The sequence below is a fragment of the Triturus cristatus genome, chromosome 5_1 (assembly GCF_964204655.1).
Source record: "Triturus cristatus chromosome 5_1, aTriCri1.1, whole genome shotgun sequence".
Lineage (NCBI taxonomy): Eukaryota > Metazoa > Chordata > Amphibia > Caudata > Salamandridae > Triturus > Triturus cristatus.
In genome coordinates this window covers 960227284-960299372 of record NC_140587.1, presented here as the reverse complement: position 1 = coordinate 960299372, position 72089 = coordinate 960227284, and positions in this window count along the sequence as shown.

Below are 72089 nucleotides of genomic sequence, written 5' to 3'. Positions count from 1 at the left end.
GACTTTAGTTACATTATAAATCATTTGTTGATGGTACCATACTCATTTTAGGAATTGTGGTGTGTTCTAAGGTGATTTTACCATGTGAAAAAGCATTCTGCTGTGATATCATGAATAATGTTTGAGAGAAAACTATTTTCTCATGCTTTTCCCACAGAGGTTTGGAAGGTGATCTATAAGCTAAACTGAGAGCATATTTTCTGTAAATTCACATTATCTTTCTCAGTCATGTGAGAATGCAGTCTGACATTCTCAGTAAAACATGTACATCCAACAAGGGTAGGGACTGTCAGTTGATTCCTTTGTGTTCTACTGCAGCTTCCCAGAGTGTTCTAAAGAACTAGAGCGCTAACAGTCCTACTTATGACAAACGTATTGCACACCTGAAGCCGTCTTGATTGGAATAAAGTGGTAACTCTTAAAACATTTAATTTAAAAAGGAACAAAATGAGGGTGTTCATTTTGCCATAGAAAGTATGATTAGTGCTGCAGAAAGAAAAATTAGGGCACATTTTGAGTGACTTCTCAAATCCTCTTCTATTTCATTAAAAAATTCTGACATGCAGACTGAAACATGCACTTTCAATCCCAGCAGCAGACTTCCCTGGTGAGCAGTAGCTTTACTACAGTGATCTAATGAGTAACTAGAGTGCTAACATTTTGAATTTATGGCAAATGTGTGACACATCTGAATGCCTTCTTGATGGAATCAAAGTAAAAAACTGAAAGTATTTCCTACTGAGGAGACTGTAGTAAATGAGGAAATTAGGAAACTTCATAAAAAATAAGTCTCCCAAGATGGCCACCAGAGACAAAAGAGCCCAAATGTAGCACAAATATCACCCAGATGTAGCCCAAGTATAGCCCAATGACTGAATGTCCCAGAGTGTTCTAACAAACAACTAGAACGCTAACAGTCTTATTTATGACAAAAGTATGGCACACCTGAAGCGATCTTGATTGGAATAAACTGGTAACACTTAAAACATTTAATTTAAAAAGGAACACAATGAGGGGGTTCATTTTACCATAGAAATTATTATTAGTACTGAAGAAAGAAAAATTAAGGCACATTTTGAGTGACTTCTCAAATCCTCTTCTATTTCATAAAAAAATTCTAACATGCAGACTGAAACATGCACTTTTAATACCAGCAGCAGACTTCCGTGGTGAGCAGTAGCTTTACTACAGTGATCTAATGAGCAACTAGAGTGCTAACATTAAGAATTTATGGCAAATGTAGCACATATCTGAATACCTTCTTGATGAAATCAAAGTAAAAAACTGAAAGCATTTCCTACTGAGGAGACTGCAGTAAATGAGGAAATTAGGAAACTTCATAACAAATAAATCTCCCAAGATGGCCACCAGAGACAAAAGAGCCCAAATGCAGCACAAATATCACCCAGATGTAGCCCACATGTAGCCCAATGACAGAAGTGTGCAAAACACTTATTTTTTGTGTTTTTGCAGTTTTATATAGTGCACACTTGTCAGGTATTGGAGTGCTTTACATGAGCGTTGGTTACATCACACAAGATCAAATTCATTTTGGTTGAAGACATGGGGAGATTAGTGATTTGACCAGAATCACAGAATGTTGAGCTGAAGCAGAAACTCCAACCTGGTTCCCCAGATGCAAAGGGTGCAGCTCTGGAAGTAACACTACATCCTCTCCCCTAAGTGCAACATTTAATCAAGTGGTCAACTGGATAAAAAAACATAAAGATTAAAAATAATTTAAAAGTGCCTTGTCGCCATTTGAAAACTTAGAAAATATGTCCTAATTTTAGTTTTTTAGAGCACTAACCATAATTCTGATGCAAATAAGACCTTCTCATATATGTAATTTCTAAAGGAAATGCTCTAGGTATTACAGTTTTGATTACATCAAGATGACGTCAGGCGTTCCACACTTTTGTAATAAATATAGAATGTTAGCAATCTAGTTGTTCATTAGGATATTGTTGAGAGGCAGAGGCCAGGGGCACGGACTCTGAAAACTGAAGGCAGGTAGGAGGGTGCAGAGGCAACAATTTGACCACACTGGGCAGGCAGGAAGGGCAGTGGCAGCACAACAGACTATGGAGGGCAGTGGAAAGGGGGGCAGGGGCAACAAACCAACAATACAGGACTGGCAAGAGAGGCTGTGGCAAAATAATAGACCATTGTGGGCAGAAGGAAGAGGCAGTGGTAGTACAACCATACATGCCAACAGACCGGATTCAGCCAGGAAACGTCCAATGTTTTTAAGCTCAAATGGGCTTTATTTGATCTGTCTCCTGTCTACAATCTTCTCTTTTTCAATGTAACTCAAAGGGGAAAATCAATACCCCAGTATTTTTCAAAATCTCCCTCTTGCCAAGTTCAAAATGTTCGCAAGTATGGTACATTGGATCATGGAAAGCAGGAGGAATTGGGGTAGGGACATGGACTCGGATAACAGAGGAGAGGAGGAACATGGAGAGGTGCACCAAACTGACCCTACAGGGCAGGCATCAGGGTTTGCAGCAGCACAATACACCACACAGGGCATGCGGGATGGGAGTGCAGCACAACACTCCATAGAAAGCAATAGGGAGGGGACAGGACCATGCACATGGACAACAGAGAACAGAGGGGAAAGAGGCAATGGTAGCTAGCTGACCATAATGGACAGACAGGAGAGAAAGCTGCAGCATAACAGACCATAAAGGACAGGAGGGACGGATCAGGGGCATTACAATGGAACAGACAAGCCAGGAGGGAGGGAATAGGGGCCTGCACATGGAAACAGAGGACTGGGGGCAAGGGGGCAGGGCAGAAGCAGCAAGATGACAATGGAGGTCAGGCAGGATGGGCACTAGAAACAAGACACACCATGGAGAGCAACAGTGAGACTATGATGGCATACACACAGACTATGGAAGGAAGGTGGGAGGGGGTCAGGGGCAGCTAGCTGACCACACAGGGAAGGTGGTAGGGGCTGTGGCTGCACAGAAGATCATGCATGGCAAGCGGGAGGGTTAGTGGCAGCACAATGGCTATGATGGGCAAGAAGGAGAGTGCAGGGGCAAGCACAAAGGACCATGGAGGATAGAAGGGAGGGTCAGGACCTGGGCACAGACAAGAGAGTTCAGGGGAAGGGGCCTCACAACAGACTGTGTGGGGCAGGCAGGAGGAGCATTTTCAGCACAACAGACCAGGGAGGGCAGAAGGGTGTGGCAGTAAAATGGACCATGGAGGACAGGAGGAAGGGGATAGGGGCATGGCATGTGGACAGGCAGGGTGGAGGTGGCAGGGACAGGTTACAGTCATCTGACAATGCGAGGCAGGTGGGAGGGGAGTGGCAGCTCAACAGAACACTCAGAGTAGATAGAAGGGGCAGGTCCATGGAACATGGTGGGCAAAAAGGATGGAGCAGGGGCAGGCACAAAGACATCGGAGGGCAGGGGGAAGGAGAATAGGGGCAGCAAGCTAAGCACAGAGGCTAAGCAGGAGGTCAATGATGGGGCATCGAATTGGGTAATGGAGGGCAGGAGGAGTGGACTGGTACATTATGCTAAATGGAGGGCAGGAGGGAGGAGGCTAGTCCATGGATTCAAACAGAGGATAGGGAGGAGGTGGATGGGGCAGCAAGCTAACTGTTCAGAGAAGGTGGGTATTAGGAACTTTATTGTTTTTAAAATGTGTGTCTGTGTGAACTACTTAAAATAAGAACAAGTATGCAGCATAATCTCACTTTTATTCAGGAAGAAGAGGACGTTTGTGACTGTGACTCCGGGCTCACTTGGCAGAAACACCCCCTGACCCTCCATCCCCCATCGCAAAATGTAATGCCCGTGAAAAGGGTAGGTGAACGCAGTGTTATAAAGAACATAGTCCAGAGAGCACGATTGAAAATGAAAACTAGATATAGTGTATGGTATAAACTATGCACCAAAAAGTGTGATATAAGATGAACCGGGGCGTGAAATATAATATGCAATACATTGTGTGCAATAACAGATTCATTGGAGAGCGCGACATGGCACAGGCACTAGCGCGCGCTATGCGATATGCACCTTGGAGTGTGACAAAGATATGGATCCCAGATTGTAATATGTATGGCATAGCGCTGTGCGTTATAACATAGGCATCGAGGAAGGCGCGTTAGATGGGGCAATATAACCTGTGCGAAGGCAAGTGTGGAATGACATATTCACGGGGTGGTGTTACAGTGCACATGGGCTAGAGAGTGTCATAGCATACGCGCTAGCTGGTGGAATACAACACAGAGGTGTGTGGCACTCGGTGGGCACTGGTGGGTGTAACACAGCATTGGGCTCAGCCAGGAGCGCGCTGTGACTCTCAAGTGAGGTTTGTCTCCTTTCCAGAGAATAAAATAAAAAGTATTACACATCCGGCGGTGGATGTGTGTTTTATTAACCGTGAGGGGGGTTTCTTGCATAGTTTTGGTCGAATTTTTGTCGAATCCCCTTTGAATGGCTTGGTGTGCGTGTGTATTAAATGTGCCTGTCAATAGCTACCCGTGTTTGTATAAATAAACGACAAGGGTGTCTACTTGGAGAGTACCCACCGGCGGGGGCGCCGGGATCAGGCACGGTAGGGCATCAGACACGTCAGAGCTTCACTAGCGCTGTAAATACATTCCACGTGGATTCATTGTATGCATAGTCGCCTTTTAATGAATATCACGCAAATCGTCATGGTGATAGGTACATACGGTTTGTCCAGCATGTCCTAGCTGTTTCTATAAATATATATATTTTTTTATAATAAAAAACAAAGGCCAACCCCGGGGGATGGGGTCACCGGGGCCATAAGTGGCCTGAGGAGGGGTCAACGCAGCCCCCCTCCTAAAGAATTTTAAAAAAAATGCCATGCCCCAGGGGTTGGGGTCCCCGGGGCCGATTAAGGCCTTGGGAGGGGGGCCTTCCAAATTAAAAAAAAAAATAAAAAAAATTAGGGGGCAGGCCCTGGGGGATGGGGTCCCCAGGGCCCAATAAATTAGAAAAAGAAGGGGGCCACACAGCCCTCCTTCTTAAAATAATAAGATAAATAAAAGACCGGCATCGCGCCGGAGGCCACGCCCCCTCCTTGCAGAACCCTGCGAACGCGCCCCCTGGCCTGTTGTAAGTTGGGGAATTAATTCCCCTTCAATACTGAGGGTCCCTAAGGGCCAACTAGCCCAATAGGTATCTCCAGTATGCGCCAGGGAGCTGCGTTGCAGACAGGTGTTCTGAGGCCACGCCCCTTTTTACACCTCTCTGCAACGCAGCTCTGTGGCGCTTACTGGAGGTACCTAGTGGGCTAGTTTGACCCTAGGGACCCTTAGGATTCAAGGGGACTTAATTTCTCAACTTAGAACGGCCACAGGACGCGTTTACACAGTGGTGAAGGGAGGGGACGGGGCCTGAGGTGACGTGTGCAAACACGCCCTGTGGCGCATTTTAAGTTGGGGTAATAATTCCCTTTCAATCCTGAGGGACCCTGGGGGCCAACTAGCCCACCAGGTGCTTCCAGTAAGCGCCACTGCTCTGCGTTGCAGAGAGGTGGTGCAGGCCGTGCTCCTTTTTACACCTCTCTGCAATGACGCTTACTGGACGTAGCTAGTGGGCTATTTTGCCCCTAGGGACCCTCAGGATTCAAGGGGGCTTAATCTCCCAACTTAAAACGGCCACACGGCGTGTTTACACAGTGGGGAAGGGAGGGGACGGGGCCTGAGGTGACGTGTGCAAACACGCCCTATGGCGCGTTTTAAGTTGGGGAAATAATTCCCCTTCAATCCTGAGGGCCCCTGGGGGCTAACTAGCCCACCAGGTGCTTCCTGTAAGCGCCACTGAGTTGCGTTGCAGAGAGGTGGTCCAGGCCATGCCACTTTATACACCTCTCTGCAATGCAGCTCTGTGGCACTTACTGGAGGTACCTAGTGGGCTAGTTGGATCCTAAGGACCCTCAGGATTCAAATGAACTTAATCTCCCAACTAAAAATAGCCACAGGGTGTGTTTACACACTGGTGAAGGGAGGGGACGGGGCCTGAGTTAACGTGTGCAAAGACGCCCTGTGGTGAGTTTTAAGTTGGGGAAATAATTTACCTTCAATCCTGAGGGACCCTGGGGCCAACTAGCCCACCAGGTGCTTCCAGTAAGCGCCACTGCGCTGCGTTGCAGAGAGGTGGTCTAGGCCATGCCCCTTTTTACATCTCTCTCTCTCAACGGTTCCTGTGGACTCATAACAAATGATTCAAGCAATATAATTTGCACAATTGCAATAAAAAGAGGGTAGAATAATGTCAGAGGGCAAGGAACCACCAACACATTTGTACAATTATGACTTGTTTTATAAAAACAACAGACTTATTATATACATTGTTTAAATTTACAACAGAACAGATATTTGTGCACTGTGTCCCAAAGTGAAAAATTGAACCTAATCGTAAGTGACAGGGTGTATATTTATATACAAGGTTTCCATAAATCTTAAAAGGCGACCATTCTTGTATAATTTCTTTGTAAACGGCAACTGTATATAATAATACGCGCTGGGCAATAGTTCGCTCTTTCAGCTTGTCGACGGCGTTTCGACCCTCTATCAGTACAGGGTCTCCTCAGGACTAGTGATGCAGGGACATCTGGATTGCTTAATGCGCAGCCTTGTGAACTAGTGATGTGCCACAAGTGAGAAGTGAAAGGGTATTACTCACAAAACGATGGATTTAGGCCCAGATCCCTGTACAGTGGTGAATGTATGACATTGTTCTGCATTCTGTCCATCAACTGTTGTTTTTGCATTTGTCACCCCGAGTGGGACGGGTATGCTCAGACGTGAGTCCTGTGTTCTCCATGCCACTGGAATCAAGCTATCCTGGCTGAAGAGGGTTGAAACCCCGAAACCGGTCCTAGGATTCTTGTTTCCAGACAAGGGAGGACCTGGCTTGGCAATTCAGGCTGGACTGTTCCCATGAGGCACAGGGTCAAGACTGAATTACATATGGCCAGGTCTAAATTGGGGTGGCATGGTGAGCAAAAAAACGATGGATTTAGGCCCAGATCTCTGTACTGGGGTGAATGTATGACATTGTTCTGCATTCTGTCCATCAATTTTTGTTTTTGCAGAAGTCGTGACCCCAGCGCGACTTTTCAAAATGGCTACCGGAATGCACGCAGCCATCGTGTAGGGTGCGCGAAGGGTGCGCGACTTCTGTATAATATATAAAAAAAAAAGAATGAATATAGTTTTCCTAACTAAAAATTATTTACAATTTTTTTAAATATATATATATGTATATATATATATATATAGAGAGAGAGCGAGAAAATAAAAAAAACATGGGATTGAGGTGCATTAGACTTACAAATTTTCATTTAAAAAACCTTTGAAATTCACTGGAAAAACCATAGGTTTCAGGCACGTTATAGTTAGAAATTAGCATTTAAAAAACCATAGAAATGAACTGAAAAACCATAGGTTTCAGGAACGTTGTAGTTAGTTGGACATTTCACTCATACAAAACCATAGAAATTCCGGCGTTATATTTAGTCCAGCTAACTATAACTCGTTTCCCCGCAATGCACTGCTGATGACGTCACATATTATATCATTCATGACATGGTTAGTGACATCACTCATGACATCACTGCTGACATCTTGAATTACATCACTGATGACATCATCCACAGAATCCCTGACACAGCCACTCACACCCCTATGTAACCATTCAAACACCCACTACAACACCCACACTACCATTCTCATAACCATTGACACACCCATACAAGTACTTACAAACCCACTCACTGATTAATAGGTCTAAACACATATCCACTCAGCCACCCATACAGCCACTCATACACATACTCACTCACTAATACAGCCACTGATATATCTACTCATACAGCCACTCACACACTGTCAGTCACTCATAAAGCTACTCTTACACTTACTCACTCACCTATAGAGTCAATCAGATAGCCATTTACTCACCTATAATGTTATACACACACACTCACTTATTCATACAGATGCTAACATATAACCACTGACCTATACAGACCTTCACACACCTACTCACTAGCCTATACAGGTACTATCACAATCCCTCACTCACACATACAGTCATTGATATACTCCAACACTTATGTATACTGCCTTTCACATACAACAAAAAGTCACTTATACAACCCTTCTCTTACACTCACTAACCCACCAACCCACTGACTCATGCAGTCACTCATCCATGTAGGCAGTCACACACCCTCTCACCCACCCACACAGACACTCATTCACCCATCCAGGTACTCAGACAACCAATCAATAAACTATCCAGCCACTCATGTACCTACTCACCAACCCATGCAGCCACTTACACACAACTGACAGACTGATGCAGATATTCACACAAATGAATCAGTGAACCATACAGTCACTGAGACACCTAATCACTCACTTATACAGTCAGTCACACACCTACCAAATCATTGATACAAGTACTCATACACCCACTGATTCATCAATTCACCTTCATATATACATTTAACACTCATAAACATTTTTAAAAAACTCACAGTCACTGGGTGATGTCATCAGTGATATAATTTCAGATGTCATCAGTGATGTCACTAACCATGTCATGAGTGATGTAATATGTGAGATCATAAGCAGTGGATTGCAGGGGCACGATTTATAGTTAGCTAAGCTAACTGTAACTGCTAAATTCCTCTGTTTTTGTATGAGTGAAACTTGAGCCTAGCTATAACATCCCTGTAACCTTTGTTTTTTTCAGTGTGTGTGTGTGTGTATATATATATATATTGATATATATATATATATCAATATATATATATATGTATATATATATATATATATATATATATATATATATATATATATGTATATATTCTCCACAAATGACCCTGGTTACCGAAATCTATGTCGCATTGGCAGGTGGCGAGCCGAAAACCGGGCAGGTCTCCCGGTTAATATATAACACACAGCGCCTTCTTCACAGAAGGACTCGCACTCGGGAGGTAAACCAAAAATGTATTCGTTATTCGTTACGCGTTTCGTCAGTCAAACTGACTTGATCACATGAATTGATACGAACAGGAGGAGGTATTACATAGCTGGTGAAACAAAAGACAGACTAAATGTTTGTCAAATAGTATCTGTGACTTTGGCGGCCATTTCTGAAGGTCCAAAATGCACTCATAACGATGAATTCATGCACCAAAATGGTATGAAATAAAATGAAATTCCCATTGGACATGATATTATTCCATAGATCAACAGTTCACATTAATTAATGCACATGATTGTTTGATACTTGTGGCTGAAAAGAGCTGATAATTAAACATGTAATGTCTAAAACAAACACAATGTTAGCTGTTATAAACAGAAAATTACTGTTGTATTATATACCATAATAATTGTACCACATATTGAAATAAGTGCAGAAGGTATTTTCTGAGCAAAAAGATAAAGTCGGCATAGTGCCCGGATGTCCAGAAACCAATCGTGATGATAAATATCTACACAAAAATGATACAGTGAAAATTCTCACTGGACATATTGTTTTTCCGTGAACCCACGTTATGCAATGTTTAGTACATATAATAGTGTGTTGTCATTATGTCTTAAATAGAGTCGGCAAGTGCTTTCTATTTCATGAGAACAAACTGTGGAAATAAAGTCAAATGGATAAATTTCTTGGGACCAAAATATATAGTTGCTTAGAAGCACGACATTAAATCCAGAGATCTCCAAAGTCAGAAAAGTTAATCATACCCAGCACAATGTAACCTCCTTATTACAATCCCAAAGTGCCCAAAGTATACTACAATTTAATGAATTAAGATCAAGTGAAAGGATATATTTTCTCATATCTGTACCCGCAGAACCCGGAAGAAAAGGGTGGGGTAACCGGTACGGATGGATCATCTGCTGGAGTGGTGACCCTTCCTTTCCTCCTGTGCAAAAAAAGGAAAAAGAAAAATGTTGATATAGAAAATATCATAAAATTACATCTTAAAATTGCACATAGTCATACTAACCATGTCATGAGTGATGTAATATGTGAGATCATAAGCAGTGCATTGCAGGGGCACGATTTATAGTTAGCTAAGCTAACTGTAACTGCTGAATTTCTCTGTTTTTGTATGAGTGAAAATTGAGCCTAGCTATAACATCCCTGTAACCTTTGTTTTTTTCAGTGTGTGTGTATGTATATATATATTGATATATATATATATATTCACTAAAAAAACATAGGTTTCAGGCATGTTATAGTTAGAAATTAGCATTTAAAAAAACCATAGAAATTAACTGAAAAAACCATAGGTTTCAGGAACGTTATAGTTAGTTGGACATTTCACTCGTACAAAACCATAGAAATTCCGGCGTTATAGTTAGTTCAGCTAACTATAACTCGCGTCCCCGCAATGCACTGCTGATGACGTCACATATTACATCATTCATGACATGGTCAGTGACATCACTGATGAGATCACTGATGACATCTCAAATGACATCACTGGTGACTGTGTGTTTCTGTAAAGTTTAAATTTGTTTTATATATATGCCAAGCTGTATTGAGGAATGAGTGGGTGTATAAGTGTCTGTATGGAGGATTTAGTAGCAATGGTCTTTGCAGAATGCTGTGGAAAAGGGGAAGGGCCTCTGACCAGCTCTCAGAAATCCAGCTGAGTAGGACTTATAGAAAGTACTAGAAGGGCTTCTTGTTCACCAAGGTCCTTTAGCATCCAATACAATTTTATTCCCCAACCAGTAGTGTGCCAGGAAATGAGTTTGCAGAGTGGTGCAGAAAAAGGGTGTGGCCTCGGAACACCTCTTAGCAAACTGACTGTGTGGAACTTGCTGGAGGTAACAAGGGGGATACTTGGTCCCAAATACCCTAAATAGCCAAGAGGACTTCATCCCTTAACTAGTACTATGCCAGGAGGTGTGTTTGCAGAGCGATGCAGAAAAGATGTTTTTGATGATTGCAGAGGTAGTGCCTGTATGATTCTAGATTCTATGAGTGTCATTGCAAGGACAGACTGCGCATACCAGGTGTTTTGGAGAAAGTGTAAAACACATTTATAGACATATTTGACATACATTTTCAATGTAGCTCTTTAGTAGGATACTAATATAATTTTCCCTTTTGTAGTCATTTGTCAAAATAACTATATCAACAATGCATTTTCCTTCTTCATAGCAACGCTGGCAGTCACAATGACATCAGTAGTCTGGAATACAAATTAAAAAGTGTGAAACAGATATATAGACATATTTTACACAAAGTTTGAGTCTAGCTGTTTAGTAACATATTGGTTTAACTTTGTTTTAACAACATATTTGTAAAATAACAACATTTAAAAAAAATAAGGGGTATATCATCAAGCCCCAGAGATAAAATTATCGCCGCTTTAGCGTCCGTTTTTGGACGGAAAGCGGCGATAATTTTATTGCCTAATCAGCAAGGTCACGCTATCGCGTGAATACTTGCATTATCACCCTTTCCCCTTACGCCCATCTTTGCATCTCTAATGAGATGCAAAGTGGGCGTTCTTGCCCTGACATAACTGGAGAAATGTCTCTAAGCGACATTTCTCCAATTATCAATGGGCACGCTAACCTGCAGAACGACAAGCAAAGTAGCGATAAACTCTGTTATCGCTACTTTCCTTACGCCTGCTTCAAGACTGACTTAGCCATGATATCCTATGTAAGGTGGATATCATGGCTAAGTATGCCTTGCCCTATCAGCAAGCTTTTGCCAAACCTTGTGCGATTATCACTGTATTTCCAGCGATAATTGCACAATTCGCAGCTTGCGCTCTGAATTTTATCGCTTTGGAGATAAGCGTTGCTGATAGCACGCTATCTCCGTGACAAAATTCATAGTTGGCCGGCGATAATTATCCTCGCTCTAAGAGCGCTGAGCGATAATTATTGCATGGCCTTGATGATATGCCCCTTTCTTTCAACATCTAAATACATGAACACAACATAACTTCCAAACAAACATCAAACTATCAATTGTTAGCCGAACGTATGCAGAACGAAAAACTGCTGCAAAACTAGTGCAATGCACAATGTCTGATAAGACCCTCTCTAGAGGGGCGAAGCAAAAATATTCATGTGGGACGAAGTCCATCTCAAATTATCTTAAAACCTCTCATAGTAAACATCTCCAACTGGCGATCAACAAGAGGGAAGCCGGAGGACCATGTACATCAGTGGCAGCAGCAACAATATCCGGCCAGAAAGGCCCTTTAGAGGTACAGACTACTACAACAGACATGGCTCCAAAGTTTTCAAGAATGGCCATGTATTGCATTGACCGTAGTGTTGTCATAACAACTGGTGAGCAGTGTGTTACAGCTATTCACAATGCTGTCAAAAATCATGCTTGGTATTTTTTCCCCCTTTTATATTTCTTGCACATTTCATAAGAGAAGTTCATAGTGAACATCAAGAAGGCAATGCAAAGTTGAAGGACCCTCGACTTCAATAGCAGGGCAATGAAGCAGAGAGTCCATTTCAATGTCCAATATCAAGTACAAGATTCGGCTCAACACATACAGCATGGATTGTGGAGTTGTAGTTAGTGCTGGAGAGCAGTCCATGACAGCCCTTCGCAATGTCTGAAAGAATAATAAATATTGATTTTATTTTTTCACCTTCGTAGTTTTTCTACATTAGCAGGCATTCTATTATCTTACAAAATGAGTATCAAATATCTATGTGTTGTTTGTTTTATTATCTTCCAATTTATTGCAACAGTACTTGCATATAACTTGCCATATACACAAGCCAAACCATCCCTCTACAAATAATTACACAGGTAAATTTTGCCAGTTATCATAATTTAATTTTTCACTTTTTAAATATATCAACAGTCCATGTTTAAATCTTCTAGTAAGTACATCAACAACATATATACAAACATACTCTGTTTTTTTAGAGAACACTGTGTTAATTGTTGCAATCTCTTTTTTAAAGCTATCAACTGTAATATATGTGTCTTGTTCTGCAACTCCTCCTCTTAACAACCCTTTGTTTTCCCTAGAATTCTGCTCAGGACCAAAGAAACGAAACTGCACATCACCACAAACGTTTTCTACATCTGCCACATTACCATGCAGAGGTGCTCTACATATTTCTCCTGCTGCAATTTGTTTTTTTTCATTATCAATGGATTGCTGTCTAATACTAGAAACCCTACTACAATGCAATTTGTATATAGTACCCTGACTACGCCTTCCTTGCACCTCTTCTGCAATAACTTCTTCTACATTTCTAGGTACTAACACCTCTTTTGCTATAGGCTACCATTCTTCATTTCATACCATCGTGCTCTTTAATCACTACATGATCTAATTTGTTATCCAGGAGATAGCTTTCTTCATTAAATAAAGCCTTGTACAAGAAGTATGTCTACATTGTCCACTAAAAACTATACAACAGTTACATTCCATTCACTAATCTTTTTTTCTGGTTTTGTCTCCTCATGCAAAACACTATTTTGTCAAGAGTCTTCATTCTATTTAGATTCAAAATGAAAAGCTTGCTCTTCAAAGCAAAGACCTTATCAACTCCTCTCTCAACTCGTTCTTTCTGTTTTACAGCATCTCTCCTTCTTCTACACTTTTTTAATTTAACACTAAATTTACAAGCCTGTAACTATGCAATCATTATAACATATGTGCAGAACATATGCAGCCATCTAAACACCCACTTACAACCCATGCAGTATTTTAAATACTGAGGCACACACGTGCACTAACTAAACACTCAGGCTCTACTCATGCACTCATGTAATTACATACAGATTACCATTATAGTAAACCTATCACCCATATTGTCTAAAGACTACACATTCCTCAGTAAAACTTGGAAATACATGGGTTTGTGGTTAAATACATCAATACTCCCTGGATGATTGAATTAGTGCATAAGTAGTGCCTAGGTGATTCCCTGAGGTTACAAGTAGGGCCTACATGATTTCCTTGCTATGTCATAACTCCATGGGCCATTTCATATCTGCATACTTACTGCCTGTGTGTTTGCATGATTATACCACTAGTATCTAGGTGTTTGGATGAGTGCATGAGTAGAGCCTAAATGATTTGACAAGTGTATGACTAATGCTTCAATAATTCAATGCATGCACAGATACACGTAAGGATGATTAAATGAGTGCACCTCTAGCTCAAAGTTGATTGCAAGAGTGCATACATAGTATATAGGTGAATTATGCAGTGTATGGGTAGTACATACATGATTGTTTAAGCCAGTGCATAGCACTTAGCCTATTGGATGAGTGTATCAATAGTATTTCAGCGATTGGATGCAGCCCATGTCTATTTGGTTGAATGAACATGTAGTGCCTGGATAATTACATAATCACATGGGTACTGCCCACAGAATTGAATAGGTGGATCAGTAGTACCTACCTAATTAGATGAGTGCATGACTTGTGTCTGAGTAACTGCATAATTACATTGTTAAAGCTTGAGAGATTGGATGAAAGTAAGTATACTGCTGGGGTGACTGTATTAGTGCAAGAATATTGGCTCAGTAATTAAATGACAGCATAGGTACTGGATGTGTGATAGGTTTACTACAATGGTACTTGCTACGTGATTACATGAGTGAATGAGTAGACCCTGAGTGTTTCATCAGTGCATGCGTATGTCTCAGTATTTCAATGACTGCATGGGTTGTAACTGGGTTTTTAGATGGCTGCATAGGTTTTGCACAAATGTTAGAAGTATTGCATAGTTACAGCCTTGTTAATTGTAGAAGTCAATAGATAGTACCTAGGTGATTAGATTAATGTATACATTCTGCCTGCATATTTCAATAACTACATAATTTCTGACTATCTGATTGCAAGAGTACATATATAGTTTCTGGATAATTGAATAACTCCATGGATAGTGAATCACTGGTTTGATGACTGCCTGGGTAGTGGCTAGGTGATTCCATGAGTGCCTGAATACTGCCTGATTGACTGAGAAAGTACCTTCATTCCTGTTAGTTACATTGCAATTGTCACTATATCTCCGAATCATTGGTTATCTCCTTCTGTCAGTATCAAACTACCTGTTTTAATGTATACATGCTTTTCTTCTGAGCTATGTGTGAGTGAAATCTGGGTATCAAACTTGATATATAATTGCATACATGGCCCTCTAGAAACATATATTGCTTTGCTACTGAGTGTGCACATGCATCAGTAAGTTTCTAAAACAGAAAACAACATTTTGAAATTTTTCGAAGCACAAAACCTTTTGTGAATGGCATACATACATAATTTTTCAAATCCTTCTTCTGCTTCTGAAACATATATTCAACATATCTCAAACAAAAGTTACACCCAAAATGTACCAAGCACAAGAACTCTCGAGGCATTCTGCACTATTAATCCTTCTCAATTTTAAACAAAGCATGTTTAAAGAAAAACACAACCCTCACCATATACATAAAATCTTCATCAGCCGTACTGAACATAGATCACCATGTAAACATATATGTGATTTCTTAATACATGTATATCTTCAAGCCATCATTTCCAAAATATATACTTCTCTGCATCTTTAAGCAAACTCAAAAGTCCCACTGTGTGCATATAGATATGTGCAAGCACAAAAACTATACCTCACCATCTAAGCATATGCAAAGTGGTCATATAAGTTAAAAACCCCATTAACAAACACTTCCCAATATATACCTAACAAATAATACTTCTTTCTAATTCATATACACGCAGACAACATGTTCTCATCTTTTATTTCTCACTACACTATTCCTGTTTAATAATGTTACTAAAAGTACTAAAACTCCCACAATGCAAATGACAGATGTATCTATTCTGCACATGATGTTTAGACATTTAAAACATTCTGAGGGGCATATTATCAAGCACGGCGTTAACATTATCGCCGCTTTAGCGGCAGAAAACTGCCGCTAAAGTGGCGATAATGGGCTTGATAATACGCCGCAGAGAATTCCAATAGAAGCCCATGTTCACACCAGAACATGAACTTCTATTGGAATTCTCTGCGCATATTATCAAGCCCATTTTCGCCGCTTTTAGCGGCAGTTTCCTGCCGCTAAAGCGGCGATAATTTTAACGCCGTCCTTGATAATATGCCCCTTAGTTCCTCATTGTAACTTTCTACAAAGCTATACTGTTATGTTTCAAATAAATACACAATGTAATAAACAGGCACTGATGAATTTTTCTCTTACTTCCCAACACATTTATTACTAACCTCTTTAACACATACCCTCTAATAGATACAGTTCAACTCATATATCTTATCCCATCACTGTGATACTCCTTTTAATCAAATTGTTTAAAATAATTACAAAGTTCTATACATACCACTGAATTCAGTTTGTAAATTATATGTTTTTTTAGCTCTTTCTGCATAGTTTGGACACTCTTAAGATCTGTAAAAACTAAGCACAAGAGTTGTACACCATTCTCATACAAAGCAAATCTAAAATGGCAACCTCTTCAACTTCCCACTCTATCATCATGAGAAAGGCAGCAATTGAAATCATGTCTTTTATTTTAGACTACTGCATCTCCACCTGTGAATTGTGAAGTTTTTTTCTAAAGGTTTTTTTTTCTTTCGTTTTTGGGAATCTTCGCGACGACGTAGCGATCCCCGCAGACACATCGCGAAAACAGAAAATAAAAGCAGATATTCAATAACTACTAACAAACCCAAAAATAATATGTTAAAAAAATCCATTCTGAACATGGCCCTACACACATTACTACATTCATACTTCTTTCAAAGCATGTTTAAACTCATATTTTTGTACTACATTTCTTTAAAAACCATCTTTCACACCATTTTCCCATATTCGAGGTTATTCGGGACATCGCAACGGCATCGTTAACCGTGAAAATAACGTCTTTTCCATAAAGTGAAAGCACATATATGCACACACATTACAGTATTCCACACACTAGAGGTTTTTTACTATACACTTTAAACTCATAATTTTCTACTATATTTTTAGAACAACCATCTCTAAAACCTATTTTCTGTTTTCGCGGAGAGAGTGAGTATCGCGATGACATCGGTAATCGCGATCCCCACGGATACGTCCCGAAAGCGAAACGCAAAAGCAGGATTTCAATAGCCACCACCACATAAAAAAATTATAACTATATAATTAATTCTATCCATCACAGTTGATAACTTACTATATAAATAACTCTATAAAACATTTATCAGAATCTCGAAATAATGTGTATTAATGATTCACTGATATATATTTTTTATATTGTCACTAATATTCGCAACAACACTGATAGCCGCGATGTCGCAAGGTCGTCGCGAACATTGCGTACGAATAAAAGAATCCATTTTGGACACATAACTTGTGTCACTAAAATACCCAATTTCTCAACCATCCGGTCAGAGTATCTCCACCCTGACCCCTTATGTGTGCTTTCACACAAATTTTCATCCAGAGAACTGTTCCCGATAGATAAAATGGTGACTGTAAGTTTCTATTCAGGTTGCGACCAGACACGCAGAGCATTCCGCTTGGTGCGTGCATTCTCGATTCATCGGGAAACTACTGTGAAATATCCGCGGCCAGAGATATCACTATAATTTTAAACTTAAATTTCTCAAAAACTAGTGAACGGATTTACAACAAATAAGCAAAATGCACTTCCTTGAACGGACATCTACCTCCCTGCCAAATTTGATGTAAGTCTGTTCAGTGGCTCGGGCTGTAGAGATGGCTAAAGGTACCTATGAGAATTAACATTACAAACGCAACCTTATTTCCCTCCGCAAATTCTCGGTCCCCACTGCACGGATCACCACCAAACTTTCCCATTCAATAGTACCCACCGTGACACTTTTTTGGCAAAATTTCATGCAGATTGGTCAAAGGATGCCAAAGTTATAACCAAGTCAAAAAATGCTTTTCCTATGGAAAAAAGGTCGTAACTGCCTACTGGTGACTGCCAGTCGGTTATATATATATGTATATATATATATATATTACCGCTGCACGCCTCCTCTCTCTCCAGAAAAGACACAGCACTCGCGGGGGAGAGTCAATAGATTTATTTGTGACTCACAATGCTCCAACCAGACGCGTATTTGATCAAGTTCGCATGGAGTGACCATGAAAAGGCTCGCAAGGCGATTGATGAATTGGAAAAGGAATTAAGTAAAGATGATGACAAAAGTAAGCAGGAGGAACTAAGAGCAACAATGATAAAAAGATTAAAGGCATATGAAGGCAAAATAAGGCAGCGAAAGCAGGAGAAGTTTGAGCGCGACGAACGCGATTACACATTGGGGAGAGTTTTAACTTTTGCCAAAAGATATGAAGCGCCAAGGCAAGCATTGGTGAATAAGCAGAGCCTGCCAGTAGTGAGTGATCAAGGTGATACAACGGAATCAGAAGTATCAAAAACAGAACTATCGGAGAAAGCAGGTGCTCCAGGACTAGCAACAATGAGGAAGACCCCTTTTCACGAGGAATTTCAACTAATCAGACAATCGTGGCAAAAGGGTGCAAGAGGCAAGCCACCCGAGAATCAAAGAGGCGGCCGACGCGGAGGGGAGGCGAGTGGCGCAAAAAGCAAGTACTTACCGCCCACAACCAGGAGCAACCGCTACAACAAACGGAAATAAGCGCAGAGATGGATAACAATTTAACAATCATAAATCTAACCCCCAAGAATCTAACAAAGAACGAAGAATAGGTATTAAAATTGGGATTATCCTTTTGTCCTCAGAAACATCTTGAATATACACAAACGAGAATCGATTTGCTTAAATTCGCCCGGAAATTGAAACTACATAAATTCTATAAACTCAGGCCAAAGAAACAAACAGCAACGAATCAAACAGGGCTGCAAACGGACATTCTAACTGGACGAAACCTACCAGCATTACAGACCCTGAAAGAACTTGGAATGGAAAATGAGGATACAGTTGGAAGTGATATTTCTGCATTAACAGGAATAGAACAAATTGAAGGTGGTAGTCCATTTAAACCAGCGTCAACATTTCTACCTCAAATGCCCAATGATAATATTGATGTGTTTGTGGAGGTAGTGTCTAAAGAACTGATGAAATGGCGACTGAGACCTATGGGAAACAAATCAAACTTGACTCAAGGCCAGATTAAGGCTATAGCAAATATTAAAGCAGACACTAGTATAATTGTGAAACCCTCGGACAAGGGGGGGAATGTAGTGCTACAAACCTATGAGGCTTATAACGAGGAGGCCCTACGACAATTATCAGATCCCTCTTGTTATGAGAAAATCGATAAGAAAATCTATCTTGAGAGTATATCAAAGTGCCACCAACTACTTAGAAAATGGTATGAGCAAGGATTGGTGGAATCGGAAGAATATTTGTACTTGAGGTGTTTAAACCCAGTGATTCCAAGTTTTTACCATCTACCAAAAGTACATAAAGACAAGAACAGGCCACCAGGTAGACCCATAGTGAGTTCACAAGGTAGCCTTCTTGAACACATGTCTGTTTACATTGATTACTTTTTGACTGATTTTGTGAAAAATCTACGCAGTTATATTAGAGACACCAAAGATTTTCTGTGTCATGTGGAACAGATTGATTGGCGGGAAGGGGATTGTATGCTAGTTATGGACATAGCTAGCTTATATACCAATATCTCGCACACCGATGGGACTCAAGCTGTAAAATCTTTTTTAGATACTCGTTCAGTGAAATTTACAGAACACAACACCATGCTGTTAGAATTTCTCACTTTCTGCCTTGAAAATAATATTTTTTTATACCAGGACCAGTGCTATAAACAACTTACAGGTACAGCTATGGGCACCTGCTTCGCCCCCAGCTACGCAAATTTGTTCGTGGGCTGGTGGGAGGAGCAGGTGGCCTGGTCGTCCTCCAATGGAGAATGGACACAGAAAATAGTAGCCTGGTACAGGTATATAGATGATCTTTTCCTAGTTTGGAGAGGGTCACAAGAATCAGCTTTGAGATATACGGACATTCTAAATGTTAATGAGAATAATCTGCGCTTTACAGTTGAAATAAGCTCTGTTAGTGTGAATTTCCTTGATTTAGAGGTTTTTATTGATGCGGGGAAGATCAACACACGATTGTTTCGGAAACCAACGGCTGGGAATTCCACTTTACACTCAACAAGCAGTCATCCTCCTAGATTGTTCCTTAGCATTCCCTATGGCGAATTGCTCAGGATAAAGAGAAACTGTACTAGTGAGGCAGATTTTATTTCCTGTGCAGAGGCTAGCATAGGAAGATTTAAGGCTCGAGGGTATAATGAACAATCATTGTTGGCATCCCTCGAAAAAGTGCAGTCTAAATACAGAGAAGATCTTTTAAAACCTAAAATGACTGTAGAGAAAAAAGATCAGTTCAGAATGATAACAACCTTTTCTAGTGGAGCAGGAGAGTTAAGAACTATACTTAAGAAAAATTGGAATTTGCTGAGAACAGATACCATTATTGGTATGGATATACCCAGACATCCTATGCTTACCTTCAGAAGAGAGAGAGCATTGAGGGACACTTTAACTAGGAGTCACTTTATACATACAGTCCCTAGACCATTTGGGGAGGCACCACATGGTTTTTACCCTTGTGGTAGATGCAAATCGTGTAGGAACAGCAAGAAGGTCCTGTCATACACTGTCACGGGAACTAAAAAGCCCAGGTGGATTAGAAAGTTCTTAACCTGCAGTACCCCATATATGGTATACTGCCTGGTATGTCCATGCGGTTTAAGATACATTGGAAGCACCATTCACCAAACAAAGATCCGCATCCTAGAACACACACGAGCAATAAAAAACAGGGATACTACGTATCCCGTTGCAAGACACTTTCAAGCGTACCACAACTGTAATAGTGATCTATTATCTTTTTTTGCATTAGATCATGTGCCTGTGAATATGAGAGGAGGGGACAGAGTAGCAAGACTGCGAAGGTTAGAGTCAAGGTACATTATAGATCTTAGTACCAAGACCCCTGGTGGACTTAATAGCAATGAGGAACTTACTGTGCATCTAGGATAGAGTGATTTCTACCTTAGGAATGGTCACACCATACAGGGTATCCAACTATATTCAGGAATTCAGAATAACAGATACACTTTAGAAATGAATTAAAGATATTGAAGAATGACTCTTGAGAGTATATCAAAGTGCCACCAACTACTTAGAAAATGGTATGAGCAAGGATTGGTGGAATCGGAAGAATATTTGTACTTGAGGTGTTTAAACCCAGTGATTCCAAGTTTTTACCATCTACCAAAAGTACATAAAGACAAGAACAGGCCACCAGGTAGACCCATAGTGAGTTCACAAGGTAGCCTTCTTGAACACATGTCTGTTTACATTGATTACTTTTTGACTGATTTTGTGAAAAATCTACGCAGTTATATTAGAGACACCAAAGATTTTCTGTGTCAGGTGGAACAGATTGATTGGCGGGAAGGGGATTGTATGCTAGTTATGGACATAGCTAGCTTATATACCAATATCTCGCACACCGATGGGACTCAAGCTGTAAAATCTTTTTTAGATACTCGTTCAGTGAAATTTACAGAACACAACACCATGCTGTTAGAATTTCTCACTTTCTGCCTTGAAAATAATATTTTTTTATACCAGGACCAGTGCTATAAACAACTTACAGGTACAGCTATGGGCACCTGCTTCGCCCCCAGCTACGCAAATTTGTTCGTGGGCTGGTGGGAGGAGCAGGTGGCCTGGTCGTCCTCCAATGGAGAATGGACACAGAAAATAGTAGCCTGGTACAGGTATATAGATGATCTTTTCCTAGTTTGGAGAGGGTCACAAGAATCAGCTTTGAGATATACGGACATTCTAAATGTTAATGAGAATAATCTGCGCTTTACAGTTGAAATAAGCTCTGTTAGTGTGAATTTCCTTGATTTAGAGGTTTTTATTGATGCGGGGAAGATCAACACACGATTGTTTCGGAAACCAACGGCTGGGAATTCCACTTTACACTCAACAAGCAGTCATCCTCCTAGATTGTTCCTTAGCATTCCCTATGGCGAATTGCTCAGGATAAAGAGAAACTGTACTAGTGAGGCAGATTTTATTTCCTGTGCAGAGGCTAGCATAGGAAGATTTAAGGCTCGAGGGTATAATGAACAATCATTGTTGGCATCCCTCGAAAAAGTGCAGTCTAAATACAGAGAAGATCTTTTAAAACCTAAAATGACTGTAGAGAAAAAAGATCAGTTCAGAATGATAACAACCTTTTCTAGTGGAGCAGGAGAGTTAAGAACTATACTTAAGAAAAATTGGAATTTGCTGAGAACAGATACCATTATTGGTATGGATATACCCAGACATCCTATGCTTACCTTCAGAAGAGAGAGAGCATTGAGGGACACTTTAACTAGGAGTCACTTTATACATACAGTCCCTAGACCATTTGGGGAGGCACCACATGGTTTTTACCCTTGTGGTAGATGCAAATCGTGTAGGAACAGCAAGAAGGTCCTGTCATACACTGTCACGGGAACTAAAAAGCCCAGGTGGATTAGAAAGTTCTTAACCTGCAGTACCCCATATATGGTATACTGCCTGGTATGTCCATGCGGTTTAAGATACATTGGAAGCACCATTCACCAAACAAAGATCCGCATCCTAGAACACACACGAGCAATAAAAAACAGGGATACTACGTATCCCGTTGCAAGACACTTTCAAGCGTACCACAACTGTAATAGTGATCTATTATCTTTTTTTGCATTAGATCATGTGCCTGTGAATATGAGAGGAGGGGACAGAGTAGCAAGACTGCGAAGGTTAGAGTCAAGGTACATTATAGATCTTAGTACCAAGACCCCTGGTGGACTTAATAGCAATGAGGAACTTACCGTGCATCTAGGATAGAGTGATTTCTACCTTAGGAATGGTCACACCATACAGGGTATCCAACTATATTCAGGAATTCAGAATAACAGATACACTTTAGAAATGAATTAAAGATATTGAAGAATGACTCTGATGATTAACACTTAATGTATTCTCTCTGTCAACTGAGTAATGAATTAGTTTTAATGAGGCTTTAATTTTTAATTTTTTGATTTTTTGTTGCTCTTTGTCACTTTCCTGCTAAATTGTGTCATTGTGGAAGAGTTTGGGACTCAAACGCTGGTTATCCGAAATTGTAGGAGGACCGATGTAATGATAGCGCCTGGGCCCATACAGGGCTTAATTGTTTTGACATTTCTATGTAGACTTAAGGGCCCATACAGGGCGCGATAGAGTTTTTGGAATAATGAATCATGTGAATATAAATGTCATGGTATTATCAGGAAATTGTTTTAAGTATGAACTACAATTGACAAACGATGCATATACCATTCCAAAATGGCGCTCATGAATTACATGAATTAGTCCTTTGTTGATGTTGCTGAACAGGAAATGTGGTCAGATGTAAATGTATATATAAAAATGGCTGTTTCTGGCGCGCCCCTATACCACCGAGGAAGGCGTTGCCGAAACGCGTCTGGTTGGAGCGTTGTGAGTCACAAATAAATCTATTGACTCTCCCCCGCGAGTGCTGTGTCTTTTCTGGAGAGAGAGGAGGCGTGCAGCGTTAATATTGGCGGGAGCACCCCCCGCCGAACAGCACCCGTTCGAGAGTGCGAGACATTGGTGCAAGTGAAGCGGCTATATATATATATAAGACTTAACGGTAGTGAACATAGATGACTACTTCAACGCCATATTGGTGTGCGTCAAAAAGTAAATATATACAAATATTCATCGCAGAAAACCAAATCCTAATTGTGACCACTAAATAATAATAATTTGATTTCTTTATAACCAGTCTAAAGATTCAGTATCAACATTACAAAATGCAACCAGTTTCACCAATTATGGAGCTATCAAGTCACTATTTCCAAAGTCAGAGTAACTAGGTTTACCACTTCTGTCGAGATCAGACTACTGTTTCCAATATCAAGGAAAGAAAGTGTTAGAAATGTGGGTCTCTAGTTGGAAGTGGTATGCACCCTGTTCAAGTAGGGACCCTTCCTTATAGTCAGGGTAAGGGAGTTGCACATCCAAGAAAACCTCTGCTCAGCCCCTTGTTTGCTTGTGACGCGCAGTCAGGCCCATCTCAAAGGCAATGTGTAAAGTATTTGTACAGCTGCAAAGGAGATAAGCATAAAAAAACCCAGTGATGCGTCAATTCTGGAGTCGCAGGGGAAGCAAGGAATCAGTTCTGTTGCATACATGCAGAAGAAGTGTTGCGTGTCGATTCCGCCGAGACATGCCCATTAAATTTTACCCTGGCAATTGTATTTTTATAAAGCAGCTGCTCCCAAGACAAATAGTTCAAGCCAAAGCCTATCTTTTGTAGTAGTTCCCACAAATAGTGAAATGTAGAGGAGTTGAATGCCTTCTCAGAATCCAAGGCTAATATGATATCCAGGGACCTCACTAGGCATCTCAGGTTGTGTCTCGTCCTGTAGAGCATAAATCCAGACTGGTCAGGCCCCACCAGGGAGTCTATCACTTGCATCAAGCCACTTGAAAGGACTTTTGCAAAGGCCTTATTCATTAGGTTAAGCAAAGAGATTGGCTGGTAGGAGGCACACTCACTTGTGAATCAGAATCAGCACAATCTTGGCCTTCCTCAGATCCATGGCAGGACCCCATTTTGTTGGGCTCTTACAACATATCGTGCATTGGACCCACTGCATGGGTTCAAACACACTTAAAGAACTTGGTGGGAAGAACATTGGGGCACGGAGACTTCCACCATTTCATTTGGCCTATAGCCTCTGAGATTTCCATTTCCTTACTCTCTACTTCTAACTCTCATGTCTCTCCCCATCATAGGGGTTGTGAGGTCTTCCATGAAATCCCCGAGATGTTTCTCATCCCCTCCAGTCCAGGTTTCATATAGACTGTCCAGAAAAGTGGAAAAGATTGCGCTTTCACAGCTGGGGCTTCAGCCATGTTTCCCATAGGAGTCCTGACTGGCGACACCCACGGTTGCCCCCCCTCTCTATGCGATGGTCAGGCCAGAAACTTCCCAGCTGGTTGCCAGTCCCATGTATCCTAACCCGTTGGGCCTGAATTTCACCCTCGCTTCCTATGGGCAAGTTCCGGGGTGGAGGCTGCAACGTTTCCCCCTTCCCGGGACATCAACATGGCCTCCATATCTCCCGCCTTCCTGACACTTTTTTTTTCTCGACACATGCATAATTAGTTGGCACCTTGCAACTGCCTTAAATGCCTCCCAGAGGATCACTGTGGAGACAACCATCCCCTTGTAGTCTGAGAAGTAGTTATTCGCAGTCTCAGTCACAAGCTTTCAAGTGTTCTATTCGTCATTTTCCAAGGATCAAGTTTCCATTCTCCGGTCTGTCTTGGGGTGAAAGGGGTCAAGTATGCATTGTATTGCATTGTAATTGCCTTTCTAAAGCACTTTATACCCCTGACAAGGTGTTGAAGCGCTTTTTCAGCGAGTAGCATGCTACTCTGCAACCCATAAAGGATTAGTAGTGAATTCGTACAGTGAAATATGAAAGTAATTTAAGTGGTGGATATGTTAGTCAGTTGTTTGGATAGAGAAGGATAGTGGAGGGATAGAAGAGGGAAAAAAGGTTTACATTTATATGGCGCTTGCTACCCCTGATGGAGTGTTGAAGCACTTTTCGGCGAGTAGCATGCTACTCCAGAACCCTTAAAGGATTAGTGGTGAATTAGTATAGCGAGTGGTGGATATGTTAGTCAGTTATTTGTATTGAGACTGATAGTGCAGCGATAGAAGAGGGAAAAGGTTTGAATTTATAAAGCGCTTGCTACCCCTGATGAGGTGTTGAAGCACTTTTTTCGGTGAGTAGCACTCTACTCTGGAACCCATAAAGGATTAGTGGTGAATTAGTATTGTGAAATATGAAATTAATTTGAGTGGTGGACATGTTAGTCATTTATTTGGATTGAAAAGTATAGTGGAGGGATAGAAGGAGGAAGGATTTAGAAGAATTTCTTTTTTTTTGGATCTCGTAGCAGTAGGAGGAGGCTTGGAATGAGTAAGGGGATGTGGAGGGGGAGAGTCAGAGGGAAGAGTTTAGAAAGGCTTGTTTGGGAGATCTGAATAGTAAAGAGGTATGAGATGATGCAAGGAGGGGGAGAGTAGGGAAGAGTCTAGAAATGGTTATTTTGGGGATCATACTAGTGGTATGGGGGTTGGGATGAATGACAGAGTAGAGGTAGAGTATGTATTGATAGAGGTATAGGGTGAGAGATAGGAAGTGCATTGGAAAGAGTAGTAGAATGAGGTTTGAGATGAGTCAGAGAGTTGAGGTAGAGGATATATTGAGAGCGGTATAGGGTGAGAAATAGGGTAGTTAATTGGCTATTCTGAATTAGAAGAAAAGTAATAAATATATAGACATATAAGTACATGGAAGGTATATATATGCATAAGGAAGTAGCATATGTAGATTAAAGATGCATTTAATAAACTCGGGCTTTCAAGTGTTGTTGTACTTTAAATTATTATTATTTGTTTTTTTTGTGATTCAATAGTGAAGCAATTGTAGATAAATAGTTATGATAAAAGATTTACTCATTTATGCAGTCACTTGTATACATGTTAAAAACACAGAATAATGTAACTATCAGTAACATGTACATATGTTAAGCAGAACTAATAAATATCAAAATTTTTAAAAACATAATTATTATACACATTTATACAAAGCAATACACATATATAGGTACATATCTATAGTGCAAATAAATGCTTATATGCAGAGGTATATGCTGTATTTACCTGTTTACGTATGGTGGTTAGGTGGGAAAGAGCCAATTCTTGAGTAGTTTTCTGAAGATAAGGTAGTTATCTATGGATCTTATGTTAGGGGTAATGAGTTCCATAGTTTGGTTGCTCGAACAGAGAAGGATGTGCTACCCATGGCTTTTTTCTTGTATGTTGGGATTTTGAGGCAATGGGCTACTTTAGAGCGGAGGTTCCTTTTTTGAATGTGTTTGGTAATTTTATTCCTAATGAAGAGCGGTCGCGTTCCCTGTTTCGCTTTGTGGGTGATACAAAGCAGCTTGAACGTGAATCTTCTGGCAACCGGTAACCAATGCAGGGCTTTCCAGGCAGGGCAGATGTGGTTTTGCGGCTTTATATGTAAGAGAAGTCCGGCAGCTGATTTCTGAATCCCTTGTAGTCTTTTCTTTGTCATTAAAGGTGATCCGTGGTAGAGGTTATTGGCATAATCGAGTTTGGACAGAATAAGAGAGATGGTAGCCTGGACCTTGTGTGGAAATGCCAAATTGGGGGAAGATTCATAGCAGAGTTTTTATAATAACAAAGCTTGATCTTGCTAGTTTGTCCACTTGGGCATTCATTTATAGCTTGGAGTCCATGGTCATTCCGAGGTTCTTCCTTCCTTTGATACTTTAGGGGGTGTTCCCAGAACATCAGGCCAGGCAGCGAGTGGGTCATAATTTTTCCAATCACCACACATGAGTATTTCCGTTTTTGAAGCATTCAATTTGAGATGGCTCCATGTCATCCATTGATCCACGGTTCTGAGGCAGCTGAAAATAGGCAACTTTCCAATGTCTTTGGGGCATTCCAGTTGAAGCAGTATTTGCGTGTCATCTGCACAGTTATAGCAAGTGCGGTGAAATTGATTGATCAGTGCCGGTAATTACTTCATGTAGATGTTGAAAAGCATGGGTGAGATGATAGAGCCTTGAGGGACCCCTGCTTTTGTGAAGTAAGGTTTGGACGAGAAAGGGGTAGGTATGGATGACATTAGTTCTGTTGTGAAGGTAGGATGTGATCCAGTCTAGAGCAGTCCCCTCTATGCCGGCTACATGGAGTCTTTGTATCAGAGTGTCATAGTCAACTGTGTCAAAGGCAACCAAGAAATCCAAGAGAAGTAGCGCAACAACCCCATTGCAGTCAACTGTGTTGTTCAGGTAATCTCAGATGGCAATGAAGGCAGATCCTGTGCCTCTTCCTGGACGGAATTCCATTTGGAAGTCTGAAAGAATGGCATTATCTAAAATGAATTGTGTCATCTGGGCGAATGCTGCTCTTTCTATCAGTTTGTCCAGGAAAGGTCCATTTGTAATTGGTCTGTGGTTGTCAGTATTCAGCAGGTCCAAATTTGTTTTCTTCAGTAATGGGCGTATGTATGACTTTTTGAGTTTTCCAGTAGTTAAGGAGTTGTTATTGATGATTCTTCTTACTGGTGTGGCAACAGACGTTGTTAGAAGAATTGTCTTGAAGGTTTGCAGTGGACATGGGTCAGAAGGGCTGCAGGCAGGCCTGCTTGCTCTGACCAGGTCCATAAATTCATCGAGTGAAATGTGTTGGAAGGAATGGAGAGGCTGGATTAGAGTATTCTTGGATTGTTGTTTTGGAAAAGGGTCGGTGCTGGTGCTTTGTCTTTGTTTTAAATATGAGTCCAACGTGTCTGCTTTGGCCATGTAATGATTCGCCAGTTGGTCTATGAAATCTTGAGTAATGGGATGTGCTCCTTCTAGGCAATTTGGTTTACAAAATTAATTGAGAATTTTATAGAATTCTTTATTCGCGCATTTTGCATTTTGAATTCTGTCTGAATAGTACCAATTCTTTGCTTTTTTGATACCTGACATGTATAATCTTTTAATATTTTTTAGGCGCAATTTGTCTTGATTGGTGTTTGTTTTGAGCAAGGCATGTTGCAGCTTTCCAATTTGTTGTTTAATCTCCTTTATCTCTGTATTTATCCAAAGTTTCTTGTTATCTGTTGTTCTGTTGTGTTGTTTTTAGAGGTTTTAGGGAATTAAAAGCCTCTTGTAGCCACTTATATAGTTTTTTAACAGAATGTATTCTGTCTAGATCAGTACTGGATGTTAGTTGTGCTTCTAAGTGTTCCAAATTGAGTTTGATCCACAGTCGATAGGTGGATGGATGTATGGTGGTTTTAGGAGCACGGCTTTGAGTTGTTTTATGTTGGAAAGCAAGTAAATGGTGATCTGACAATGTGACTGGAGTCATTGTTTGAAAGGTAACTAGTTCTGTATTTGTAAAAATAACATCTAGGATGTGGCCAGCAATGTGTGTGGGTTTGTGGACAATCTGATGAAGGTTCAGTGCGTTTAGGTCAGCGATTGTTTTTGGATGGGGCATATGTATTGATAGGGGAGTGGTCCGATCTACCTCTCTGCAAAAAGGCTGTCTGAGTGAATTATCCACGCTGGGTGTGGGGGACCAGAAGGTCATACAGCCTAGACAAGGAGTGCATCATGTTTGTAGCATAGGACTACTATTCCGTCCACAAATCAACCAGCCCCAACCCCTTTGGTAATTGGGACAGGCAGAGGTCTGTCTGGGATCTCTCCCCTATAACCACCATGTAATCTATTTTACCCCCTCACCGTTAGGTTTAGGTCTTCCCCAATGAGCAGGAGTGTCTTCAGAAGCACACCTATCCAGCCACCGGTCTATCTAGTCCCACTGACTGGCGATAAGTAACAGGATGCCACCACTAGGTCCTCCCCATTTCACTGTCCCCGGATCACTGCCCAGCATCACTGGTCATCCACCTAAATAAAGGTAATCCGTAGGTGAGGGATCTGCCTGCCAGGATTCTCACTCCTCTGGACCCCCTTAAATACCCTCATGGGCCAGCAGTTTGTACCTGCCCGACTGATGAACTTACACCAGTTACCCAGCAGGTGAGCATGGGTTCTGCCTGGACAAGTATTTCCAAACTATACCTCTCTTGAGCTTGTTGCCCACCCCATCCACATTCCAAAAAAGGATCTTCAGGGACAAACCTGTGGTCAGTCTCATGGATGTATATCACGTCTGGCCGAGTCTATTGTCCACGCCGGATTTTTTTTTTATACATTCAAGTTGGCATCCTGATTGTGTGCCCCTCTCATGAACATCCCATCTCTCCCACTCCCTCGCTCCACAGGCTTAAAACTGACGCCACTCCAATGCTTGAGGAGTTTGTTGCCCACAAAACATAAACATGTACTTCTCTTCAGTGAACATATACAGTCAAAAGAGCCATTTTCAATGTAGTATCAAAGTGTTAAAAGCTAGGGAGTACAGGACCCCACAGAGCTAATACAGTCTGCTGTTAAACAAGCTCCTGCCCCTGCATCTTTCTGCTTGGAGCACTTCGTCATGCACCCCACTCACTGCGCCACTGGAGTCAAGCTATCCTGGCTGATGACGGCTGATAGCCAGAAACCGGTCCTAGGATGCTTGATTCCGGTCCAGGGAAGACATGGCTTGGCAGTTCGGGCAGGACTGTTCCCATGAGGCACAGGGTCAAGACTGATTTGCATATGGCCATGTCTAAACTGGGGTGGCGTAGTGGGCAAAAGAACAATGGATTTAACCCAGATCTCTTGACTGGAGGAGAATGTCTGCATTGTCAGCATTCCGTCCATCATTTGTTTGTTGTAACGCTTTTCGCCCTAAGTGGGATGGGTATTCCCAGACGTGGGACCCGTGCTCACTGCGCCACTGGAGTCAAGCTATCCTGGCTGATGACGGCTGATAGCCAGAAACCGGTCCTAGGATGCTTGATTCCGGTCCAGGGAAGACATGGCTTGGCAGTTCGGGCTGGACTGTTCCCATGAGGCACAGGGTCAAGACTGATTTGCATATGGCCATGTCTAAACTGGGGTGGCGTAGTGGGCAAAAGAACGATGGATTTAACCCAGATCTCTTGACTGGGGGAGAATGTCTGCATTGTCAGCATTCCGTCCATCCTTTGTTTGTTGTAACGCTTTTCGCCCTAAGTGGGATGGGTATTCCCAGACGTGGGACCCGTGCTCACTGCGCCACTGGAGTCAAGCTATCCTGGCTGATGATGGCTGATAGCCAGAAACCGGTCCTAGGATGCTTGATTCCGGTCCAGGGAAGACATGGCTTGGCAGTTCGGGCTGGACTGTTCCCATGAGGCACAGGGTCAAGACTGATTTGCAGATGGCCATGTCTAAACTGGGGTGGCGTAGTGGGCAAAAGAACGATGGATTTAACCCAGATCTCTTGACTGGGGGAGAATGTCTGCATTGTCAGCATTCCGTCCATCATTTGTTTGTTGTAACGCCCCACCTGGGCCCAGCACACACCCCAGTCCTCAGTCAACATGTCTGCAGTCATCCTCTTCTCCAGTAGAGGCCGCCAAGTCCTCCGTTGCACATCTGAGTCTTTTGCCAGTGCAGCCCAGCAGTTTCCAGATTTTTGGGAGTGGTGCAGTTGGATATCTGCAAACCCCTTGGCCCTTTCTCTATTCTCTTGATCTTGAGAGTGGGCGGCCTGCGGCTGCCTTCATTGTCAAAATCATGTCTTGTTTATGTCATCCCCTGTGATGGCCTCTATCTTGCTGCTCTGGGGCCGGGAGCCCCTTACTTTCCAACCAGTCCCACACCTCTGTTGCTGAGTTAAAGAAGTGGGACCCATCCTGGTTGGTTACCCTCAATTTTGTGGGAAAGAACAGTGCATGTTTCATGTTCAGCGTTCCTAGGTGATGTTTCATTGCAAGGAAGGTTTCTCTCTGATGCTGCACTGCCTTAGTATAGTCCTGTTAGATGCTCACCTTGCCTCCCCCTAATTTCTATTAATCATGCACTCAAGCAAGCTGAAGGATATGATCCTGGTCTCTGAAATTGAGAAGCCGTACCACCACTGGCTGGGGTGGTGCCCCTGGCGCTGGTGGTCGACTCTGCTCTCAATGAGCCCATTCCACTATAAACAGGTTGGAGGACCTATCACCCCCCCCCACCCCAGTACTTTTGATCTCTGAAATTCCTTCAGGGACAGCTCCATGCTGGGGCCTTCTGCCCGCTCCAGGAGCCCCACCAATCGTACATAATTCCATTGTGACCATCCCTCAGCATCCTTCACTGGTTCTATGAGCCGGTCAATCATTTTTTGCATTGTGCTCATCTTGGTTTCAGCTTCCAACAGCGCTGGTCGCAATTAGGTAATTGGAGATTTTGTGTCACCCACTCGGCTTGCCAGTTTCTGGTGGTCTGCACGCAGGAGTTCCAGGTTGTTGGGGACAGCATAAATCTTGTTTTCCAGTACCATTTTGGTGTCTTCGATATCATTGCAGTGTGGGATTCCAGTCTGCAGTCTCCTACTGTATGAGCATCATCAACGCTCTATACTTTGGGGGGGTCAAATGTTGGTGCCATTTTCTGGATCGTAGTTATCACCATGGCAGCGTTTAAAGTTGGTTGCCTCAAGGGTCTCCGCACCTGGGCTCGGCCCTGTTCTCTTATCTTTTCCCGCTACCACCACCTTGTCCATGCCACAAGGGCTGCCGTCACGAGGGGTTGCCACCTGCCCCCAAGGGCACAGGCCCCACCCAACCACCCCAGCACCAGCCCTCAATTACAGTCTTGTGGCTGCCTCTCCAGCTGTAGATCCGCTCACCAATATGGCGAAACCTCTAACACCAACTCCTCTGGCTGGTTGACAGACTCCCCTGCTGTCACTCAGAGGGGGTCTCAGTGCGACCTCCCCATGTCTCTCCTTTGGGGTCAGAAAGCAAAAGACACACAATTGATGGACAGAATACAGAACAAATCAAAACATTCACCCCCAGTCAAGAGATCTGAGTTAAATCCATAATGTTTTTGCTTTTCATCTAACTATAACATCAATTTAACCTTTGTTTTTTTCAGTGAAAAAAAAAGATAGACAGATCGACAGATATTCACTGAGAAATGAAATGTTAAAGTGGAGTTATATGTGAGGAAGGTAGTAAGATTTTAACTTAAGTTAAAAAATCCTTAAACAGCACTGGAAAAGCACAACCATTTACAAAACAAACAAGTGCTGAAATTCTCCAGTTATATGTAATTGACATAAATTTAACGTGCACCACCATAGATTTCAGATGCTGCTAATGATCTAATATGTGAGGTCATAAGCATTGCATCATAGTGGTGCACGTTATACTTATGGTAGTTACACATAACAGGACAATAGCCTATTGTTTTATTGTTTTTAAACAGTAGTGCTTTTTCATTCAATTTCTAAGGTTTTTTCTACATTTGTTTCTACTGTAAGTTAAAATCTTACTATATTTCTCATGTATAAAATTAGTGCTACATTAACATTTAAAATTTAAAAAGTTATTTAAATTTTTCGAAGTAAAATAATAAATGTTTTAGTAATAGATAATTATTATAACATTAAATAAACTTTATTTATATTTTTAAATAGTTTAAATCATCTGACTTAACAATGATTGCCATTGGATTTTATTTTAAGTCCTTAACACCATTATTCTTGTTTGGAAGGTGTTGCATTACTAGTGATTGGCCATGTGTGGTACTGGACTTACTTCACCTCTGTGCTGGATTACATTTACTACTGGTGTGGGGCTTTGTCATCTGTAGTAACTATAGAAGTGCAATTTGTGAATAGGAATGGTCACAATGTATTGGGTTGGGTGCATGTTCCTCCCTACACCCCTTCCTAGCCCTCCTTAAACTCCACACTAGTTCTCCCTAAACCACTCCATACTCCTTTCCTAACTTCTCCCCTTTAGGCATAAATATATTTCCCATTTCCTATCCACTACCCTCTGCCCCTCGCACATTTACTACTAAACCATTTACTTGCGTTAGCAAAGATATGTGCAGTTGGGATGGAGATCTCCACTCAAAAGATAGGAAAGGCGGCGACCTCTGAAAGTGAGCATGTGAATGGCATTTTTTAGTATATTAATTGTACTACTGTTGTACTACTAAACATATAAAAAAAACAGTTTGTGAATAGGCCCCTTGAATCAGAAATGACGAGGAAGGCTAACTGAAAAAACACACAAGCTGACAAGGGAAAAGTGTGTATGCACTCAAGAGGTCTCACCTCAACTGATTAATGCATCTTGTACTTCTTTGCCAAACATCCTCTGCCTTTGCATTGTTATTAATAGCAATTTTAACCCAAGAAACTCTGGGGCTACTTGATGGTCTTAGGAGCCGGTCAGTCAAAGATGGCAGAGATCTTAAGTGGGATCATTGAACCAACTCTAAGAGAGGCGTTATCCCAGATATTCCACTTCCGTTCTTTCAAATTCACATTTCTCTACTCTACTGGACAAGTGGTTTTTTCCTGAGGTGTTGAAGCATAGAACAAATATTGATTTGATGCTCAGGAAGGGAAGTAAAGAAGATCAAAATAAACTGGTTTAGGACACCAGAGAACATATTGCTGATAAATCTCTGAAAGACCGTTGGGGCATTGGTAAGGCCAAAGGACATAACGTGGTACTTATAATGTCCACAGGATGTCCAAAAGGCTGTCTTCCACTCATTACCCTTCATTATCTGGAGTAAATGGAGTAAATGGAAAGGTCCACAGCGATCAAATTTAGTGAAGTATTTAGCACCCTAAATGGACTGAAGAATGAATTTGATAAGTGAAAGCCGGAAACAGTCCTTTATGGTGACCTTATTCAATCCACAATAGTCTATACATGGTCTTAGCTCCTTGGACTTTTTTTGGGGACAAAGTAGAGAGGAGCTCCAGAGGGAAAAAATAGACTGGACCATCGGGCCTTTTTGAAGATTTTTTCCAAATATTCCCTAGAACCGGCTTTTCTTGCTGGGAAAGAGAAAATGTTCTTCTTTAAGGAATTATGGCTTCAGGTATGTGTGAGATGATACAGTCCAAATCTTTATGAGACGGAAGTGGCACAGAGGTAGACTTAAATAATCACACAATTCTGCCATTCATCTCTGTCCATTAGGACAGACACAACCCTGGTTTCACAACTAATCCCAAGGTATCCCAAGCAAAACGTCATAATTAGGAGACATAATCAGATCGAAGGCAACAATCTCTCTATGATTTACTGGAATTTGAAGTGTATGGGCACAATTCAAGTCCATATACATTTCAGATGCACCGCAGTCTAACAAAGCTGAAACAGAGATGGACTGATGGGGCTGGATTTTAAAAATAAAATTTAACGCTAACAAGGGTGAGCTGAACCCATCGGTGGATCTGAAAATGTTAGGAAAAGCAGAATATCCTGACCCTTTCTCCCATATAAAGGATGGGATCTGGCATTTCCCTGATGACTAGAAGGTCGAGCAGGGTAGCCTCACAGCAGATGGCTTTGACTTGCATAGTAGAGACACAACTCTCACTCACAACTTTGAATCTTTCAATGTCAGACAATGGGCCTCTAGTGGATCCAGCCTGCATTCATTATTCAGGCAAAGGATCAGTAGACTCAGTAGTAGACTCAGCCTACCTTGAGACGTAGGTAAGAGGAGTAGAGGAGCACCTCTGATTTTTTTCTATAAGTCTGTATTTTATCAGGAGAACCTGATCCAGGAATTCAGCAAATGAAGAGGCTCAGGGAACTGCCATCATAATCAGCCCCTTAGTACTTGAGGAACTGATGACGCGAAAATTGAAAGACCTTGTGTGAATTGCTTGACTAAGGGCAGCATTCTCAGTCCTTAACTGGTCCAGTTCCAGTGTTTTTGTTGAAGAACAGTCAACATTAGAATCCATGTCAGAAACAGACAGATATTTTGGGAGTTGCAAGCTATTCATCGGGATGCCTATCCGAACTTCCGCAATTCGGACATAGGTCTTCCGCTGCCTGAGGTGAGGCAAACCGTTTCCTGAAGCCACAATGTCACCGCACACTGTAATATATTGTAGGCAAATATCCTCAACAAGCTGCCACCTTCTCAGGAGGAAAAAGCCAACACGTAAAAAGTTTCTTGCAGGATGAAGACTTCACAGGACTGTAGAAAACCAGAAATCAGGAACCCAACATTGGAATTCTCCAGGAGCAAGGATCAGCAGGTGGAGAAAGCAAGGAAACATTTAAAGGAACACATCATAACGGAACCATGCTGGCTTGGGAAAATCAGGAAGAAATAAAGGAAGAGACAGCCATGTAGCAAAAGGAAAAGAGAAAGAAAACCTGAACTGGAGTAGTTGTGGTGTAGCTTTAAACACAGTTGCAAACTCTCAGAAGGTGGTTATCACTTGGGGCCTGGAGCGGTGAGGAGAAGTAACCAGGAGCCCTGGAACACAAATAAAGGCAGTTCCTGTTGAGTAAGACTCACAGCCTCAAACTGCAGGCTTCTTGCAGCTTTTTATGACACCCAGGTACCACAAAACCATGTGCAGCACCTTGAAAGAGCAGATGGCTGAGATGCCGTGGCCCCAACTAAGCAGTACACTGGTGACCAGGTTGCTCTTCCTCCCTTGTGTGGATTATCATCTTGTGAAGGTTTCCTTCAAGGGTCATGTAAGCTTCTGAAATTACCCTTCTGCAGCAAGATTGCATTCAATGTTGTTTTTGTGTGATGAACATGCAGTGCTGAAGACCAAGATCAACGTGATGATGTCAAGTAACAGAGCCGCTGGTACGTCTGTGATCTCAGAAATCCTGATGTTGGGTGTACCACCACTCTTTGGTGTCAGTGATTCCAGGAGTCTAGGGCACAGCTGGATTAAAGACCTTTACATTTTCATTGCTGTCACGGGTGTCAGTGAAGGTGAGCAAATGAAGAGGCTCTTAATGTACTGTGTGGAGCCTGACACCTGAGATATCACCTATGAACTTGCTAACAGGGACCCTGGCACATACTCCCAATTGCATGGCAGCATAGTGAAATTATTTTTACCACTGGCGAGTGTGGGCTTGGAACAAATACATTTTGGAGTATTTAAAGTAGTATACCCGCACCTCTCTTTTACGTACTCTTACATTTCTTAGTGAATTTGTGATGGAATCAAGGCCAGGCAGTTTTGGCATTTGGGACCCTCAGCATTCAGCTTAGACTATAGAAGGCTGCGAAGAAAAAATTTGGCCGCAGCACTTATTTTTGCTTTTTTACTTTACTTTTTTTTTGTTTACAAATTAGGCATCAATATACACACCTCTTTTGAATTATTTTTGACGTATGCTGTTTTTAAAGTTCTCAAACAACTGAATGTTCAATTCACAATCTTGCCATATTAAGCATGCAGAAAGATGCCTGGCAATCAGCAAATGTAACGTTGACTGGGGTGACCCACAAACGTGTCAGCAAGCAGAAATGAAAACATCCGAAAAAAGCGCGAGGTCTCCCCTTCAAGGGCACTATGAAGTGGTTCTGTCGAACAGAAACAAAGAGGCCGAAGCTCAAGTCCAAGGCACATTGCGTCTCTGAACTGTGACTGAGACATTAAGAGGCCTTTTCTTGTTATCATCTGCCCAGGGACAGCCATCTTGGAAGCATCAATCTCCCAGCGCATGCAGTGTCTCTGTTTAATAGCTGATAGAGCGTCTCCAAAGGGTTTTTTGCTCTTTGTTTAAAATGACATATAATGGGCTGGGCCTTATCAGTGTCTCTAAATGCATTTTCTGTGCTTTATCCCCACTAGGGGATTTTAGTCTATTCTAATGAACATGTGCAGGATTGATTGTGAGCGTGGCATAATTCAATCCATCAATTTAACATTAAATGAATATGCAAGGGGGTCTCTGTGGAAGGGCAGCAGAAGGGGAAGCATTCTTATTAATTTAAAATGGATTTGAGAAATGGAAGGAAGCTCCTGGCATTAGTATCTGCCACTGGGTCCGAGTGCTGGGTTTTTACTGCCGCGCGGATGTTACAGATGTGTAAACAAGTCCGCAGCTATTCACAGATACCGAATACATGACAGGCTTAGAACTCCAAAGAAAACACGGACTCCCGGGGACCTGGAATTACCGAGGACATCCGGCGCTGTTAACAGGGATGAACGTTGTTTCAGCAAAGGATTAGTCATTCTGATCTGTTGCTTAATGTTGACAGGACCTGAATGGGAGAACACAAATAGAAGAGCGTGAAATGGGTATACATTTAAATTAGCCCAGCCTTTTAAAACCCGCTCCAGCAATCTGCAGAGGACTGTTCCAAGGCCCAAGTTCTGGGTGATAAAGTAAACACGCAGCATGAGTTATACTGAAGAGCGCACTAAAGCCTGTTGTTTACAGCGTTTAGAATCAGCAGAAGATGGTATGAGGCACTCTGTAAAAAATATTTTTTAGCAAAAAAGCATAACGGGCAAAAATTAGATCTCCTTCGACTGTCACTAGCTAGCTGTACACGTTCCATGCTAATGGCACTCATTCGGGTTTTGCGCATCTTTTAAACACCAGCCATAAAAAAGGGGTGAAAAGGAGAACTCAGCATGGGAACAAGAGTAATAAGGAACTCAAAATGGGTGCAGAAATTGTTTACACTTGTTACTTGCAATTCACAATTCATTTTTTAAAATCATTTTTGTTGGAAGATTCGAGTGGTAAAATATATAATATTGTACATTCGATTTCCTTAATAGGAAAGAAAAAGTAGGAGACATTTATGAACCGTGTACCATTAGACAATGAAATAGAAACTTCAATTAAAAATGTATTCTTTAGAATAATATTGGCAAGTTTCATTCAGTCACTTAATTCCCCTACTTCCTTTAAAAAAAACAAAAAAGCAGATTTCATTCCATAAATCTGGGACATAAATATCCGCCACTCGTTGACAATATGTGGCACTTTGCTAACCCATTCTAAATGTCATTGCATTTATATAGCACTTACAACCCTTGACGAGGCGTCGAACTTTATGGCAGGCAGCACGCTGCTCCAGAACCCAGAGTTAGTGGTTAGTCCAGTGTAACTGGTTACTGTTAGTTGTTGGGCCCAGTCTTGTGCATGTATGCAAGCAATTACATGCAGTCATTCTTGTGTCTTGAAGGTGGACTTAGTTAATAGGGGCTAGTTGAGATTATTAGTGGGGTGCATGTGAGCTCATGCACATTGATGGTGGGATTAATACAGTGCAAGTTGCAAGTGATACCTCATAAGTATCAAGAGCAAAGAGTACATTGTTTGTGATTGACGGCATCCTTTCACTGTGCGCATTGCATTCTCTTTGTCAAACAATGGCAGTTTTGTAGCCTCACTGCCACCTTGACTGTATCGAGTGGTGGTGTGGATCAAAGCAAAGTGGGGTTGATAACATTTCCTCATTTACATCATTGGTTTGCAGTCAATTCAAGTTTGGTAACTTGATTTAAAGGATACCCTGAAGAGAAGGGTCTCCATCTTATTTATACAAATCTATATGAAAATACAACAATACCAACAACCCATAACCACAAAGGGGCATATTCTCAAGGACTCATCGCCGAGTTATCGGCACTTTATCTCAGCCAAAGTGGTGATAAACGTATCGCCCCATTCACAAGCTGGTGCTAACAGCCGATATCACCAGTTTCCCTGCGATAGCATCCGCAAAAACCATCGCCACAGATGACACCGGCAACTAATGCTAATGAGATTCAGAGTAGGCGTTCCCGTGCAAAACGCCACGACAACACCACGTCACAACATTCTCTGCGATAGGATCACAAAAAAGTCAGACGACAACCTGCACCATAAAAGGGAGGCCAGCCCAGAGCCACATCTGAAGAACAACAGATGCCATGAAGCCAATGATCATGCAGCTTGGACACCCAAGAGGGCCACCACTCGCAGGCACCCCCCCCCCCCGGGCACCCCCCCCCGGACCAACATATTACACATCAACTTCACAAAATCATGAACAAAATCATTTGCCTGATGCTGCACAATTACAACAAGTAACATTCATGTGTGGACAGAAAAAGGAGAATCATTCATTCACCATTGAAAGTCCAAACAAAGTGCCACATTCAAATTTGACTCAAAACAACTATTTGGAAGAGTCATGGCGGGTCATACCAGGACAATCTGTAAGTCACAGCCTGCAAGACAAAATTCAAGATAAGAAGGTGTGTCATGCACTCATCAAAGGTCAGAGAGAGAGAGAAAGAGAGAGAGAGCTAGAGAGGGAGAAAGAGGGAGAGAGAGGGATAGAAGTAGAGCGAGGGAGAGAGGGAGAGAGAAAAAGAGAGACATTGTACAAGGAGCGCAAGGCCAATCGGGCTCTTGGCTCATAGATGCCAAGTGTTGTGTGTGTATTGCTATTGGTCACCATAAGCCGAAGGCCTGGCATGAATTGCAGCGCAAAGGCCATATCACATTTCAAAAATGCAAGCAGTAGTCAGACTAACATTAGGGATCAAAGCTCCTTTGTCTCAATACATAAGGCGGAAGGACATCTGCACCTCCTACCTTGGTCTTGAATGAGGCTGGCACCCCCTGAGAGAGATACCATACCAGATTTTGACGACTCCCCCACCACGAACTGCGCTAATGAAAGACCAACTTGTCCACACCCCACACACAGTAGTCCCTGCTTGAGGTACTCCTGCATGGTATGCCCTTGACACTTAAGTAAAAAACAACCCAAACGTCCAAACCTCGCACACACATACGATTCAGTGCTCCAAGCTGAGGCACATCATCCACATAACTGCCGCCGGTCAGGTTAGTGCTGGGTCTACGAGACCAACAAACGCAATGGCAGGCCATCCTGGGCACATGCACAACCCCTGTCACGTGGAACTTTACTGGCACGTATGCTGCATTTGTTGGGAGCACTGCCACTAGCAGTATTGCACATCAGTTACCGTCTGAGCGTCCATTTTGCGTATGTCACCTGCGTCCAGCCCTGGTTCCACTGTCGATCATGCACATTCGAGTGGCCCATGGCTGTCTGCCTATCAAACACAACGGTAGCTGAACTGGACTATGACTTGTGTGTGCGCCCCCTGTTGGCCCACTACCAGGAGTGTAACCATGATACCTGTGCATGGGATGCCTTGATATTTGGCGTATGTGCTGGCAGTTGGGCATGGGAGATTGCACAAGTCATCGTGTGCACTGACCACTTCAAGGCGCTCCCCTATTGGTCTGTTTTGCGGATTGGTGAAATGGCATGGACGGAGCACATCTGTCCGGACCAGTTAATGGATTGGGTCTCCCTCGTGTTCGTTGAAGTCGACAACGACGTCCTCTTGGAACTGATTGCCCATGAAGCTGCGCTCGCATTCATGGACGAGTGACAAAGTTCCTGCAGCCACAACAGATTGTAAACCAGAGCACAGGTACCAACACCTTGTTGCATCTTGGAGGAATGGTCACATATCCCACCACAACAGTGGACATGTCTGCATTCGCCTGGACTCAGAATGCATGTGCAGGCACCTATGCATGTTGACACACGCCTCTGCAAGGTGAGGCAGTCCCATGGGCGGAGCTGCACAGCATTGTTTGGCAATGTTCCTAAATCTGACATACTTCTGGAGGGAGAGTACACACATGGCAATGTAGTATGACATGTGACCTTGTTGGACACTTTCACCTGCTCACTGTCAGCAGAGCAGACAGTCGGCGCAGTCCGGTGGTACGGCACTATGCAGATCCCATGGGCTGTGAGTCGTGTCCCCTGACATCTGTGTGATTTTGAATGTTTTATTCACATTCTGTGGAGTGTCGGAGCTGGAGCAGTACATGGCCATGCCAACCCCACATTATATGGTTGCCCAGTGGAGGGCCAACCAGAGTCCTTGTGGGAATGAAAAGTTAATCGGAAGAGGAAGAGTTCAGTCCGCAGCCTGATTGCTGTGTCATTGCTAACCAGAGCAGACATGGCAGTACATTTCATGACCAGGTGAATGTTGCAGAGTGTTTCAGGGGACAGTGGAAGGTGTTGTTCCAGGGCAGGATGCAGAGGGCTGAACCAGGCAGGGGCAGGCCATATGGCGGGGATGGATGCTACTACCTCCTTTCTCACACAGTCATTACCATCCACATCCTAGTCATTACCATCCACATCTTACTTCTCTGATATGTCTTCTGTGTCCGGTGTGTCAGGTGTATGTGGTGGTGTTATGGCTGCATCACTGTGTGCCAATGACACATCAGGGGTGAAGGTGGTAGGTCTGCATCACTGTGTGCCACTGACACATCAGGAGGCAGAGATGGGTGTGTCGAAGTTCCTGCAGCAGTCATCTGGGACAGGCTCTGTGGCAGCAATGGCAAGATGAGGATATGCAGGGCATGGAAGATCCCAGCTACATCTCGCTGGTGTTCAGCCGTGGCAGCCATACTTCCAGCCTGCATCAGCTCCATGGTCTCCATTGTCCTCCGCATCTGTGCCAACTCTGTGCTGTCATCGCTGGAGCCTGTCTGACTATACAGTTCTTGTATCCGAGTAATTGCCCCAGCGATATCAGCCAAGGATTGTTGGAGAGCATGGAGCAGACAGTTGGTGTCCATTAGGGACTGCAAGTGGTCCCTGATGGGACTTAGACAACCATGTATGGTTTCTAGTTTGGCGGCCATGAGGTCGAATCCCACCCGCAGCTGATCAGCCATCTTCTCCTGGCACCCTAACACACGGCGTTGGAATGCCATGTGTTGGTCGTGGGGGTCCTGTGAGCCAGCCGTGGTGGTGTGTGCTTCCTGCTGTGTGGTCTGTGCAGTTGGTGGGGTCACCTTGATGCAGCTGGGCTGACCTGCTTCCGGAGGTGGGGTGCGGAGGCTGTCTACGGGCCGTTGGAGGGTGTCGGAGCAGATGGCTAGGGGGTCCTCTCCATCATCACTGAAGAGATGTCTGGTCTGCTCTGCAGGAGGTGTTGATTGTCCCTCTGCAATCTAGTGGGGAGATGCAGGTTGACAGTGTGTTCCATGTATGTTGACGCATTGTACATATTATCAGACAGACAGCATGACAATGTACAAATTTTTGACTGTTTTAGAGGAGCTGGCTATTTGATGGGAGACAGTGGACATTTCGACTACATGACGGATGTGAGGTTGTACTCGTACATTATCATATCACAGTTTCCTGCAATGCCAGATGTGATTGGCCAGTTTCTACGCACAAGCGGCACCAGTTGTGTCCTCTGTCATGTAGTGAAAGTGTTGCACTTTGTACCACATTGTCGTCAATGTTGATGTGCTGTGATTGCTATGTGTGTGTATTGCTTTGTGGCAGAGTCGCCCCTGCAGCTCTCATTTAGCGGCCCCTTATCCCTTTAAGGCGGTGTGCATTTGACTTGTGTGCTTTTACAGTACTGAGATGTTGGCGACTTGAGTCATTTGTGCTCTTGGACGTTTTTTGTACTCATGTGCATTGTTTGTCTGCAGATGTGTTGTTGACGTCAGGAGTTGTATGTGCACAAGGATGTATCAGAGTGTGACCTTCTCCTTTGAGGATGTGATCCACACTGGGCCACCTCAGTGTCATGTTGTGCTCCATGTCATGTATTTTGACTGCAGCCATGCTGTCGGTCATGCAGTGTCACTTGCATTGTCAGTGGGGCTCACAGAGCTTCTGCTTTGTTGGATTTAGCACTTGTGCATGGGTAGGTTATGGGATTGGTGATAGGGAGGGGGGCCCTTTGTGCACATAGTGGACAGGGGCCTACTTGGTGTTTCTTTGTGTGCTGCAGTGTGCCATGGGTATCAGGGACATGTTCCACAATCATGGTGGGTGTGCAGTGTGCTACACATGATTGTGCATGTGTGCCATTGTGCCCATCTCCGTCCGGCCCCCAGTCACTGGTCGTTACTCACCCTGTTGCTGTTGGGTCGGGTCATATCGAGCTGTGTATGGGCTCCCAACTCCTTGCACCATCTTCACACTGATGATTGTGGCCACCATTTCCTCTAGCTCATCCAGCTCCTCCTGTGGCGCAGGACTCCCACCTCCAGTCGCCTTTGCTGCCTTCCTGTTGGCAGCGAGTTTCTCTTTGGTTTGGCTTTCCACATCATGCCAGCGCCTCTTGACCTCATCCATTGACCTCATCAACACGCCGATTGCTTTCATGCTGTTCACGATAGACTGCCATATTTCCTTTTGTGTTGCCAATGACGCAGTGGAGGTGACGAACAGTTGTTGGTAGTGTTCTATCACCTCCGTGACGATGATCAGGTCTTCCTGCGGACTGAACCCAGTCTTCCTCTTCCTCTTCTCCTTGCCCTTCCCCGAACACGGGGTTCCTGGCTGGTCCTCCGTGGGGCTTGTGGGGTTCAGGTTGCCCTCTGCACTCGGTCCGGGTGCATACATGGTGCTACGTAGTTTGATTTGGTTTTGGTGTGTTTTTTTTGTTGCTTTTATAGTGAATTTTCCCGCATGGTGTGTGGGAATTGCAGGCCTGTCGTTGATTTTTGTATCTCAATTTGGGGCATTGCAACTTTTTTCGCGTTACGCATTTTTTCAGCGCCGCGTTAATTTTAACGCAGTCATTTGGCGCGGTATCGTGATACTATCGCATGGTGCTGCTGGGTTGGGAATACAACGATAACACGGTGTTTTTTGTCGCGTTATTCTGCAATGTGCAAAGTTGCGTTAACCCTTTCGATGCGCATGACGGAGCGGTTCCGTCATGCGCATCGGTTGCGCTGTGCGCATGACGGAACCGCTCTGTCATGGCCCCGCCCGCGCACCAAACCTTCAGCACAGCGCGGAAATCCGCGCCGCGCTGAAGGGGTTAAGCTAATTTTGCGATAATAATCACACATTCTTGAGAATATCCCCCAGAATGTTTGTTCATCACCACTGCTCCCTCTATTCAAGAGAGGGGGAGGAGTGGTGCTGGGTTGAATTCCCACAAACTAGGTTGCATCTGATTAAAAAATTTGAGATGTGCTTTTATTGGCAATTCTGCTGAGAGTTTCCATTTCTTTCTTTTGGACTAAAGATTTTAAATAAATCCCATTTATACATAGAACACAGACCCAACATGCAGCTGTACTGGAGGTATCCAAAAGAAAAGGGAACTACTTGTACTCCTGTACTGAGATGTGGCATTAAATCTACGACTTCAAGTAGGTTTGGACAATGTTGAAGGATGGTGTAACTCAAGATTTGTAGTCAACTGTTTAGTGAAAGAGTGTTGGGTGGTCAGCATGATGTTGACAATGAATAACTCTATTTCTGTATGAAGGTGTTCTGTTAAAGAATAACAAATACCTGAACAAAACTGGCTCAGTTGCGGGGAGCTGGCAAACCTATGTATAATGATCGGCTCTGCAGTTCTCCCGAGGATCTCACAGAGGGAGCACCGCTACCTGCCTGGCTGCTGCTTTTTACTGTCTCCGGTGTGATTGCGCTCTGGATTTGCGCACTCCCCGTATTTTAACTTTCCTCACCTTGTCTGCACTTGGCCCTGGACGCCCCTTGCTGGCCGCTCCTCCCCCCCGCCTCTCTGGCTGCTGGAGCGGGGACGGGCGAGCTCGCCATCTTGGGCTGGTCTCTGGTTGGTGGTGCAGCCTTTTGGACCCTCCCCCCCTGCCACGCCCACATTGTACCTTTGCACAGCCTACTTATGACGTTTCAACATCGGCAGCGCAGCGGACGAGCGCAGCGGGCGCGACGGAGGCGCGCCGAAGTTGCGCCTAAGTTAAGCCCGTCTGCGCCCGTCCGCGACAGGCCGGGACCAGGGGCCTCTGCCCTTGTTCCTTTAGTGGTATATTCTGTTGCCCAATTGTTGTCTTATTCTGTTACAGCACCCCTCCCTCCTTTACTGCTGCAGCGCCTTGATTCTTTGGGCATCCTTTCATCTGGTCACACTCCCCTGCCCTCCGCTCTATTGCATTCTCCTTCCTGTAGTGCAAACCCCCCTACTGTTGCTCACACACCCTCCAGCTCCTATCTCGCTTCTGCTTATCTTCTCAATACTCGTTCGGCTGGCAAGCACCAACTGGAACTGCATACTTTTCTGAACACCGAGTCTCCTGATTTCCTGTTTCTTACTGAAACTTGGTTTTCCTCTGACTCTCTTCCAGATTTCCTGGCCATTCTCCCCGACTCCTACTACGCACTCCGGGCGGATCGCCCAAACGGCAAAGCAGGCGGGGGGGTGGCCATGATTGTCCGTTCTACCTTGCAGTTCCAGCTTCTCCCCCACCCCCCTATACCTAGCGTGGACTTTTTGGTGGCCCGCTCTCTCAATCTGTCGGCTCCCCTTACAATTGTCCTTTTGTACCGTCCTCCCCAGAATATGCCCTCGTTTGTAGCTACCCTGCAGGAATTCCTTGCCACTCTCGTGGTCAACAATTCCTCTGTTCTCCTTTTGGGAGATTTTAATTTTTGGCCGGGCGATCCTAAGGAGGATTCGTCCTCCAAAGATTTTTCGGCCACTCTTCAGTGTCTAAATTTTTTGTCCCATGTCACTGCTCCTACCCACATCCTGGGTCATACACTAGACCAAATTTGGTCATCTTGCTGCACGGTACTTTCTCCTAGTATTCTTCCCTGTGTCTGGTCTGATCACTCCCTTATATCCTTTTCTGTAAACCTTGGTGTCTCTCACAAATCCTTTGCACTTAAGAACATGGTCGCACGCAGCTGGAACCGGGTTGATCTCAATTCTCTCTCTCTTTCTCTTGCCTCTTCTACTCCTGCTCTTTCTGAACTTTCTCTTGACTCTCAAGCCGAAGCAATTAACTCTTGGCTATTTTCATCCTGCGATCAGGTTGCCCCGCTCAGGAAAATCAGGGCCGTTCGCCCTCATGACGCCCACAAATGGTTCAATTATGAGCTTAAAGCCCTTAAATTGGACCTTAGACACTCTGAGCGTCATTGGAGACGTAATTACTGCCCAGCTCTCCGGGCTAAATACAAACTTCTCCTCAATGATTATAAGAGAGCTGTTCTTGCGGCCAAAACAAAGTATTTTTCTGAGCTTGTTGCCCTTTCCGCCAACAAATCCAAAGAGATTTTCTCTCTGGTTAACAACTTGGCGCTCTCTGATCGCGCCAATCTCAATCTCATCCCTTCCCAGGCTCTTTGTTCCTCACTCAACGATTTTTTCATTGAGAAGATCGTTAAGATTAAATCCAACATCCTTCCTTTCTCTTCTTCTTTTTCTTATTCTCCTCCCTCTGCTCCCTGCTCTGTTCTTGATTCTTTTCCCTCTATTCCCCTCGACTCTTTTCTCTCTTTACTTATAAAAGTCAAGTCTGGTTCTCCGGCTGACTGTGCCCCGGCACGTATCCTGAGAACTCTTTTTTCTAACTTTTCTGTCCTCCTCCTTTCCTTTCTTAATGCCTCTCTTTCCCAGGGCTTAGTCCCATCTTCTTTCAAATCTGCCATCGTGCTGCCTATCCTTAAAAAATCTGGCTTAGATCCTTCTCTTTCCTCCAACTTTAGGCCTATTTCACTTCTTCCCTATCTGGCCAAGATTCTGGAAAGCTACGTCACCTCTTGCCTCTCCTCCTACATCGAGGAGAACCATCTCCTGGCTTCCCATCAAGCGGAGTCGGTGGTCCTTGCAGTCCTCGACGAGTTGAAATCGAAAGCCGACTCCTCCCTTCCTCAAGCCTTGGTTCTTCTCGATTTGTCCGCTGCGTTTGACATGGTTGATCATTCCATTCTTCTCGACCGTGTCAGCGCAGCGGGCATTCGGGGCTCCGCATTTTCCTGGCTTGCATCCTTTCTTTCGGATCGCTCTCAAGCGGTTCATCTCTCCGGTTTCTCTACTCCGGCTCGCTTAGTTTCCTGTGGAGTTCCCCAGGGCTCCTCTCTTTCTCCTCTTCTCTTTAATCTCTACATCTACCCCCTCATCACTTCTCTTCTTGATCTGGGGGTCTCAGTGTATAACTACGCAGATGACCTCCAGCTCGTCTTTGATCTTTCCTCTTCTTCTATGTCTCTTTCTAAGTTCCGCTCTACCATGGTTTTCATTTATGAATGGATGAGCACAAATCATCTTAAGTTAAACCCGGACAAGACCGAGTTGGTCTTGACGGGTGGCTCATCCAGTCCTTGGTCCTCTGCCTTTTGGCCCCCTGCCTTAGGTCCCTCTCCTACACCAGTTCTTTCTGTTAGGACCTTAGGCATCAAGGTTAGTCAGGATCTTTCAATGCACGCTCAAGTTAGTTCTGTTGTCTCCTGCTTTCTTTCTCTTCGGCTTATCCGGAATATTTCTCGTTTTTTTTCTTTTGAAGCTCTTAAAACTATTATCTCGGCTCTGATTACTTCCCGTCTTGATTACGGCAACAGCCTGTATGTGGGTATACCAGCCTTTGAAACTCGCCGTTTACAAGCAATTCAGAACCAGGCTGCTCGCCTTATTCTTCATTTTCCTCGCACTCATCACATTTCCCCTGCACTTAAGTCTCTCCACTGGCTCCCCGTTCATCAGCGTTCCCTCTTCAAGTTGGGTTGCTTGGTTTTCCTGGCCCTGGCTCGGTCTGCTCCGGCCTTCATCTGCTCTCTCATTTCTTCTTACAGTCCTGTCCGTCCTCTTCGTTCTTCTTCCTTGGCCCTTCTCAATGTCCCCCGCTTCCGCAAATCCAGAACAGGAGGCACTCGTTTTTCTGTTCTGGCCCCTCGTTTCTGGAACAGTCTTCCTATGTCTTTACGTGCTATCCCCATCTATTCACATTTTCGCAAAGCCCTGAAAACTTTCTTGTTTTCTCAGGCGTATTCCTCTTAATCTCTCTGGTTTATTTCTGTGATTGCTGGTCGGAGCCCTCAGCGCCAGGAAGCCGCGTGGCCACAGTGCGCTTTATCAAATATCTTTTTCATTCATTCATTCATAATATCAGCTGTAGATAGTCCACAATTTTAGCACTCTGTTTTCTCATCGTTATTAGAGATTCTGCATTTTGATATATGTGCAGGTGTAATATAGCATGCATAGTCTTGTGAATTGTTGGAGCTTCAAAAACAGATTTGATTAAGTGATTAATTGAAGGGGACACAGTCTGTGCCCCGATCAAGACGGCACCAACTTGCTGAGCTCCATTCAAGCGTGGAGACATTTAGTGCTTTTTCAGCCTTTTTTTCATGCTCCTTGTTTAGCTGTCACACCAACAGAATGGTTTGCAATGTTCCTGCAACTTACAGAGCTATTTATAGCTCTGCCGGTATGTTCTTTGAACTCCGGAGCTGCAGCGGTAAGATTTTCTTTAGACGCGAGCGGTCGCCATTTTGCTAACACGCCACTCGCAATTTATGGCTCCCTGTTGTTTTACACCAGCGTTTCTCCTCTAATACTCTTGGTAATGACTCCACACCATTTTAAGTCAGTTCTGCAAGTGCCTCTTTAGCATAAGTCCTGTGGGCTCTCTGTTCTTATGCTTATTTTGGCATTTTTGGAATGAATTCTCCTCAAAATATTTTAGTGACTCTGTTCACATGCTGTTAACATCCTACAACATTTTTTCCTCAAATAGTTCTACGCTTTTAACCTTCTCTCCTGCATTTCAATTATTTCTTCATGCTGAAATACGCTTGTTTGAATGCCTACTTTGCTCCTGGTATCATATCCCTGCTTAAACCTGAAACTTTCATCATTTATCTGCATCTTGGAAATTGTTGATCCTTACTCCATCCACTTGCATACTTCTGCTTTCAGTCAACATAGTAGTGTATGGGCAAGCTTAGACCACTTCAAAAGATCATACTTCACCATCTATACTATGCTAAAATGGCCAGTGAACTTCTTACTACTTCTAAGCCCTCTTCTTTCAGCAATAAACAAGAGCAGGTCCCCCCATCACCCATTATGTCATCTCACATTCCTGTTCTTGACACTGTACTTGATAGGTGGGGGGGGTCTAAAACCCTCATGAGTGCCACTAATGAAATCAACAGCTAATTGAAGATAGATGGATGACTATGAAAGCTAAGCTGTTTGATATGGAGCAACGCATAAGTGATCTACAGGACTCTACTAACAGGTTTCAAGAGCAAGAAATCCAAAATCTCAAATTACATGCTGAGGACCTTGAAAACAGAAACAAACATAATAACCTTCATCTATATAGACTACCAGAAAAATTGGAGGGTCCTGACCTTCTTGAAGAAATTTCTACCTGAACTTTTAGACCTACAATCTGACCCGCCTCTGAACATTTGATGTGCGCATCGTCTTGGCTGACTTCAGCCTCATTCTACAAGACCTAGAGGAATAATAATGTTATTTTTGGAATTGACAGACCTGATCAGTGTTTTGAGGGCAACAAAAGGAAAACGTTGTCTTATCTGGTCTGGTCACACTATTTAAATATCTCAAGATCTATCCAATGCCACTAATGCCAGAAGGAAAGAATTTCTTGCTATACTGACTCAAATGAGATAATTACAAATTCGTTATGGCATTCTACATCCATGTTTATGTAAAATTACTTAAGAAGGCACCACTCGATCTTTTGATGATCCTGTCAAGCTAAAATCTTTTATCCAGAGTATTTCCCCTCATTCTATGGGTACTACTGTTCAGCTCTCTTAAATAACTCAGTCTACTTTTATATATCTTTCACTTTTTCTCTTCTTCTGTAATTCTTCTGTATGGCTGTGTTCTATATATTCTATTCTCTATCTGTTTTTATATATTCTATTCTTTATCTCCCTGCTGCTCTTTTTGTTCTTGGTGCTGTCACGTCCCATGCTCACTTTTTACACTCTTCATTTCAGATCTGGATTTCTTTCCCTGGTCTGTTTCTTCATCCTAATATCCCTTTCTCATTTCATTTTTTTCTTCTTTTCTTCTATGGATTTTATTATTTTTATATTTACATTGCGTACAAGTTATATATTTGTTAAAAAATGGTGTCTTTTTATTTCTTTTTGTGTTTTTGCTGCTTGTCACCCATGTTCCTGGCTCCCTCATCCCAATCCCCCATATGGTTAACGTTGTCTCGTGGAAACTTTGTGGTTTGGGACATCCTGTCAAAAGACAAAAGGTGCCTTCTCATTTGTCTAGTATCACTTCACGTCACTTTTTTGCAGGAAACACATTGTAACAATGTGGAATCGCTTAAATTAAAACGGCAATGGTCATGCCAGGTTGTTTATTCTCCAGCTATTAATCATAAAGGTGGTGTTGCCATTCTTTTTTATAAATCGTTACATGCACAGATTATTTCTACTCAATGTGATAATGATGGACAATGGTTATTGGTTACATTGTGATTCACAATAGATAGATCTCTTTGTTTAATATTTATGTTCCTGTTCAACCTGATCCAGATTGTTGTAACAGTATTAAGATAACATTGGCTTCCATTGATAATCCTAACATTATTGTTGCAGGAGACTTCAATCAATGGTTGGATCCTTTTACTGATAGGCAGTCCAAATGTTAATTTAACCCTAACAAATCCCATAAAGCATTTCAATCTGCCATTGCTATTCATCTACTATTTGATGTTTGGAAAACATGTCATCCTGGCACTTGTGAATGTACATGCCTTTCCAATGTGCAACACACCAGCTCTAGAATAGACTTTGTTTTGGTTTCTAAACCCCTACTACCCACCACCCAATCCTCAGAAATTGGCTCCATTTGTATCTTATATCATGCACCTGTTTTATCTTCCTTTGATTTATCTCTAAATAATTCTAAAACTGGTTGTTGGAAATTTAATAATACTCTTTTATTAGATAATAATTTTCTACCAAAGGCTACTGCCTGTATTAATGATTTTCTTTTAATTTAACCAACCCCTTGACACATCTATTCCTAACACTTGGGATGCTTTTAAGGCCTCTTTATAACTCTTTGCCATATCTTAATCAGCAAAAGGGGAACAAAATAAATGAATGCCCAATACACTGCATCACTACAACAAATTAAAACATTAGAACATACACATTTCACCTCTAAATCTTCTTCTGTTTTACACAAATTGATTAAAGCCAAGTCTGTCCTTAATAAACTCGCCCTCATTGATGCTTGCAATATGCTCTTTAAAGTTAACTCTATATTCCAGGGAGGTCAAAACAAAGAGGGCTGGATGTTGACCAATTATTTAGAAAATTAAATCTGAATGTAAAAACATTGGACCTATTTGAAATGAACTTATCAACAAAATTGCATCCTCTGATGCTAATATTTCTAACACTTTCCAAGAGTATTATCAATCCTTATATTCTGACGATACCAATCCTTAGAACATAATATGCATACTTTTTTTCAGTGGTCTCCCTAAGCCTCCTCTTATGCCTGACAAACTTGACATATTAGAAGATGAAATAAATCTTCAGGAGATTATAGATGCTGTTAAATTCCTAAAAGAAGCTAAATCTCCTGGTCCGGATGAATTTTCCATTGAACTTTTCTCTTCTTTTTCTTTTTGCAACTAAACGAATTGAACTTTTAAAATTATTTTCTTTTAGATTCCAAGGCCACCAGATCTTTTCTAGAAGCATTGGTTGTCATTATTCCCAAACCTGATAAAGACCATACACTTTGTAAAATATATTGTCCTATTTCATTAATCAAACATTATTGCAAAATATTTGCCAAAATTTAGCCTCTCACTTTAAGAATATTGTTCCTTAACTTGTTAAATCTGACCAATCTGTTTTTTAAGGGTATTCTTGCTGTAGACAATGCTAGAATGTTCTCAAACATTCTTAGATTTGGTAAAAAATACCGTTCTCCCTTTGCTGCATTGTCTCTTGATGCCGAAAAGGCTTTTGACCACATCAACTGGCAATTTATGTTTACCAATCTCCGTTGGTTTGGCTTTGGCCGTAATTTTATTTCATTTGTAAAATTATTATATTCTGATCCCTGTGCCAGTGTTTTTGTTACTGGTCATTTTTTTTTCTCTGTTACTTTCAGTTACATAGAGGTACTAGACAAGGTTGTCCTCTGTCTCCTTTGCTTTTCATTCTTTGTTTAGAGCCTTTCCTTGACCGTATTAATTGTAACACACTTATAATTAATCATGATTCAATTGAAACCAATGTATTGGCTTATGCTGATGATATTTTAATTTACATGTCTAATCCTGTCTCCTTTTACTCCATTTTTGCACAAAATTCAATTGTACTCTAGTATCGCTGGATATAAATTACATTTTTCTAAAACTGAAATATTCCCATTGAAGTGCTCATGTTATCAATATGTTTGCTGATTCTTACTTTACCTGGTGCCCTACCAAAATCAAGTACCTTGGTATTTTGGTTTCCTCTGCCATTTTAAATACAATCAGTTACAATTTTACCATTTTAAAACTCAAACTTCAGAAACTAATCTTATCATGGGCTCCTCTCCACTTATCTTGGTGGGGTAGGTTGGATATCATTGAGATGATGATTGCACCACATGTCCTATATATTATCTATGCTACCTTTTAAGATACGTACTTCCTATTTCTCCTAAATTAAATCTATTTCTATCAAATTTCTTTGGAATAATAAGCATTCGCATATTGCTTTGGCTAAACTTAAAAGTCCAAAGAATGAGGGCGGTGCCCACTTTCCTGTGTTTGAGTTATATCACTCTGTCTTTTTAATTCAACAATGTTTTGCTTTAACTTATGATTTTCATGATTCTCACATACCACACTGGATTGTATTTGAATGTTCTTTGTTAAAGGATTTCTTATTTGCTGATGTAAATTGTATGTCTAATTATACCAAGACCACGGTTACGCCATGGATTATCTCTTTAATGGCAAGAATGCCCACAGGATGATTAATTTGGAAGGGCACCCTTTTATCAGGGCTAGCATTATGCCAGGGTTGGGCAGTAGTAAGAATATGGTACATAAAATACAACCAGTATGGCGACTATGATGCTAGGAGTGGTCCCATTAATGTTGCGGATGATATGCAAGCTGGCAGGACACTGGATTCTGAAATTAGACTAAGGGCCTTATTCTGAGTTTGGCGGTCCTCCTGTCGACCCGCTGCCGCCGCACCAACAGGAGGAGCGCCAAGTCCATTGTGCGCCCGCCTACCGGATAGAACTGTAATCCATGGCGGGTGGGCGGTGCTGCGGTGGTCTCATGGCAGCGACTGTATAAGGCTCATAGGTGAGCCTTAACAACAGACGCTGCCATGACAGCACCTGCAGCACGTTTCTGCATGGTGTGACTTGCACCATGCCATGCATGCCACACCGTGCAGGAAACTGAGGCCCAGGAGTGGCAGTGGGCACTGTTAGAGCCCCCTTAGTTGCCTCTCTGCTATCCTTTTCATGTCTGGCTCACTGCCATGAACTTGGGCAGTGGACAGGCAACTCGTAATATGCTCCGCGGTGCCACAGTGACACCCCCAGCATATTTCTGCCCCCTTCTGATGTGCGAGCGCCACAGGATCCTGGATCCCAGGCAGATGCTTTGGTCCTGTGGCGGTAGTTGGGCCACCATCACGACAACGGAGGTTCTGTGGACCCTGGTACTCCTAATAATGGTCAGGTGGTCACTGAGCAGGGATACTACCAGGTAAGACAGCTGTCAGCTGTAATCATACTCTCTCACACTAACATTCCAACACACACAAACATATGCACTAACTGCATTATATTGACATCCACAACCATAAGCTCTTCTTGTTACCCTCAGAAGCAATAAACATGTGATTACTTCCACCTCTTTGCTCCTTTTCTTGGAAAGCTCAATGTAGTTCCCAGCACTCCTTTGCCTGCACTGGCGGGCTCCTAACACTCCTGAGTGGCATTACTGACATGCTTTAAAGGCACTGTCGTCCCAATCACATGCATTGTAACTGACAGGACAGGCCTGAAACATGGCCAATAACCATGCAGCTCTGCCACATATGCTGCTTAGTGATTGACTCTGGTGCTGGCTCTGCACTGTTGGTTACAATGGGCGGGACAACATACAGCCATGCTGATCCAAAAGTGCCAACTAATTGGGCTATGCCCTGTTGCCTGAAGATAATTGTCACAGGATGTGGTCCATTCCAGACTGCTGGGATTAAGACACGGTCCATTTTTACTTACGATTTGCACTATTGTTGATTGCAACGTGACCCTCAGTGGATTGCATTCATGCTCTTGATCAGTGACTGATCACCTCTTAGTTCCTTGCATACACAGTGCTTTAAATGGGCAGGTGCAGTCCAATACTGAGTATCAGCACTTCTTTCGTTTGAAAGGGAGATACCTGCACTTCTCTGCACTGCTGCAAGGCGTTTAATGGGAGAGTAGTGGCACTTCTCAGGAGCAAACAGGTTCTCTAACAAGCATTGGCATAGCCAATAGGTCTCGCCTTTGGGACCTTGTAAGTGTTTAGCCCTGCAGCACATTAACTTAGGTGCTGTGCCAGGGGGTTGAAGAGCTATACAAATTTCATGTTGAAAGGTAGAATAAAATGAACACACCAATGAACAACATTTTATTTACCGATTCAAGACATTGGTTAAAAGAGAAAGTGTAGTAAGGCATGTAGCGATCGTTCTGCTCGACGCAGCCTTTCATTCAAGTGCTTGAAGTAAATTATGATTTGGAGACCAGATCTGAGTTTTCCCAACCTCTTTATATGAGATTTGCATGCACTTTAAGCAGGTAAGATAAATCGGTCTGAGAGGTTACACTAGATGCCATTCATATAGCACTTACTAATAAGTGTTTATTACAACCGAAAAAAAACCTTTTTTAGCAACCTTAGAAAAACAAAAGGCTGATGTAAAATAACAGAAAGTTACACTTACGCCTTGCAGATTTCATGCAGCACCTTGATACTCATGCATAATGCATTGAGGTAAAGTGCAAAGATTATAACTTGTATTCTGCAGGTAACACAAGGGTCTCTATAAAAAAAAACTACTGAGCTGCCTCAAGTACAAGTCTGTGGGCTGCATATTACATGTCCTGCTTTACAGACACACACACTTCCTATGCTATTTTATGATGCATCAAACCTGTGAACAGACTGCATACAGACGTTTCCAGCAAATGCATTAACTGCTAGTGTTATCTTACTGTATAATCATACAGTGGAAAATACAAGGTACACAAAGATCTCTTCAGTGTGTGCCTTAACACTCACATGTTTTAAAATGCATTCTGTTTGTGGCCAATTAAAAAAGTCAGAACAGAATTATGATCACATTTTGTCCGAACAGCCAGATAATGGGGCAGAGAGTCAAAACTAATTGTGCAAGTTCTAATTGCTTTGCAGAAAGTTTACAACACTATGTATCACCTCTCTACATGTTGCCTGTGTTAGAGGGAGACAACAAACACAAACTGCAGTAAGAACATCACACCAACTCTTTTTTTCATATAAACATTAAAAGGAGAATGCAATGAGTGCTCAGATATTCATGTGGAGCCCACGGGTCAAAGGACTAATTCTTAACAAGGCCACAGAGGCTTTCATCCTTCTGTGGTTGATGCAATAAGTATACATGTTTTTGTAGTAATAGCCTGTGCTGCGTACTGTATGTACCAGATGAGGGACAGGAGTGCACTGGGTTGTTGGGGTAACTGTGGCCTCCACACCTTGAGAACTAAACCACTTTTCAATAAGTTATGCCACCCATTTATTATAATTTATCTGAAAAATATTAACATCTTAACCCCTATGAGGACATAAGACACCTCAATCTTTTTGATAATTTGAAAAATTGCGTTCCATTTTCACAAATACATCACTAAAAGCATGTTAAAAAGAATATGAATCTTAAAAACACTTACAAGAAATAAAGAGTAAATAATCTAAAACTTGCATGTGGATTATGTCACACAATCACAATCAACTAGAGCGAAGAATCGTCTGGGCCCTTTTTTTGCACACTAACTACCATTTTACATCTGATCAACCAAGCTGCATATACGAAATTGGAAACAGCCACAACCACAATTGAGTATGTGTCGCTTTTACAAATTCTATATGCTTCTTCCCTGGTTGATAGCCTAAGGGCTCTACACATAGGCACATTCCACTTAGACCTTGGTTTTGCATATAGAGGGCAGAAGAACAAGACATGCTCGTCACTATTGCGTGGGTTTTTACAACGGGAACAACAGCTAGATCCCTGGTCAGACCTCCTCAAACAGACAGTAAAAGCTGCAACTGAAAGGGACCCATATCTGAATTGAAGGAACAGTGACCGAGCATGTGAGTGGTGTATAACATCCATAATTTCCTCAGGTTTGCACAGTGATTTGTGTACGAGAAACACACTTGTTAGGGTCTCACGTGAAGGTGAGTGGTCCCTCCCTGTGCCTAATGGCTTCCTCATTCAGGCTTTTTTAACTAGGGCAGCATACCCTCTCCGGATGGACTGTAGCTCACTCCAAAATGTTCCCAGGTCTAGGTTGATCCATCCCTTCTTGAGCACCCATAACCATCTAATTTTCCCCACTCCGTTAGCCACAATACCATCCTGTAAGGCCTCCCTGAGATGGCACAGTTCATCGGTGCTCTATATTCAGATCCAGTACAGTAAGGTTCTCAGGTCCAGCCATGACGATATCTCATTGTTCACAAGCTCCAGCCGGAGCGGCACCAATGGCGTTCCTTTCGCTAGGCCCAGGAGGTTTCTAATGAAATAGTTTTTTGCTATGCACAGGGCACTGACATTGCAATAGTCCCATAGTCCTGCCCCGTAAAAAGCAGGCCCCCTAGCCTGAGCTTCATAGATTTCTATTGCGGGACATACAGGTGACAAGGCTGCTTTTTTGGCAAACTTTAATATAGCTCCAGTCTGCTGCTTGAGACTAAGGGTGCTCTTTAAAAACTGTGAGTCTCAAGATCCGGCCTCATCTAACTTAATCTCTAAGTAGTCAAACTCCTGTACTCTTTCCAGCACTTTGGATCATACCTTAATAACTCCTCTCACCTTCCCCCCCTTGGTGAACGTCATGTATTTGGTAATGGAGATGTTGACTTCAAGACCAAAATCAGAGCAAAACCGGTTGAACCTGTCAACCAGGTTTTGCAGCCCCCTCCTCATTTTAGACAACAAAAGCATGTCATCTGCGATGAGGGGGGCAGGTATTTTCACTTCCGCCAAGCTAGGGGAATCATTAATACAGTTGAATAAAAACACAATTCAGTTGTTAATGTATAAAAGAAAAAGGGTTAGGGCAAGAACCCATCCCTAGTGCACACCTTGGTCTACAGGAAAGGCCTCAGTTAGTTCTTTCTTAACGCCATACCTTACTTTGGTGAAGTTCCCTTCGTGGAGTAATCTAATGAAATGAAGAAGGTCAGGTGGAGTTCCCATCCCCTTGAGGACCTCCCACAATTTCCCTCTGGGTACCAAATCAAATGGAGCGCGCATATCAATGAACGCCACATGGAGGTCACCTTTGACCAGGTCGACCAGTGTCCCTTTGACCAGGAGGAACCAGAAGGTCTGGTCCATGGCATTGACTCAATGCCTGAAACCCGCTTGTAGGACTGAGAGGATCTGCTTGTCCTCAACCTAATCTGACTGGCGCTTGAGGACCTGTTTGCCAAAGATGTTTTGGGAGTTTGTCAAGTAAACTAATGGGGGGAGTAGTTGGAGAGCACACTGGGGTCCCCTTTTTTGGAAATTGGAATGATTTCTGTCCCTTTCCAAGATGGAGAAGTTAACCCTTCTGCTGCTATGGTGATGGAGACCACATCGATGTAAGGTGTCCAAACCTTGAGTTCCGCTTTGAAGACATCTGTGGAGACTCTATTAAGACCCAGGGCTTTCCCAGGTTTGAACAATACCACTGCCCGTTCTGTATCCTCAAAGGTGAAAATTATTGGGTCAATTTTCTCACCCTTTGTGCTCAGATGATCACCATACTCCATGCGTCCCTCCACTACAGGAGAATAGAAATACAAGTTTCTAAAATGTGCATCCCAGTCACAGGGTACCATGGATGTTTCTGTAGGATTACATTGCCTCCCTTCCTGTCTGCTAACCAGAGTCAAGAACGTCTTCTGGTCATTGGTTCCAGCTGCATCTAACAGGACAGCCCACATCTCATCCTCCCATGCTGCCTTTGTTGTTCTAATTCAAGCCTGTTAGTCTGCCCTGTGTACTCTTATGACTCTGGTGTCCCCTCTTTTTAGGGCATGTGTGAGGTTCAGCTTTATCCTTTTACACTCATTATTAAACCAGCCACTTAGCAGTTTTGGGCAACCCCCAACCTCTTTGGTTTGAACACCCTTCAGCTTGGTAAATACCAGGTGGTGTTCAACAAGGTCGTTCTTACCCCAGTGGGAACCAATGGTCTCCCTGTGGGAATCCAAAATGGAATATAGTGCCTGAAGTCCCTCCGGGGTGAGGCAACTACTTCTCATCTCAAGTTTCTCCTATTGTTTGTAGCTACAAGTCGTCTATGGTCATGGTCTGTGAGTGCAGGACATGGGAGGGTCAGTGAATCTCCCAGCTTTATTGACAAGGGATAATGGTCGCTCTCTCCTCTGTCTATTACAACCATGTCTTCCAGTTTGGGCCACAATCTTACATCCTAGAAGATGTAACCAATTGTACTGCAATAGGTACCTCTTCTGAAAGCCGGGGCACACAATTTATCTGAGGGGGTAGACCATTGCATGCCCTAATGCCATAAGTGATGGTAAGATCAACAACCTGTAGTGCTGCTCTTGAGGAGAGCCTTTTTTTGGATGGCATTAGATTCGATATACCTCAAGTTATCTTCTCTTCTCTAGACAGGTCATTAGCAAGGCTGTTTTTCCTCAAAGGCTAGCTTGAAATCCCCTGCTACAAGCACTTGGTGGCTAGTTACATACTCCCCTTGTACTCTGCCCAATATGTGCAATGTTTTGGATTCTTGTCTAAAGTAACTTCTCCTGTTTTAGATGTTGACAATCAAAACGGGATGAAGGTTGCTCCCTAAAAAAATCATACCTGGACATCAGAAGCGTCCCAATATAGGGGCATAATTGAATAGGCCAAAGTGGTTCTAACCAAGGCTAGTAGCCCACCAGAGGGGCGCCCAGTACTAGATTAAGTCGCTGGGATATTACAGCTTCTATAGCCACATCTATTCACCTGCTCCACGGCCCAGGTTTCCTGGAACAGGCAAATATCGAGGCCATTGACAAAAGTACCCCAGGCAGAATTCCCTAATTTACCCCTCATACAGGCAATGTTCCAGCTTAGCAGGTGGGTCTTCAGTAATGGACAGGCAGGTGGAGCGCAGGGGCCTCAGATCCCTCCATCTGGGGGAGGTCTGGTTGGTTAGGGGGTGGTTATGGACAGTCTAGCCCCATGTTAGTCGAAGGATCTATGGTGCCAGTAGCACCCAGGTGTGCTCAATGTACAGGATCTAAAGGTCCTATTCTACCTTTGCTAGGGCTATCACTTACACTTTCTAGGTCCATCATCTCATTGCCAGAGGGGCCCTTCTGCCTGGGGGCAAGTCAATCAACCTCAGTTAGAGGTAAGGAAGATTTTACTGGACCAAAGTTCCTCAGCTGGGATGGACCCACTCCCAACATGCAGTTTTGCATTTACGCCAAGCCAGCCCATCATTTTCCTTCAAGTAGCAATAAAATAAGTCTAATGGTAGGAGTGAAATATTCAGTCCTTTAGGTTTTGGTAAGGGCAATGGGTGAGTAGGTGCTGGACAATGGAAGGATCCTAAAATGTATGGTTCCACCATCGCCCATGTGGAGATTGGGGAGTGGCCCTATCCAAGTGACTTTCCTATCCTTAAGCATGTGCCATGCATCTCTATGTGAGAGACCTACACATCCAATGCAATAGTTTGTTTTAAAGTTGTGCAAAGGTTTCCTCTGCTACCTCCACTTAGCAAGGAACATTGGACAGGAGGACAAGATAGGAGCAGGCAGCCGGGGACAAATTCAAAGTATGAGGTACATGCCTCTGCACTGGGACCCTGCTTAGATATGGTGCCTCTACGGACCCTCCGCCCGCATCCTGCTGTTACCCTACCTGGATAGAGTCCTGTCCCCCTTGCACTCCTATTGGAGGATTACTACCTTTGTCCATTTGGTGTGTTCTATGGGGCAACTGCTGTCTTGACTTCCCCTCTTTGGGGAGTTGTCCTTGGGGGAAGTGGGGGTTGTGGTGGGTCAGGCGTTGCTCAATTGGTAGTTATCACCCCCTCAAACTCCTGATTTCAGCCTCAATTGCACCCAGCCGATGATAGGTGGGGTACAGGCTCTCCCTTACCATTGCTATTAGCCTGTCACACAAGTCCTGAGAACCATCATGGGGCGTTGCCAAGGGCTCTCCGACTTGGGCGCCCACCCGCATCTGGTAGAGGGGACATGGTCTCTTTCCTTTAGAGTTTGTCGCTGCCCTTTTCCTTTTCCCCACTGCTCCTTTGCCTACAACCAGACTGTTCTGAGTGAGTGGACGGCTTGCAGGATGAGCTAGATCCTCCTCTAGGTCCTCCAATCGGTCCATAGGCACATTACTGGTAGAACATAACTGAGTTCCCAGGGTGTGCCAGTGAGCTACAGCTCCAGGTAAAACCCCCAGGTCAGGACTCAGCAAAGCTTTGACTCAGGGAGGATAGATCCAGCTCACAACAGAGTAAGAGAGAGGCGGCATTCCACCAGGTCAATTTCCTTGCTCACCAACTTCATTGCTCTCTGGATGAAACCATCTAGTGTGCTGCCAGCGAGACTCTTGGACCTGGGCTCCGCTGTTCTCTGCCTCCCCATGGTGAATCAGTCAACCCAATCAAGAAGATACACCTAGGGCACTTGTACAAAGGTAAAATATAGAAAGGTCAAGGAACAGTACCTTCATGGAAGCAGTATGAGACGAACAGGACCAAGAATTTGTTGGAGAGCCAAGTGGGGTGGCCTAGCCCGGTCTCCTCTGGTCGCTGAAGGTGCATGGTGGTCCCACCCTTGACCCGGGCTTTGCCCAGTGGTGGTCCACCCACGTACTCTGCTGTGGGGTTGCAGGGAATGCTTTACAGAATGTGGTTGGCCCCGCCTTCTTGCCGGCATCACACTACAGCCAAGTCTCCTGGCACATTTTGTGAAGGGGAATCAAGGCGCCTTACTCAGATGTGGTTGCTGGAGTCTTCGGTCCCCCTAGCTTCGGCTCATGAGGCACTGTATATCATAATATGTACCTACTACAAATATACATGTAGAATCGGCATGCACTTTGAAGGGTCGGCTCCCGTTAGGCATACCCCTGTCCCTACTCATAATGTTCTGCAGCACCTTATGCTTAGACGCAGGTACCGGTTCACTGCACTATGATGGGAATGTAAGTGCTTTGCCACCTTTGTCCGGTTTACATCAAGTACTATATACATTCTACAGTAAAGGTTAACTCAGGCTGTCAAGGTCGAAATAGGGAGTACACGCATCACTGCTGGGTGACCACACATGGCATGTACAGTACTACCCACTCCAGAAGCACTGCTCTGAAACGATCCTCAGAAAGGATATAGCGCTTGAAGCCCCATCGCAACATACAACATGCTATTAAAGTAATTGAACCCTCCGTGAAATTAATTGCAATGTATCATGTGACGATGACAAGGCGCTATAAATGAAGTTTGGCAGTAGTTTCACCAGAAAAGTGCATTTAAAAGAATTACTACTGGAGCTCAGTGTTGCTAGTGTTGCTATTGTGTTTAATACTGTAAAAGCAATACATTTCCCTGAGTCCTGTATAGGCACTGTTAGGTTACAACCCATTTAGTTAGGAGATACAAATGGTAATATAAGATTAAAACATGCCAAACTCCTAAAGGGCAAAAACAAAAAAAAGTCAGAACCTGGGCACAATAATTCCTTGAGTGTCTTATTGTATTGGTTTGTACACATTTGTCTTACATAGATTGTATTGACTAGGCACGTTCATGATTTGTTTTTACTAGGGTATATGAAAAAAGTATGTGAAAATGTTATGAATTGTGTCAAACGGACTCTAAAAATGTTTAAAAAGAATATTCAGATACATGGTGATCGCTGTGGTGATTCAGTTGTGTGATCATGAACAGAAGTGAGTTTGTAAATGTGTGAAAGTACTGGCAATTATTGTTTTGATAAATGAAGATAAGGCATCGCAGGCACATGTTCTGGTTTGGAGGGTTCATTTGTGGCAGCTCCACACAAAACAGACAAGCCCTAGATGCCCCCCCCGCCACAACCACCTACAAGATGTAGAGGCACAATGGAGTTTCCACTGCCTACAAATGAATGGCTGTTGCAGCCTGCAAGCCCAGCCACTCGTTATAACCCACAAGATGTTTCCATGCAAATCAGGAGGGCTCAAAACGGAGCCTAAAAACAGAAAGCTATCATTTTAAGGTCCGTTTTTAGGATGCCGGCATCACCCCACCCCTCTGTCTCTCTTAAGCGCTGTAAAAAACAAGCAGTTACCTAAGAGGAGTGGTGGGGCAGGCAAGAAGTATTGTGGGAGGGGGATGCAGAGCCTGGTAAAGGTGCCGCACTGGAGCAGGAACAACATACCGCAACAGAGCTCGAAGTGGAGTGACTGAAATAGCAAGCATTGGGGGGCATTTTCCACACTGCTTGAGAGAGGAGAGAGGTCCAGCACGTACCTGGGATCCCGCACGTTGCACCTGGGCTGCTGACGCTGTGTGTCCTGCTGCCGCCGCCCTGACATCGCCGGCTGCAGCGCAGAGACCACAGTTCCCAGGGTGCAGAGCGGCACCGGGGCACTTCCGCCTGACATCACGCCCGGAGGCTCCCTCCGCGTCGCGGCACGCGCGCGGGCGCCGCCGGGCTAAGCCCGGGCAAAGGGCGGGCCCTCTGAGGCCCTCAGAGGTCATTAGTGGTCGGGCGGGCCACCCCACTAAGCTACGAGGTAAGGTGAGAGAGGCGACATGTCCATCAGGGGGAAACGCTCTGCAAATACTATTAGTAAATTGGCCGTGGCCCACCCTATAACACCGCTATCCCTAGAAAGTATGCTGGATAACGCTTTTAATATGGTTGCCAATGAAATTGCGAGCACTGAGAGACGGATGTCACTGGAGCTCTTACGTGTACATCCTGAGCCCCGGGATTCAAGCTTAAAGCATACTTTACCTTTATCCCCCATTGTTACAGGTACCAAACCCAACTCGTCTCATTTACCACCTATCTCCTCTGGGGGGGAAAGTGGCACAATCATTCTCGACTCCCAGCCCGATGCTACTGGACATGTTTCCATCCCTCTTGTATCCCCGAAAACTAAACCTGCTGGAGGAAAAAGGAAAAGAGGCCCTCCAAAATCAACAACCAACAAAAGGAAACAAGCTATATGCAACAAGAGCCAACCCACACCACAGAGTATGTGGACCAGAGGGGCAGGAGCGCTACGACCGAACAAGCTCAATTTGTCGAAGGACCCTTGGATATTGCTCTCTCAAGAAATGGTTATATTTGCTCATGCACACAGACCGATCCTGCTAGTGAAAGCATCACACTAAAGAAGTCTAATGTGAACTTTATGGAAACCATTGGGGACACCATTTTTAAACAGTTAGAATGTCAAATGATCAAACAGTTTAATAATATTTTTAAAAGATTAGATCGAATAGAAACCTTGATAAAGAACGAAGATGTCAAAAGGAAGGGGGCAATCAGTCTTGACTTAATGAGGAGAGAGCGCCTTTTGAAAGAGCTGGAAGCCGCTAATAGGGGCATCTTGAGTGAAGGATCTAATACTATCTCTAACATTGCATCCAAAGGCGTTAACGAAGGGAGTAACCACATTGTAAAGTCCCCCCAGTATACCCTGGCAGGAGCAATGGGTCTAGCACACCCTATTAGTACGGCCACCAATATATTAAAGGATGCTCCCACCTTGCCAGCTACAAGGAGGGAGGTACCTATCAACATTGGTTTAGATAAGGGCCAAACCACCGCTATAAGGCCAACCATACACCCAGGGTCTGCTCTCCATCTGCCCCCCGACGCCTGCCCTTATGTAATAATTTTGGCAGGCGTACCCCAGTTAAGGGAGGGAAAGAGCGAGTCATGGATGCAGTTGAATAACAAATGTATAGATTGGCTATCTAAACACAAAGGGGTAGGCCCTCACATTATGAGAGACATTTTGTCCGTTCGACGGGTGAGTTGGGTTGGGCCACTATCTAAGAACATAGAAGGGGACTGCATTGTCATCAACTTTAGAAATCCCTCCACAGATAAATTTATCCTTGGTAGTATTAATACGTGCTTTTCCCCCTCCACTGCCATAACCTCTCTGCCATTGGGTTATTTCTACAGACCCCATTATAGACCATCCAGCCCTGCTTTACCACCTTTTCCTCTGTATAATAGGTTCAGTGCATTGTCCGATCTGGGCACCTTGGACTGACCACCAACTACTCTCCCAGATCCAGTATGTAGGAATTATTACAATATACCTGGCCCAGCGGGGGATCTAACTATTGACCCGACTACAGAGACTGCCAACGATACCAAGGTGCCCACACTGTTATCCCACTCTAAGGGTAATAGCCACGTTTCCACCTTGGTAACACCTATCAATAATTTGACAATCCTGAGTTGGAACATAGCAGGTCTCAAAGCAAAAGTTACAAACGGGGACTGGGTGGACTGGGTCTCCAAATTTGACATCTTGATGTTTCAAGAAACTTGGTGTACTACTTCTCTACTCTTTGATGGATACAGTTGTTTTAACCAAATTGTACCAATCCCGGCCACGGGTAGACCCAGTGGGGGACTATCCATTTGGGCCAAAATTAGTGAAGATGTTAAAATTGAACCGTTGGAAACAAACGACAGGAGCTTTCAGGCATTGCTTTACATCAGCAGAATAAGAATATGTTTAATACATTTTTATAATAATGATTTTAAAACACATCCTAATATGAATTTTATAAAGTTGTTTAATTTTATTGATGACATTATAGAAGGACAAAAGTGTGGTAAACTCGACGGGATATGCTTAGGCGGAGATTTTAATGCACACATTCACCGTCAAACTCCTCCTTGTAAAAGAGGTGAAGAACTGTCTAATCACTTGGCCATAAGGGACTTAGCCAATGTTATGGAAAAGGCAAATACTACCGAAAATAAATGTCCCGTGGCTACCTATGTCGGGCGTGGGAGTGCATCCACAATTGATTACGTTTTTATAACCCCCCCGCTCGTGGACCTTTTATTAGAGGCCATAGTCGTTAGAACTGTACATAGCGACCACTACCCGATCTTATCCAGTTTCAAACTTATTAATAAAGAGATGAAACGGAGAGAAATAGGGGCTAAAAACCTATCCGCGTCGACAGACAAACTTAGGGTGGTCTGGAAGGGGATTGATAACAAGGGGGAGTTAGCTCGTGTTATAAAATGTCACCCCCTATTAGTATCTACCTGTCTATCCTCCGACAGCTCCGGTCACGCGATTGTGGAAGCATTCACGGAGCTGTGTAAGACCATAAAAAAGGAGATATCAAAGCCAGTCTTAATTAATATCAACACAAACCCTAGATGGTTTGATAACTCCTGTTCTAAAGCAAATAGGGAATTGAGAGCTGCCCTAAAAGCTGATCCACCAGATCAGTCACTGGTGAGGACCCTGAGGTCTAGTTATAAACGTACTTTAAAATCACGATCTGAAGAGCTTTTAAAAACCCATTGGGAATCCCTTGCACGCACAGCAGCAACGAAGGATGTTGCTGGGTTTTGGAGCGAGGTTAAGAACCTGAAATCGTTTGGCTCCAACATCACCCCCATAAACTGTAGCATATTAGGGGATGTATGGGTGGAGCACTTCACAAAAATCTACACGGCACCGTCCCCTTCCATGGTAAATCCCCATCCATTCAAGTTACCAAACATTTCTATAATGGAGGTGGAGGATGCAATTTCTCAAAGCGCAGGAAACAAAGCTCCGGGGCCTGATGGATTATCCATTGATTTCATAAAATCAGAGCCTGACTTCTGGTCACCATTATTGTGCAATGTTTTTAATAATTTATCCAATACCTCACTGCCCGACTCCTGGTCCAACAGCACCATCGTACCCATTTTTAAAAAAGGTAGCAGACTCGACCCTGGCAGCTATCGCCCAATATCATTAATTGATAATACACTGAAGATTTTGGGTAGGGTCATTTTTAATAAGATCAGTACTTGGGCTGAAGAAAACACAATTTTACACCCATGTCAGCTAGGTTTTAGAAGTAACGTAGGGACGGTGGAGCAGTGCTTAAACTTAAATTTAGTATTAGATAAATATATTGTAGCTAAAAAATCCCCACTTTATTTAGGTTTTATGGATTTAAGTTCCGCTTTTGATTTTGTTAACCGTTCCCGTTTATGGACAGCCTTACTGAGATATGGTTTGGATGAACCTCTGGTTCAATTTTTGGCCCATTTACACAGTGATTTAAAAGCCTGTGTTCGTATTAATAATGATTGTGAGGTTTCGGGCGAGATTTCAATTGGCAGGAGAGTAAGACAAGGCTGTGTCCTGGCTCCCCTGATTTTTATTTTATATATAAATGAATTAAGCAAATCTTTGGGCAAACTAACTACTGACGTCCCGCTCGTCAATGGTAATCCTCTTCCCGCACTTCTTTATGCCGACGATGCGGTCCTCATAGGTCGAACACCCAATGCACTGCGCACTTTAATTTCAGGCTTCGTTTCTCATATGGCCGACCTCGACCTATGCACAAATTTTCAAAAATCTTACATAATGTCTTGCGGCCCAAAGAAACACAAAATTCGCCATATTATGTCAGGGAATAATGTTTTAAATAGCACTTGCACCTTCCCTTATTTAGGCCTGTTGTTTTCTGATTTTGGATCCTGGCAACCTCATGTTGCCAGAGGGAGGAGCAAACTGGGTAAAGCCATCAATTCTATAATCACTTTACGTCAACCAAAGCATGTCGAGGTCATTCCATCACTCTTACAAATGTACAAGACCCAGTGCCTACCTACAGGAACCTATGGTGCCGAGGTGTGGGGATACTCGAATTGCACCAATATCCAGATAGAAGAAAATTAATTCTGCAGGAAGGCCCTGGGGGTGGGGTTATTTCGGCACCCTCCTATGTGTGCCACAGAGAACTGAATCTTCCCTTTATATAGGACTTTATAAAATCAAGACCCACTTTGTTTTGGCAAAAAATTTGGCGAAACCCTGCTGCCTCGTTGACCCGTGACATCATTTCAGACTGCCTAAAAAGTGAGCGGGCCAATCATATTCCTTGGCTTAAGGCGGTACAGAAGAGTTTAGCAAGCGTGGAAATGGGGCACCTTTTTTCAGCACCTGAAACAATAGACTCCTCGCATAAGAATATAGTAAAAAGGGCCTTATATGATTTGTACCGAGTGAATAGAGAAAATATTGAACTTGCAAAGCCAGTGATCCTCAGGTATACCCTCATTCAAGAACCCTGTGCTAGGCCACATAATATGCCCCAAGGTTATTTGCGCAAGAAACTGGGCAGATGGAATAGGAGTTTGCTGTTTCGGTTTAGGGATGGAAGTGTGGTAAATTTACTTTGTTTCCCCTTAGGTTATATCCACAACCTGGGAAATCTAGACTGTCCTTGTAACCAAGGCGGAAAGCAAAGTTTGCTGCATTTTACATTGTTTTGTGGCTTTTATGCAAAATATACCAAACACTTCCTTATTCCCTATTTTAGAGTCAGTGCTTTGACGGATTTCAATGAGGCTTTTATAGATCTATTGATGCTAAGCACTGACGATGTAATCTTTAGAGTTAGTCGTTTTCTACAAACTGCTGTCCGGTCCCGCGCCTCAATGAACACGGCCTGATAGGTTGCATTACGATCTTGTACTACCTGCATATTGCATTTTTTTTTTGCACAATGGGTGTTCATACACCATAATGAACATGGCCTGATAGGTTGCGTCATTATTTGCACATTGTATTTTTGCATAATGGGTGTTCCCTAATATATGCTTTGATTAACATGGTTTGTTTTTATTGTTCATTTGGATGATTTTTATGTTCTATATATATTTTAATGGATGTATTTTTTAGAGCTACCGATTTTTATTCTCTACTGTTTGATGTTGACCGAAATGAATATGGCCTGTTAGAACTAGAAGTATCCTTGTATTATCTGCACATTGTTATTTGCACTAATATTGGCCCCTTTGCACATATACTAGCTATCTAGATGAAGTTTTTATTGTGTATAGGGATGAATGATGCGATTTGTATGTACTTTTATGGATGTTTTTAAATATATCCGAATAAAGATCATTTGAATTGAATTGAATTGATAAATGCAATAGGTTTCGCCTATGCGATTAATAATAAGCAGTTTTTGGTTGTAAGTTGTAGCTTGGTGAATAGTTGTGCAATATGAGTTACTGAAACTCCGTTAAAGTGATATGACTTGTATATTGAGAAAGGAAATAAATTGTGCTGTTACTGGTGGTAACATAAAGCGGTGAGATTAGGTGAATGGGGAAAGAGAAAGAAAAAAACATGTAACCGATAAGTACAATGTGAATGCAGCTGAAGCCAGGGACCAAGATTAGGTGGGACTGCTGCTGCTGAATGCAAATCTCCAAAAGGGTTGAGTTCTGTCTTGGAAGGAGGGGGAGCTGAGGCCATAGTTTTCAAATCAGTGCATCATCTCTTCCATGTTGCTTGTCAACCACCCAAGTGTGGCATCAGGCTTCTCTGCTATTACCGCACATGCAGATTTAATGAGAACTGGCCTTTCGTATCCGACAAATATTGATCCTAATATTTTGTAAATTCTCCAAGTGCACGCAGCAGATTTCAAACTTTGCCAGGATATCACCACCCAACCCCATAGAGAACCCATTTACAGCACTACATGTTAATAGCTGTGTGTTTTGCGATTTGCATCTCAAAATGTTAATGGCTGTCCCATGAGCGCTCTGAAGCACCAGTCTGGCTGTACTGGTGGTACACAGAAACAATTAATACAACAGAAATTAAACAAAATTACTCAAAATCAAAAGCCTGGTTGTAGTGCACACTCCTGAAAAAATCCATATTTGCGTCTCTTTGGCTTGTCTGACATTACTCAGCATTTACAAGACCCAGTGGTTCTCCATGTTACAGAGGGCAGTGATTACCGGTTTCCTCAATCAATTGGCAGCTTATGTCAGTCCATGGCTTCTTAGTGTGAATGTAGATGAGGCCGGGGACAAAGATTTGATGATACTGCGCAGCATATTGCTGGCTACGCCTTGCTCTGACTGGAAAGACATCTGGCAAAAAGGAATACTGAGTTGTGTTACAGGGCCCTTTGTGTACCACTGCAAAGGAGACTTAATGTGTATCCCTATAGTCTGAAGGGAAAGGATTTTAAAAAAAACTGAGATTAGTTTATTAGATGGAGGCGAATTGTGTCAAGATGGGATCTGTGTCTATGGAATTAGAAATAAATAAAACAAGGGTGGAAGCAATGAGGTGTGACCTGGGAGGAAGCTACAAGACACGGGAGGAGAGAGACGGCCTGCAGATAAACTTGTTAGGAGTGCTTGTTAGGAAATTCAAACAAGTAACACAAGTGAAGAGGCTACGTGCTATGTGAGCTTCTGGAGGGAATTCCATGCTTTTGGCTCTGTTCCAGAAAACATGCAAAAGCAATTAAAAGAGGATGTGGTGTAGCAGTCAGAGATGCTGACTTTGGAGCTGGGGACCACGGTTCAAGTCTAGGTGTTGGCTCAACATTCTGTGATGCTGGGCAAGCATTTACTCTTCCTGCGAGTACTAAAAATGAAAGTGTAATGTAACTGGTGCTTATGTAAAGTATGTTTTACTAAACTGCAAGCATGAGAATTTAACTCATTATAAATGCATAACCTCCATCACACAACAAACCACAGAAAATGTGGTGAAATCAAACCTCTTGCTGCAGGCTGTATGTTCTGTTTTTTTAAACAACGGCAGGCTGTTTGTGGAGTTTTCAGCAGTATTTCTTCTTTTTTAGCACTGTGTAACAGCTCGGGTGGAGTAAGTAAACAATAAACAGTTTGAAAGAGGTGGGATTTGGTTCGAAAGAGCACTGCATAGTTAAGGTGTTAAAGGAGCCTTCCTTGGCACTTGCAGAAAGATCCTGCCACAGCTGAAAGCAAATCTGCCAAAAGGGTTGAGTTCCGTCTTGGAAGGAGAGGGAGGAGAGGCCATGAAGGGGTCAAGGAGAGAGAAGTTTAAGTACCAACAATGAGAAAGTGGAGATGACAGGTGAAGCAAGATGAAAAAGCCCTAGCTAGTGGATGTTGATTGCACAAAGTGCATTTCGAAAGGGGACAAACCTGTAAACTCATTTTCCCAAGTTCACATGATGTCAAAACTCCAGGTTGTTTTCGAGTTCTAAATGTCACCAGCTGTAGACATTGTAGAAGCCAATGTAGAAGTCTTGTCTTGGGGATAGATGTTATAAATGCTTCAGAGTTATTTAAAAAATTTTTTTTACTTTTTATGAAATTGGTTTAGTAATTTCCAAATACATTGAAATGAATGGGTGTCCTATGATATAGTCATAAGGAGTGTATTTGGGGCATATGACCTCCTTGCTAAGCCTCTGCTTGATTTGCTTAAAGTGCCCTCCATTCAGACAGCTGAAGAAATCAAGGCTTGGAGAGAGGGGAGAGGATGTGATGTTGTAGCCAGAGCTGCTGACTTTAGAGCTGGGAAAAGTGGTTCAAGTCTCAGCATCAACTCAACATCCTGTAAGCAAATAGTTTAATCTTGTCATGCCTACAAATATAAAAGTATGCAAAAAACTTGCACCAAAGAAATGTTACATTTAAATTCTGTAAGCAGCATAGTCACCAAGAAGTAGGTAAAAAAAAGTGTCATGCTTGTTCGTAACAAAGAAGTTCAAGCGGATGGAAAGGAGTACTTCAGCTTTGGGACACTGATAAGAAGAACACATGGAGAACAACAGGAAATGGTATGCTGCCACCAATAGAAACAGAGGAAAAGTAAGTGGTAAGTACACAAAATAATGAAAAGGAAGGACGGGACGTAAGCCCCTTTTGAAATTTATATAAATACAATAGATTTCACAAGCACAGTGCAAGCACTGTGCTGGCAAAACCCAATAAAAGAGTTCCTGAAAAACAACTGATAAACATGAAAGCGTAAAGATAAGGGAAGTTAGGTGCTGCTCCATGGGAGGATACAAATGACAAGAAGGCAGAACAAAGTACAAGGATTAACCACTAGTGATGAAGACTTTTTGAAGGGCAACAGAAGTGAGGAATAAAAAGTCAATCGGCAGGCTGTAAGCCTGCAGAGTGAATACAGCAAGTCTTGAGAGACAGTGCATGCCCTGCCTAGGCTCGACCTACAAATGAGAACCTGCACTTCTATGTTTCCATTGAAAGCACTGTAATACCCATATAGCCCACATCAATCATAAACCAGTCAACATTGGTCATGAGTTTAAAAAGCTCAGCTGAACTCGTGTGTACGTATCGAAGTTGGAAATTTCCTCACCCG